The 58,767-nt window shown below is 44.0% G+C and overlaps 2 protein-coding genes across 3 annotated transcripts; both read right to left on the reverse strand.

Annotated features, from left to right (window-relative positions):
- Window positions 1-4,759: 4,759 nt before the first annotated feature.
- Window positions 4,760-13,413, reverse strand: LOC119171564 (glycerophosphocholine cholinephosphodiesterase ENPP6). The gene is made up of 8 exons (XM_075892360.1): window positions 12,935-13,413; window positions 8,425-8,612; window positions 7,958-8,126; window positions 7,714-7,823; window positions 7,030-7,191; window positions 6,016-6,159; window positions 5,357-5,477; window positions 4,760-5,249 (listed from the first exon to the last, which is right to left on the reverse strand). Exons 1-8 carry the CDS (start codon window positions 13,230-13,232, stop codon window positions 5,035-5,037), a joined length of 1,407 nt encoding a protein of 468 aa, XP_075748475.1. The 5' UTR covers window positions 13,233-13,413; the 3' UTR covers window positions 4,760-5,034.
- A 3,254-nt stretch (window positions 13,414-16,667) lies between these two features.
- LOC119171746 (glycerophosphocholine cholinephosphodiesterase ENPP6) lies at window positions 16,668-40,581 on the reverse strand. 2 transcript variants are annotated; one of them, XM_037422572.2, is made up of 8 exons: window positions 40,053-40,581; window positions 29,311-29,498; window positions 28,063-28,231; window positions 25,298-25,407; window positions 24,304-24,465; window positions 21,309-21,452; window positions 19,922-20,036; window positions 16,668-17,293 (listed from the first exon to the last, which is right to left on the reverse strand). In XM_037422572.2, exons 1-8 carry the CDS (start codon window positions 40,348-40,350, stop codon window positions 17,073-17,075), a joined length of 1,407 nt encoding a protein of 468 aa, XP_037278469.2. In that variant the 5' UTR covers window positions 40,351-40,581; the 3' UTR covers window positions 16,668-17,072. The 2 variants fall into 2 exon arrangements, with proteins under 2 accessions (XP_037278469.2, XP_037278470.2); XM_037422573.2 differs by lacking the exon at window positions 21,309-21,452.
- Window positions 40,582-58,767: the final 18,186 nt, after the last annotated feature.

Consider the following 58,767-nt stretch of genomic DNA (forward strand, 5'->3'; position numbering starts at 1 on the left):
CGACAATAGTCTACGCAGAATCTCCATGAAGTATCCTTCTTCCTGACTAAAATGACAGGAGCTGCGCACGGACTACACGATTCTTGTATGACGCCCTTCTTTAGAATGTCTTCAACTTGCTCAGCGATTACTTTCCTTTCGGAAGGCAATACGCGATAGGGCGTCTGGCGTATTGGTGGTGCTTGGCCTGCATAGATGCGGTTTTGCGTACGTGAAGACGGTGGCGTAACGGTAGACGTCTCGTCTTGGGCAAATTAAAAGTCTGAGACGAAGCCTGCGATCACCTCCTGCAGCAGAGACCGTTGAGATGAAGGAAGTGACTTGTTGATAATACGGTGTTTGTTGTACTATTTTGTTTGGGTATTCTTACGCCGTAGTTTGAACTGAATGGCGCAAAAGCGTCTAAGGTTACGCTGCAGCTGGCACAGGGTGTTGAAATTTGACTACTAACTGCTACATATACTGCAGTACATAAAACCTTGTTTTAAAATGTTTCAATTATAAAATTCATCTCGTGAGCCACATTTACCAGCGCGTCACCTCCTAAAACGTAGGATTGCGTGTAACGATATGTGTAATTATACAATATGTCGAAGTACTTCGTGTTTCTGCTTTAACATGTGGCAAGTAATCAAATGCATGTAGTGGTGGACATTACTGGCTGTCAGTTAATCTAGGATGGTTTCGAGCATTATTTTAACGCGAGAACCTAATTTTGAGTTGAATCATCTATTACAGTACATTATTAATTTGAAATGAATGTACCTTGGCAATTAAGTGACAATTTGCAGGTACTTCGACGACCGAGCAAACTGGAGGCAATCAGTCCAGTATTAATGAGGAATTTCGGCAAGTCCAAGATGGCAGCGAGACGTGAATCGACGGAGGTTTCATCGCGTACCATATGGGAACAATTCCGTACGATTTCGCAAGCTTCATATTTGCGATATTCAGAAATTTATTTATATTTATTCGTCAATTCATTATATTTATTCATTTATATTATGTGACTGTTAAGAGTAGTCATGATGCCTTTTCAGCATATACTGTTACCGACTTTTGTGAAAGCTATCAAAGTGAAATTACATGTTGTGATGTGATAGCCAAGTAGTTTGACGAGTGCCTTATTTGTTCAGGGCCAAGAATCGAATAAATTACTACCGATTGCGTCCAAACCCAGAGCTTTTCCATTTGAAAATGCACAAGGTTTTCCCTATGTGAAAAACGCTCGGGCAATACTTTTAAGTCACACAATATATATATATATATATATATATATATATATATATATATATATATATATATATATATATATATATATATATATATATATATATATATATATCTTAGTATTCCAGCATATCTCTACTTTTGAAATTTATATTCATTATAGGACCATGCCAATAGGTGGAATAATTTGGTAATCAGAAAAGCCTCACTTAACTACTTAACTAACAATAAAAATTTATTGTTTCTGAGGCTCTAGTCAAAGTGCAAAACAATGGAACTGGGTTAAGAAGGGAGTTTACAGCGATAATGACGATGTAAAACTTGATTGATTGATTGATATGAGGGGTTTAACGTCCCAAAACCAGTATATGATTATGAGAGACGCCGTAGTGGAGGGCTCCGGAAATTTCGACCACCTGGGGTTCTTTAATGTGCACCCAAATCTGAGTACACGAGCCTGCAACATTTCCGCCTCCATCGGAAATGCAGCCGCCGCAGCCGGGATTCGAACCCGCGACCTGCAGGTCAGCAGCCGAGTACCTTGGCCACTAGACTACCGCGGCGGGGCTTGGAAGACTTGGCAACATATGTGCGAAGCAGAACAGTTCATCTTGAGAGCCAGCGATTACATGATACATAGCGCTCTTAAGAGTAACATTTTATGAAACGTTAAAGGTCGTTTGAAGGTTTAATTTGAAGCGACTGTACAGATAAGGTGCCAAGGGTGCAAGCATTCTCAATCGTGCACTGCAATTATTAGCGCTACTCATACTTCCTTTCTAAAGTGATTTGCAAGTATAAAAGACAAACAGTTGCCGAAAATTTCAGAAATATTTTATTCCCACTTTACTTCCAAACACTCTTTAGAATACACTCATAGTTCATGGTATCTTATACATGTATCATGGTATCATATTCATGGTCTTCATGGTATTCATGGTATATTCTTTGTATCATGGCATCATATACATGTGCACGTTGCCTGAATATATGAGGTGCCCTGCAACTACAAACAGCTCAAAATGTGAGACCACTGTGCGGTTATCAATGTGTGCCATGATCATTATCCCAACCAGGACTTTCGCTTTGCAGCCGCTGTCGTGAACTTCACGTGTTGCTAACCTCTCGGTCCTTCCGCTTCATTCTTTCTTCCACACGTGTTTGGCAAAACACGCGTCACTAATAAAACCAGCTAATATATGCGACTTCCTTCCCAAAGTGCGGCTACATCTGCAGATATCGTTTATGTTACATGCTGGAGGAAAAGAACGCTGAGTCCTCGCTATGATTGTCAATATTCGGGAGACGTAATCGGGGTGCTTCTCTCCACTCGTTATCACTGGGACGCAAGCTTATTTGACAAGGCATGATAAGATATTAACACTGAGTAGTGGCAACATAATATGTCAAAACTATTGGTTCAAGCCAGAATAAGGCAGCCATCCAGAAAATCCGTCACTGAAGTACCTTTGTCCTTTTTCTGTGTTGTGCAGTTTTGTGAACTACTTTGTATGCTTTTATATGTCGCACTGTCTGGCGAACCAAATGCGAAAAGCACTATTCCTGTCATTCACGCAGCATTGGGGCAATGAGAGGAATCATGGCATTAGAATCGCGCATGGAACAAGTTTGCGTCGTGCACATCTGAAATCGAAAGTACATTATAGGGTGTGCGAATATACGAAAATTCCGAACGAAGAATCAAATTTGGCATATTTCAAATATTGAGGATCTTTCAAATACTTTTCGCATGATCGACACCAACGGTTCGACAACTAAAAAAAAAAACACGTTGAAAACAGGAACGAATAATTTTTGTAGATAAAATAATTGAATTACAATAATGCATGCAGCACATGTAATCAGTGGGGCCTACTACTAACAGTAATGGTTGATGTAAGTTTCTCCTCCCCCAATCTCCCACAGCCTCGCTAATATGTGTTTCATAATATGACGCTACCTTAAATAAAAAAAAATGGCCCCATATCTACATGTGTTACTGCAAATGTCGTTGAAAGACGATAGTCTTGCGTGTGGAGAGAGGGAGCAAAACGTTTATTTGATGTTCTGCGCGAGAAAATGGGTGAATTGTATTCCGGAAGCGCGGAGTTAGAGTGTCTCGATCAATGCAGCGAAGACGAACGAGTGCATCAAGGCACGTTAGACCCGAGCGCCATCTGGCAGTTATCTTCGAAAACGAAGGAAGGCGTGCGCACCCGCGGAGAAAGATGCACGCCTGTCTCGGAGGCGACAAGGCGTAGAACGCAAAGCGACGGGTAGGTACCACCACCATGTCGTCTTAGCAAAGCGTTAGAAACACTTGCCTTTTTCAGCATCACGTGGCATTGTCAGTGCAGCGTGATAAACGCTATGGTTCTCAGAACAACTTGTGTGTGCCTTCTCTAGTAAAAGGGCACACATACTAAACATCGAGGTGTTGTTGTGGTGCTCGAGATATGCGCAATAATTGCTCTTTAATTGACAATCGCATAAGTATGAACGCTGAAACTTGAGAAATATTGGTGGGCGCTGCGGGTGAAATTGGCCGTTTGATTTATCCTTTGGTGCTTTAGGAAGATTGTTATCGCGGGCAAACAGAGAAACAGACAGACAGACAGACAGACAGACAGACAGACAGACAGACAGACAGACAGACAGACAGACAGTAACAAATGGAAAGGTCACGCGAAACACATCGAAACGTGCCCTGTGTTCCTCACGTTCAAATGACGCACAATACGTACTCACAGGTACAGATGCACGCGAATAAGCGTCTCATTTGTTACTTCGCCTTGTCTGGAAAGCGCGCGCTTTTCGGAAATGGAGACTGCAATGATTGCAATGACCTTTGTGCGTCCGGTAACTGCAACATAACTGTTCCAGGCAAAGCCCGAGGCCAGCCAAGGCGTACGATTCTCCCCTTCTCGCCACCGCGAGATAAGGGCGCGCGAGGGAGCGTCGCTCCCCTTCTCTAAGCCGGGCAAAGTACGCGTGGAAGATTAGAGCGGGCACCGCCGCGCGATGTGGCGACGCGCGCTCATTGCGCCATCTTGCTGGTAATGCTGAAAACACAACCCCTCCCCCACCCAAGATACTCATGAGCAGCGGTAAGTGGTAGATATTATTAGCTTGCCGTTTGAATGGTGAAGGACGTGCTCCGGGGTGGCTCAGTGGATAACGCCTCGCTTTTACGACGCAGAAGTCACACTTTCGATTCCGCGCGGGAGTGTATTTTTCAAGATTTTTTTCTTTTTTGCGTTTTCATTTATATTGATACGTATACATATACGGGTCATGACATCGACGCCGACGCCGGCGGCAAAATCCAGCCGAAAGTGCCATATAATTGCTATCGCAATAAAATGGGTATTCGATGGGCTCGAGTACCTGTCACATTCTTCAGCGCTTGCGAATCCAGTATGACTAAAACATACGACTTAGGCTTGCCCTCAGAAAAAAAAGGAGATTACATCACCTAAGGGCAGAGACGCAGCCATAATTTTTTTTCGATGAGTAAAGGGGGAACATTTTCCGACTTCAAGTGTGTTCGTGCGTTCGTTTGTATACGTGCGCCTTATATACATTCACAAAACGTGAAAAGTTTTTTTTTTTCGTTTGTGTATGTGAAGGGGCAAGGATGAACACCCCAAACAACCCTTCTGGCTGCGGCACTGCCTCGAACATTTGCACGAGTTACGCGTTAAATGCGCGCAAAATACAACCGAAGGTGAGAAATGCTTGCAGTGAGAGCAGTTGTCTGGCATTCTTTTTCGCTTCCACTAGAGAGTCTAAGTGTCATCCCTACTATAAGTAAACAGGTGTCGCGAGCAGGATGTTCAGGACAAGGAGTAATGACACTGAAGCGACTGCGCTGCCGCTGGCAGCTCCATCGACAAACATATCACGGATATTATCGTGGCTTCCGCTATTCTGGAGTGGCTGGATTCCCAGCTGCCTGCATATGACGTTGTAATGGTCCACCATGCGCATAGGTCTATTCTCAAAACCTTGCTTCAGTCCTGCACAGAGACAATGTCCGCTCTAACATACAAGCAGGCAAAATGGTGTGCAGAAACGTGCGCATACTCGGCGTGCTCGAAGTAAACATGTTTTCCCGAGAACAAACCTGGACCAGTGGCCAGAAAAATGGTACGCATATCCACGAGCTTCACGGGGTCGTAGCCGTGGCCCCCACCGACTGTCTTGTTCGACTTCGGCATTTGCTTCTCACTCTCCGTAAGGCGGGGCTGCAAGAGAAGCATGAAGTTCGTGAAAAGTGTCCGAAATAAAACACTATGCTGTCCATCTGTCAAGTTTTCAAAGATGTAGACGGTTGTTCTATAAGTGTTCTGTGCTTGCCAATTTTTTTAGTTATGAGTTGACACTTTACAATATCAGTTTAAGTTCAACAGGATGTTGCACGCTAGTTTTAGGCCTTAAGAATTTGCTGTGATCAAATATAGGAGGAGGATAGAGAAATTGTCACGCACGACAAGCCTGAAATTAGTCCATATTTTATTTATAGAAGAAAAGGCGGAGATATCAACCAGGTACACGAGCAGTTTGCTACACGATGAGAAGGAACTTGATGGGTAAAAAAAAAACAAAAGAGTGGTAAGTGCTGTGAGTGCTGAAACCGTGCAGCTTATTTAAGTGTACACTTGCTCGCACAGACTAATATATATTAAAAAGAATGCGGAAACAGAACACTGACTATCGGAAAGCTGTCCAAGAGAATAACGGATCACGCAGGACACCGTTTTCTCGGTGACGCAGATAGCTTGCCTTTAAGAGCAGGTAACCCGGATCAGTAGTTAGCACAATGGGTTGCGTCAAGTACGAATCCTTGAGATGGTACGACTCGGGCAGGTCCTCTCTCCTGAAAACGTTCAGACCCTTCATGTTCAGGCTTTTCAACTTGGCGTACACCTGCACGTAAGGAAAATATTATACGCGGTATGCCAGGAGCCAAACAATGACGTAGTTTGGTATCAACAGCGCTGAAAACAGATTAAGAACATGCTTAATTATTACTACGAATTATGTTCGAGGTTGAGTAAATGTGTTTTTACAACCAGCTTGCGATGGCAGGCGAATAAAGATGCGAAGAGAATGGTCCCCGCGTAGGTATGATGTTAATAGCTCTGAAGCAGATCTGCTTTTCACAACGAACGTAGTCAAATGAAACTATAGAGCACGCTTCAGGGTGGACGTTGCCGTGATTGCGCTTCAGGCATTCGAAGTAGCAATGTAGATCTAACTTGTACAAAGCTACATAGGTTCAAAGTTGGATTCACTCCTAGAATCATACTAATTACCGAAATTTTTCGGAGTACTGAACCGAAATGTATTATTTTTTAAATAACAAAATGCGCGAGAATTACAAATAATGGCGAAACTATTGTGAGGCATATAAGGCAGCAAAAATGCTGAATATGTTCAAGACGCTAACATGCAGCCCTCAATGATGAAGTGCTGCTTGAATCTTTCCGCCCACGTATCGCAATGCAGCAATTCAATTCCATAACGTTGGCAGTTCGTGAAATTCATGTCAACTAGCAAATCACAACTATACACATCCCATGCCCAAAACAAAAGAAGCGTATGATAAGGAGGCAAAATGCATGTCACATCTTCATTATATTTAGATTTTGTAAGTGTTGCCCCCACTGCGAACATCCGAACAAAGCCCATAAAACTAAAACCGCAATAGCAATTTCGCAATACCTGTCCAAGTTGGTCTCAGGATTTTTTTTTATCAGCAAAGAAAACAATCTTGCGCAGAGTTATCGGGCTCACCTTGTCTATCTTGTCGCTGTGTGGTCGAAGCATCGAGAACGCCCCAGCATCGAGCATACAATGGATGTCGTTGTCGTCAATATGTGGCTCGATGTCGATCACGTCGTTCTTATCAAGGCCTGTGTCCGTCATGCCGTGGTCAGACACGACGATGATGCTGAGCTAAGAATAAAGCTATATTAAAGTTTTGTCCATGGGCTATAACAGCTACTAATGCTGTTCATATAAAAGCCTTGAAATAAACTGAAAACGACTATTCCGTTTTGTCTTCACTAAATAAATATCAACTTCTCTTCAAGACATCTCTATACCAACTTTCGTAGCGTCACATATGTGTCACACCTATAGCTTTCGTTACGGGAACTTACTTTCAGTCACTTAATATTTGGTTGCAGCTTTTCTGTCATAAGTTCACTTACGGTTTAAATTAGTACAAATTTTGGTTGCAGTATAATCAGTTTCATTATTCACACAACCTACTTCCTATCTACATTGCCGCCTAGCTACGACAAGTTTAGTTTTGTCAAATTAATGGCACTGTCCTAACCCACTGTAGTAACTAAGGAGAGAAGTTCCAGAAACACAGTGTCTTCAACAGCATCCAATTATTTGATTGGAGTGATACAAGGTCACACAAAGCTACTGTCATTTTATATTTGCTTCAGAAAGGTTAGCTTACCTTACCTGATCACGTATATTATATTTCGTGGCTTCATCGAGCAGATGCTTGAGCAGGTAATCGGCACTCTTGAGTGCTTCTTTGCGCTCCCTTGAGTCCGGGCCATATTCATGTCCTTTCAGAGAAGTACGGGTCGAATCAGTTTTGAGAAGTTTTGTCAGTGACCACCTCATGTTGAAGTGCAGCCAAGTTGCGTCTTAGCGAGGCTATGTTGCCCCTCAGAGCGGGGCTCGGCGCACAACCACTCACCTGCCGCATCGACGGCTTCGTAATAAATAAGCGCAAAGTCGAGTGCGTTCTGTTTCAACTTCCTCACTGCCTCAGAAATTGCCGCTTTAGTGTCCCTTTCAGCCGTAGGCCACTTGCCGAAATTTCGATAAGGAAAGCATATCGTGGGCTTCACACCTCTTATCTCCACCTGCAAAGTTTGAAAGATTTATTTCATTGAATTTTTTTCCCGTACAAGATTTCTTTGTGGAACTCTATCTAAATTAGTTCACATAAAGAATAACCATACATTAATTAAATTAAATATGCGGAATTATATATTTAGACCGTCTAGGGTTATTGACGAGTACTTATATGCATGGCGTTCGTGGAGACGAGATGTGGGAGCACGAAGACAGCGCGAATGAGCAAAGAAATCAATAAAGTTAAGGTTTACGGAAGTCGAACGAAAGGATGATGAAGTGCGGGTGAGGAACTACGGGGCTCACCTGGCAACCATCCCAATAGTACATGCCGGTGCGGAGTCCGTTTTTCTCGGCCGTCACCCAGACCGGCTCCGCGCGGTTCCACCAGTGCGGGTTTGATGCATTTGGGTGGGGCGCCATCAAGAAGTAGTCATCGTACTTCTCGTCGTACATGTAGTTATGCACGAAGCCGTGCTTCTCCGCGTACAGTCCTGTAGAAAAAGTAGGAACCAAGTTCAGTTCTTAGATTAGCGTATACAATACCAGCGAAACTATGCGCAACATCAACCGACTACAGCTGCGTCATGGTATCAACAGCGCTTCATTCCTACACTTTCAATAACGCTCCGTTTACCTACGTCTGAGGCATTTGGCTGACTTCCATACCCGTAGGAGGACACCGTTTTCAAGCGCATCCTTTCATTTACAAACGTATATACGCGGTGGTATATGTCATTACCCCTGTTCCATGCGTCACCTCATATTTGTGTTAAACCAAGCCTACTCGTGTTTTCGCGCCCAGCAAGTGACTGCAGCGGCACTTTCCCCACTTTCTCTTCGTGCTGGCTTTGCGACTCGAGGCTCGGTAAAAGTATAGTTCTCGACTCTCCTTTCAGCTCGTACAAAGACTCCGGCATTTTTTGAGAACTGTCAGCGTTCTGACGTTACACCCCTGCCTACGTCAGCTCTATCTCTAAATATTTTTTAAACTTCATGTTCATACCGGGCCTGCGTAAAACACGCTTAAAATGTGCCTGCCATGCTTCAACATAAGCTACACCTTGCGCGCGAGAACAAAACGACGACACAGAGACAAGAAGGACACGAAGGACATAGCGCTCGTGTCCTTCGTGTCCTTGGTGTCCTTCTTGTCTCTGTGTCGTCGTTTTGTTCTCGCGCTATTACTATTGTCATGCCATACCAACTAGCTCAAGCTGCCACACTACACCTTCCCTTTGTGTATCTGAACTCGAGCGATTTTAGGGCGAAAGCCTTTAATGTCACATGCTCGCGTTCGTTCGTCCGTGCCTTGGAACGGTGTCGGCTGTGGTATCTCTCCCTCCCGTTCTCTAAGAAATCACTTGAAGGCACAGAGGCGCATACGAACAATTGCACCACCACAGCTGTGACCTTTTCTTCTCACACTATCTAATTAACCACGTGAGTGGTGAGACAATGTTAAAAAAAAAGACATAGTCTAGTCAGTCGAATGGCAGTCTTTCACCGAATACACTTCGAAATTTACAGTGTCCTTCCCTTTTTTTCTTCAGTATCTCAGCCATCCTTTTCTGCTTTTTCTTTTGCATACAGCAGTGCTGCCACGACCCGATAGCTGTTGCATGCCTACATTGTGAATACATTGTTTTGGTAGAAGCTATAGCACGTCTAATAAGGGTGCATTGCCGACCTCGCCCACCATATTGAAAATGCTCTGTTTCGTGGTTTTATTTTTTTGCGGAACTTATGACTAAAGGGGCGTTATTTTATTTGAAAGTACCTATAGTTATACCAGAACAAAGTTCGGTACTTTTGATGTTTGGTGTTCTGCAACCCAGATTCTAAGTAGACGAGACTTTTTTATGTTTTCGTACACCTTAGCCAAGCAAATAACGATAATTGGCGTGGTCATTACACATAAACACCGCTAATCCGTTGAGCTATGAAATACTACAAATAGAATGTAGGAAGAGTGGCAGAAAATAATTTAAGGAGGACATAATTAGTTCCCAGGATTACACCACTGATGCTCGAAACATTAGATTTTATAGATCGTGTACGCATGAAAGACATGCACTGTGGAGGCTTTGAACATGAAAAGCTGAATTTTCTGAGCAGCTATGCTGTGGATATGATCATTTTGTTGCAGTAGTATACCGATGCTTGGAATTCACGGGTGGAAGTCGACGAAGGCGGCGTTTAGTTCATGATTCCTGTGTATTCGGGTCCTTTTGCCTTTTTTTTTTCTGTAAAGTAAAAATATTCTCAAACAGAGATGGTAGCCGATACTTATTCGTAACGCAAATAAATCATACTATATTTTATGAATGCGTTAGGGTTCTTGTGACACTTGTGAACTTAAAGTCGGTCGATGCGCGCGACTCTTCCACTTACCAGGAATCGCGAGGCAGAGTGTCTCTTAGTGTTTGCACTCGTAACACCACGACAGCGCTGCCCAATTTTATCCGGGCCACAAGTCTGAATGAATTTCTGTAAATGTATTCTCCGCGTGTGCGGCTGTGTGCGTCTTGTGTTTATCACTGCATGCATCATAATCATCAACCAGCACCTGCGTGTAGTAGCGTGTCGGGCGAAAAGCCAGACAAACATTTACAGCTGTTCATTAAAAGAATTATTCCTGTTACTTTCTCTCTGTAGCAATGTAACCTCAGGGTGCATCCGCATCGCGCAGCTCGTAAAAAAAAATGCCGCCATATCCACGAAGTGAATGATGATGAGTGGGCGAAGCTCCGGAGGTAAACCTGGTAAACCATGAATCCTCCGTACATTTTGCCCACTCGATTTTATTGCAACGCTCCCCCTAGCGTACGTCGCCGCACTATATCGAACGATGACACGCGCCATATGTGGCATCATTCCTATTTTATAACACCTCGCATCTTTCATAATCAACTACACGTACCGCCGTCTAGTTTATAACACCTCGCATCTTTCATAATCAACTACACGTACCGCCGTCTAGTTTATAACATCTTGCATCTTTTGGACGGACGGACGGACGGACGGACGGACGGACGGACGGACGGATAGATGGACGGATGGATATGGCTGTACCCTTTAGATCGGGCGGTGGCTAGCGTAATACTTAGAACTGAATGAGAGGTGGCTACATACAGGGGACGCACAGCCCACGCCTTAAGGAGCTTCGCTCCTAAAACATACAATATTGCATAAATGGCACGAGACGTATTTTGAGCGACTATTACAGAGTAATAGCACAATGAACTTACAATAAAAGGCTTGGCGAACTCGGATTGTTTTATTAACTTCGTTTCATGATGTGCTAGAAGGTGGGAGCTTAACCAGAGTCTCTTTATCGGAGTTTCCAACGAAAGAAAGCTTACAACGCGTAAGCGTTTGCACTGTTAAGTGTTACTAGCAGCCAGTTCTTACAGAAACGCCTTACATTAAACGTTTTCAGGTCATTTAGTAACGCGCTCATTACAGTTTCGTAACAGTAACGAGTAACGTACAAGAGGGATGGATAGAAACGCGTATACAGGGCAGCACACTGTTTTCGTCATGTTCTGACCAATTGGTGGCAATAAAAAGATTCTAGAATGGTATTTGATTTTGTCATAAATGGCTCTAGCGGTTCTTTTGAAAAAAAATGCGAAACTGCTTGAAAATAAATGCGAAACCACTGAGAATGTAGATGTCGCATGAATGCGTTACTTTTCATCCCCTTCGTACTTACTTTGTTACTTTTCGGTAAATTGACGTGTCTCGTTACTAGTTACCTTTTATTCTAATTATCCCGGGAGTCATCCACAAAAAAGTCCGTCTTGTAGGCACCACACTTCCAGAGCTATTCTGAAGTCGCAGTGGTGGACTGCGATCGGCCAACTAGATGTTTGCAATAGGAGTATCTCCTAATAATGTGTCCATAAATCGTCTCTTTACAGCAGCTCGACAGTTAAGATGTAGAGCCGTCACTTGAATTCTGTCAGCTGTAGTTGTGGGCAAGTTTTCCCTGAAATACCACAGTGTCGTTTATCAGTACCGTTGTCAAAATAAAATTTGCCCCTGACAGCAGTTATACGCTTGTGGTAGTCGTGTTGAATTCCCGAACGAGCGGTGCCGACCTGCAACGCCTTCGCATCAACAATTAGAATTTTCGCGGGAATAAGTTAGGTTAAAGCGCCAAAAAGAACTTTTGCTGCAAATATTTTTTATGGGGTATGCACGTTAGGAATTTTTTTATTGTTATAAGATCCATGATTTGTTGGATAGCAAAAACACTGAGTGACAATCCTTGCATATATTCCGCGACACGAGAGCTTTTCTTTCCAGGGAGCATTGATTATGTCCATGACCATGTGCCACAAAGTTATAATTCATCAAATGCGATTCGACAGTAAACATTAGGAGACTACATTATTGATGAAGTCCACGAAACTTGTGCAACGCTTTTTAGTAATTCAGCTGAAATCGCCGTTTTCAGTGCAGGTTTTACGTGACATAGAAGCATGAGGTTTATTAAATTATTTTGGTTCCTACAAACGAGGTTACAATAATTTTTTTATTATTGAATTAGTGGCAGAAGTAACGTGCGTTACTTTTTTTGCCATTTTTTTTGCCATTGTAACGTGCGTTACAACATATTTCGCCATTTTTTTGTAACGCATACAACATTGTCGTAACAGCGAAACACAGAGCGGGAGTTTGTACTCGGAAACGTGCTTAGCGAAGTACAAAAAGATAGTTTCCAGAGTACCAAACCCAAAGAAAAATACTATTTCTCGTCAGTGTCTGCTAGCGCTACGATGCCTTTCGATCCATTTAACCAACTCACCGGTGACAATGCTGTACCAGTTGGGGTACGAATTTGTCGGCATGACGGGCACCACGTATTCGGCCTTCACTCCCGTATCAGCCAGTTCTTCGAAGCCCGGCAGGTGCGGTTCCTCCAGGTAGTCCCAGCGCAGGCCGTCGATCAAGAAGAGGAGAACCCGCGGGCGACTGACTTCCGCTAAGAACAACGCATGACACTTGCAGGTACCCAATGCGGAGAGCAGTAGGACGTGGAGTCCAAAGTCAGCGAGACCAGAGAATGCGACTTCGCGTGGCGACCTTAAACTCGCAGGGCCCATCTTTCTTTAACGCCAGCGATGAAGATGTACTACGGAAAGTTGTCTAAAAGGCACGCGTAAGTGGCTACACTTAGCGACGTGTAGATCCTGGTTTGGGAACTCGGCAAGCAGAATTACGTAGCTAGCTGAAACTTCCAACTGGAAACTTCTGTAACCGGCAGTCCGATCTGACAAGTTCACGCGGCTGCGCCTGTCCTACGCTCGTCATAGAAGAGAGCTGCTGCTCTTGCGTCGGCAAAGGGTCACGCTCCAGGGAGGCAAGCACAAAGGTTCCGTTTACACGAGGCATTTGGCCTTAGCCCCTCGACATTTGAGTGGCATCCCGTCAAGTATGACGTCAGACGTGGTGGGACTCCACTGCCGAGCAGCTCGTGTGTTTGGTGCAGTGCGAAACTATGCCCGACTTGCCCTGCTCTACATTCAAAGCAAAATATTCTCAGCGAATCTTTGCAAACTCTGCTGCCCTTTGAGGTAGCTCCTTGGGTTCTACTGAACATCACATACAGAAAAAAAATTCAGGCAGAGAGCATAAAAGGAAGGAAATAAACCTTTTGCACCAATGTTTTTGACATTCTCGATACAGGCCGCGCACTTAAAACAAAAACAAAATACTTGCATGTATTGTAAAAAAAGTTATTGTGCCTATATTTACGACGTTGGAGGGCTAAACGAGTTTCGTCTGCATATATTTGTCTCCTAAGACATTGTTCTGCCTGAATATTAGTGGCGCCAAAAACACTACACTGTAATGACTAACTCCGTTCTCTAGTGACGCCATTGTCGACTCCCCACGCAAGTGAAAAACGACGAACGCATTGACGTAGCCTGTGGAGGGAAGGAGAGGATAAAAGAGAAGAAAACCCCTCTCCCACCCGGAATTCTTAAATTTAGCATGAGGACACGTACACAAAAGTACTGACAGTTGGGCGAGTTCATATTTATTCATCATTTAATGCACAACACTAGAGGATGAAGAAGAGACCGAAACAATAGGAGAAGATATCTCAAGCGTTGTTTCGATCTCAGCATCCATGTCTAGTGTTGGGCATTCAATGATGAAGGATGATGGATGAATTCGCACATAGAAACACAAGCACGAACATATTTGAAGTGGGATTAACACACTCTCCCCTACACCCTTACAATGGCATAGCCGAATTTTTTTTTTTTTTTTTGAGGCAAGGTAAGCTGGAATGGGGGGAGGAAACGCGAATTTCTTCTGGGAATATTCGTGGGTGTGTTTGTATGGGTGCACGGTAAATACAGATACAAAATGAAAAAAAATTGGAGTGGCAAAAAAAAAAATACACGCCCCCCCCCCCCCTCCTCACAGTGAGATGTGGCGTGCGACCAGCGTTTGTGAGTAGATAGGATTCCACTCTGAGCGCAAGAAATAAGGTTATGTGCGCAAGTGCGCAGTGTAAAAACGTTTAAGATTCGCGTCACAGACATTTTATAGGTACTGTTAATCCGAAGCCTAGGTTTTCTGAAAGACGGGCATAATAGAAAACCACCTTAAAATAAGTTTTATTTCACAAACACACACATCATACACTCTTTTCTGTGCTCAAGTTTGAGTAGATGCACGTTGTAGAACCCCAGGTGGTCGAAATTATCGGAGCCTTTCACTACGACGTTTTTCATAACTATATGGTGGTTTTGAACGTTAATAACCAGATATCAATCGTCAAAATACACTTTCTTCCCTAAATTTGAGTTCAAAAACTTCTTTCTGAAACATTGGCTTGGTACACTTATATTCAAAAGTTCACAAAGAACCCTAAGATAGCCAAGCCAGACTTCTCTTCAATTTAAAAACTTAAGCCCTGAATGCAAATTGTGTCAACACTTTCAGCGACTCGCTTCAAATGGCGGTAAAGAAAAAGTAAAAAAAACAATAAATATAAACAAAAAATAAAATAAAAACGACGAATGATCCTACCAACGTATGAAATTCAGTCGTCCCAAAAAGACGCCTAATATAAAACCCAGAAATTAATGACCGAGGATAGCACATCTACACCAAACAACGATGATGACATCTTAATGATGTTATCGAAAAAAATAACGGAGGTGAATTTAATTTTATAAGGTAAGAAGTGATCAATGGTGAGGAATTAAAAGTACAGCACTGTCAAAAAGCAACAGCAACATAATCTGGCTCAGGAGAGGCGTGTTTCATGTGCACATTCGCATTGATTTAGCTTAGCATTGAAGTAGCCACGTGAGGATGCACATCACAGGTGAAAATGTCCTCACGTCCACAAAAAAAGAAAGGTCATGCTGCATATACACTTATTTCACCTTTGCCTACTAATACAAAACAATCTAAGTGAATGAAGCTTTAAAAAGTTGCTTCTTTTTCGTCTCACAGTCGTAGAGTGGAAACAATGGGCCCTGTTTTTATATGTTTCAAAACTCAGCCGTGCGAAGCGATAGCTTCTCAGTAAAATTTAATAAAAATGCAAAATGCGCTTCAAGTAATGTTTCTGCGAACACTTTGTTAACTGCAAAAGCCTACTTCACAAATATTGTTCGTAGTTTATTCAAGCGTAATCGAACAGCGCTTCAGGAAGGACAAAGTCTGTCATCCTAGCTTCATCCCGCACGAAGATCAGCTCAGTTTTGTTGTTAAGTCCGTTAAGCGCGAAAGTTTTCATTTGGCTGACAAGGATGGAGTATGTTAAGATAAACGTAAATTTTAAGCAGTGATTGTTCCGTGTCGGCAATCTGTAACGTTTTGTTCAGTGCCTCTCTAGGCCATCTGGCCAGGATCATCAAGAAAAGGGTACAAAGTCTTAAAACGATTGTGCTGGCGATGAGACGAAACACAATTAAAACTCGTTGTGCGGTAGATGACCAGAGCACGCTGGTTAGAAGGTTAAACTAACTGCAATATATATATATATATATATATATATATATATATGCCCACGGTAAGGTATCTTTTCACTCACTTTTCTTTCTTCACATTTACCTTACAATTTGGTCTAATAATAACCTCGCCTATACTTTCCTTGACATTATTGTCTGTTACATTTCATTAATATTGTGTCAAAACACGGAAAAACGAGGCCTTTAGTATACACTTCTTTCCCATTATATATATATATATATATATATATATATATATATATATATATATATATATATATATATATATATATATATATATATATATATATATATATATAGCGGACGTTAAGGGAGTGGCGTTACCGTGCAGCAAACGTTCGTCACGGACAGTGTCTTATAGCTTAGCGGGATAGCGTTTACGTGGTTCAAGTGTCTATAAGATAGGATGGTAGCAGCACCTATCGGAGAGTCGGTAAGTTAAAAAAACACTTAAAAGTAAAAGCAAACGAGAATGTTTTGCCTGTGTCACCGCACGAAGAATTGTTACAAATTCATTTTAGAAGTAACAAAAGTAAATAAATTTGAACCACGCACCAAACGCGAAAGCATTCATGTTGCCGATTTGCTTACATCGATCTCGTTAGGCCTAGAGACGTTCGAGATGAATGGGAAGCTATGTCAAAAATTACGCTAGCTTATCCGTAATACCCTGTCATCGAAGCGAACTGAAGCCAAGCTAAACCAATTTAAGCAGTCGCTTGCTACGAAGTGCATTTTTCAACAACTATACGCCAAAATCACTTCGAAACGGCCGTCCGAAAGCGCCGCCATGTTTGCGTACACTTATACGTACACCACGCTAACATGGTAACGGTATATCCTAAAGGTAGCGCGCGCACGGCAAGCGGTATGGATAACGTACATATCTGCGTATGCGTACTATACGATACCGCTATCCCGCTAGGCCCGGTGTAATGTAACTGTCTAGTGGTACAGGTAACTGCGCGCCGCCAGTAAGATGTTGGGCACAACCAGTAGAGAGAGTGAAACGGCCGTGCTGCTTCCGCTGGCTCCACCGACAAACATTCCCTGCACGTTATCTTGGCTGCCGCTATTTTCGAGTGGCTTGATGCCCAGCTGCCGGCAGATGACGTTGTAGTGGTCTACCATGCGCACCGGTCCGTTCTGGAAGCCTTGTTTCAGTCCTGCATGAAGAGTTAGTCCTGCATGAAGGGTTTGTCCAGAAAGTAGTAGGACTGATTTTTTTCCCCCCACAAATACGTCGTGAAGGATGGGAATGCTACTGCACTGGTCAGGTTGGGGGGCATCTGCTACTAGCGCGCAAGTCGTCACTCATCTCCCGGCGTTCATGGAGTGTACATCGAGTGTATGGCGAAACCATTTCAATGTACCTTGCCCTGTCATGGGTCGTTCAAGTGGTGAGAGGCTCAAAGCTTTTGGGAGGAATGAGAACAACTTGAACATAAGCAAGAGTCAGGACGCCGTTCAACGGCAAAAAAAAGTCACGGCAATCCGCCGAGTTACACCTTCTTCGCTGTCATGGACTTCCTGACCAAAGGTCACAAGTCACAGCTTTCCCAGCTACCCTACAGCCCAGATGTAAGTTCAAACTTCTTACTTTTTCCCCAACACAAAGGCTCATGAAATGACGACACGACAGCTCGGTCCACGTCATTGCAGAGGCCTAATGACGGAGCAGCGGGAATTCTAAATTATGCGTTCTAGGCAGCCTTCACTAACTGACAGTATCGCTGGAAGTGCTATGTTGATGCAGAACTGTCATGTTTTGAAAACTACAAGGACGATGTGTCTAAAATTTCAGTAATATTCCCCGTAGAAAATTCAATCTTACTATTTCAGGAAAAAATCCTGTATTTCATATTTTTATTCATCAAATACTGCGGAACCATAAACCAAGCATGAAGGGCGACAAATGGCATATACAGTGAATACGTTTGGCGAAAATAAAATAGTAATATAAGATTATGATGTCGATTCAAGTATACAGTGAAATACAGAAGTAGTACTAGGAGTAAATAGACCACTCAAAATGTGTTAATGCATCATGTCTATAAGTTCGCGTGTTGTTCTCATCAACAGCTGCGATAGATATCGGGATAGGTACAGGAATTAACTGTTAGTGTAAAGCAGCTTAGGAAGCCCTATAGTCTGTCTCCTACGCTCGAATGGCTAAATGCTAATTTTAGTAAGATTAGTGGAAAAATCAATCGGATCTTGAAATTTTTGTTAAATATAAATCTGACCACAATTCGCTGCAGTCTCTGAAGATTACTGATGTACGTTTCATGTTCGAATTCCAAAATATTGTCGTGAGGTCGTGACCCTGACGTAGGCAGAGACGGCTTGTCCAAAATGAAACTGTTTATTTGGCCTGACTTGTCGCCGGGGAACAGATAGTGAGATTACAGCAATATATAGACATTGGCCCAGACATCGGCAAACAGAGCATCGGGTATCGATCAACTGACAAGCGGTGACACTCGTCGGCTTTTGTACATGTGCCATCGAATACTCCAGCGTTATCGCTTGCGGCCCCGTAAGTTCCACGAGAATCTGTAATGTTCGCGTTGTGCGCGTAATCTTGACAAAACACTCTACTAAAAATGATGAAGCTTCTAGAACAGCTTCTAGTCGTGGTTCGCACTGACAGTCGCTGAAACCGAATACAGCCTAGAGCGAAAAAAAAAAAAAAACGCTTGTGGCAATATGCGACCATATGTCAGCTTAGGTCTAATTGGGTCATGTAAGCACATCGCATTCACATCATAAGTTTGTGCCTAAAAAATGCATAACTTTTCTCAAGGATGACGCTGTCGAGTGGCCTTTTTTGTCGTACAAGGTGGGCGTAAAAGGGATTGTCTAGTTCCCAATCGTTTATAGCTTATGTAATACTTGACCAATTCTCATGAACAAAAATTATGTTTCATACACTTTACAACATAGCTAGCTTACGTCAATGCAAATATCAGTGACCTGACCTACACTAAATTTGCGGGTACATGCGTTATTTGAATCAACTTCCAAAATGATAGTTAAGACCACACACACAAACAAACGCGCACAAACACACACAAAGATGACTTTGAGAAGCAGATTCAGCAAGTTTTCGGACACGCAAAATTTGTCGCAAACATCTCCAGTAGTTTACGAAAAAACTAGTTAATAATACAGGTGCTCAAATTGATTATCTGTGGCGCATGGCAATTTTATCACAACAAGAAAACAAATGATTTTTGTTTAACAAGAATTGGTTAAGTATTTGAAAATACATAAACATTTTATTACCGAGTTATTTTGTGCTTACCACGTATATGTACGTTCCTATGGAAACAGGCGAAATATTCTTGGACAGAAATGTGCTCCTCCACCACGTGTTCAAAATGAACAGTAATCAGTATCGCTACTGACATCAAAGTATTTTCAAGTTCCATCACTGAACGCCAGAGTTCTCTCCTGTGGTTTTTTTTTTTTTACTCTATCGTTCTAACTGCATCATGGCACGGCTGTAGCACGTGTACACCGTAGTGTCATCTGACGTTAATGTTTTCACTTCAGTGGCCGTTTAAATATAGCGCGGAGAATGCTCGGCACGCATTGAGTTAAGAAATTTGGTTCTGCTAGTTTCATACTACAATGTGAAGTCCATGCATAGTTAAATTAGCATGCAATATTGTTGAAACTGCGGCTCTGGGCCTATACATTGCTGTGCTCATGTCACTGTAGGCATGAGAAACTTGTCGGCAGCAGTTACACTGGTCGACGGGAACTGGAAAAATCAGCAAATCACAAACCTGGGCCAGTGGCTAAAAAGATGGCACGCATGTCCTCAAGCTTCATAGGGTCGTAGCCATGGTTTCCATTGTATATCTTATTTGACTGAGGCACCTGCTTGTCCGTCCCTTGAAGCTGATAAAGAAGAAATGGCACGATTGCAGAAATTCTCGTAAAGGAGGAAAAAAAACACTTTGCAGTTCTGGCACTTTCGGGTTTCAGGAACATTAGAAGGGAGATCGTTTTCCCCTTTCAAGACTGCAACAGACGAAATGGGATTTGAAGCAATGTTTCGGGCAACAAAACGTTGCTTTTGGACGACGAAATCCTAACTATAGAGCAGTATAACAAAGAAGGCTTACTTTTAGAAAAGAAAACAAAAAATATGTACAAATCATTCAAGATCAGCTGAAACGTGCACGGTACACGTGATTTTTTCTATTTCAATAAACGAAGTTGGTTGAAATACTGTTAGGGATACCCCGCAGGAACAACAATGACGTTGTCCATATTAGCACTAGCAGCGCCTGTCAAATGATTTGATAGGCGCTGAAAATGCTTGTGTAGACCAGCCAACCTAGTGACCTATCAATTCGGTATATTCGTAAAACAATAGCGAGTATGGAGAGGGGAGAGGGGTGACGAGAAAAAAAAAAACTAGCGTACGTTTTTGTTTATTGTACCTCGGGGCCGCAGAAACATCATACACCACTCCTAATGAGTGCTAGTATTTTTTCTAAGATTTAAGCCATAATAATAATAATACAAGTATCACTTGCGCTATACGTCATGGGCACTTATCTGTAATTAAAGAAAAATGTCGAAAACAGCTGGTACTAAGAGCCCCTTATAAATATTGGTACGCTAATTTGCACTGAACTCTTGTAATGCAATGAAACTGGCATATAAAACACTCCGCATGCGGTAGAGCAATACCAGGAAGTTTTCGAATCACTCTAATCTTTTCTTTCCTTTCCCAGCGGGGTCGACACAGTTACGGTCAAGTTTGCGCGTCTAGATTAAATTCCATGATGGTGCCCAAATTTATCATGGCTGACGCTGCCTCCAATTCTCGCTATAATTGGGGCAGTCAGAAAACTTTTGAGGATGGTCGGATATTTTGGCACAGCTTGGCGCCCTTTCAACAAGTTTCACGGTTTAGGCTCAGATTGGTGCAAAAATATCTTCATAAAACTGAAGACGCAGCTGTTTATTCACATCAAAACTGTTTAGACCCATCAAAGGTTGACGCAGCTGTTTAATTCCTGCTCTTGAAAAAATATATATGCTTAATCACAAATATGATCTACGTCCTCGACTTTCGCCGAAAACTTGCTGCCAACAACCGGCGTCAGGGAAGAAAATATTTCAAACAGAGCCATGAAGTGATATTATCGACAAAAGTACCTTCTTGATCTGGTATCCAGGATCTGCTGTGAGCACAATGGGTTGCGTCAAGTGAGTATCTTTGAGGTGGTACAAATTAGGCAACTCCTCCTTCCTAAAAACGTTCAGGCCCTTTATGTTCAAGCTTTTCAGCTTGGAATAAACCTGCAAGAGTTGGAATGGAAGCAGGCTATGTACCATTTAGGCAAGTTATTCGGGAAGTCAGGTTACAGAGCATTTCTGCTTTGGTCACGGATAGATTTTAATTGAAGCCGATGATATCTTTAGTTACCGTGACACAGTGACTTCTGTTCCATAGGACCCAATAAATGTTTATCGAATCCAATCCAATCAATTGTTGTTATTATTTCTCGTCGCAGTGCTGTCGGGGGCCTTTTTTCTGTAGACTTATTTTATTTATTTATTCAATACTGCAGACTCGAGGTCCGAGCAGGGTGGTAATACACATACAAATAAAATAATTGCGAAACGAAACAATAAAGGGCGAGGAAGGTTGTTTGGTAGGTTAGTTCATTCATCACATGTATTAGTAAGACAGTTCCATTCACATATGGTTCTTGAAAAGTACGAATACTTCAGTAGGTCTGTGCGAGCAAAATATGGGATCAAGGCCTTTGGGTGGTGGTGTCGGGTGGGCCGGCTACTAAGGGGTGTCAAATAAGGGGATGGATCTAGAGCTATTTTTCTTTTGTTCAAAAGTTGATCAAGGAATTCTAATCTAGCTTTTTGTCTTTGCATCTGCAGTAAGGGAATGTTGTTGGCTAGCATTAAATCTGAGGGTGAGTCTAACTTGGAGTACTTGTTGAATATAAATCTAACAGCTTTTCTTTGAATACGCTCAAGAGTGTGTATATTACGTTTTATATAAGGATCCCATACAATGCTTGCGTACTCTTGTTTTGGCCGCACAAGGGCTGTGTAACAAAGTGGTTTAACATTCGTGGGAGCACTTTGAAGTTTATGTTTAAGAAGACATAGTTTACGAAAGGCAGATGAACAAACATTATCAATATGGAGATTCCAAGATAAGTTGGAGGTGAGTGTCACACTAAGGTATTTGTAGGAGTTTTCTTGTTACAGTGGTGAAGACCCTAATATGTGACTTAATGTGGTGTCCGTACAATGGGAGTGTGGGCAGGGGTGCGCGACGATGTGAGGCCTATAGCACATTTGCCAAAACCATCTGCTTTTGGGGCAGGAGCTTCTTAAAGTCTGGGTCGTTCCCTCCTCCATTTGTGTGTAGTATGTATGTAGCCACCCGTAGTTTATGAATTGCTTACTAGATGGCGCTGTATGTATCTGTACTTCGAAATAATATCACTAGATGGCGTTAGTTGTTTTAGTATATTTGACGATTAAAGAGGACATATGGCGCTGTTATAATGAAATCACACACGGAGGAAGGAAAAAGGTAAGGAGAGGGCATGCCCAGCCGGCGCAGGGCGTAAAAAATGTGGCGGAAATGACATTCTGGCGGCCATATTCACTAGGCACAATGGCGGCGTTGCTATGGTTACGTGTTGCGCAGTGGAGCTGGTCTAGCAGTGATGGCCGCGGCTGGCGGTGGAATGTGTGCCTCCCCAGGTCTCGTGCTGAGCCGTGGCGGACAATATCTGTGCTCTAAACCGCGTTATTGGTTACGCAGTGTTCTCCTGGCTGTTACATTACTCTTAGCAACGTTTACAAATCCCTTTGTCCATCACGGGGTTTCAACAGTGCGTAGAACAAGTGCATATCCATGTGTCGTGCGGCGGATGACGCGGATGAAGCAGTTAGTGTTCAGCGAAATTGCGTTGGGCACCATGATGAAGCTGAATGACGACGAACGCCTTGCAGGTCAGTGACGGTTGAGCAGTGCTCCTGCTTGTGACAACGGACGACGCTGTTGAGCCCAGCAAGACGCCGTGAGGACCATGTGCACATACGTAGTTTCGTGTTGTGTGTGTACAGTAACCACTTGCATGTGCGTATTAAAACACCTTTTCTGTTCCGCTTGGTACACTCTTCACCAGCGTTGCATGTAATCTCAACGTAACAGCAACCACGTTCAACTGTCACCTGCACCGTGCTCAAAGTCACCACGGTCGCAGAATGCTGACGCCGGTGAGTTTCACGCAGAACACGGGACACAGTGGCCGGACGCTGCGTCGGCCGCGTGGCGGAATGCAACCGTAGAAGGCGCACGACCGATCGTGTTGTCTGTACAGTTGCTGAATTAATGACGTGAAAGCACTCACCGTTGTCAGTGCATCTAGCGCGCGTTCTCTCGTAGTTGCTTCGTTGTCGGCGAGCTGTTTCTCCCTGTTATTACTCGGACGAAGCGATTTCGCTGAAGGTGTCCCGCTGGCTCAGAGTGAGGAGCCCAGTTCCATTAGTTTCGGATCGTGACGACACACGCGCTGCGCAGCCCACGTGCTTTCCGAGCCGGAGAGGGAGTCGCGCCTTCTGCTTCGCATTCATATGTAAACAAGAGAGGAGAATTTGCCTAGTCAATATGGCCGACTTCCGGCTTCATCGCGGCTTCACAACGAGTGACGTCAGGGCCTCTCCTTACCTTTCCTTCCTTCGTGAAATCACAGCATATCCACGAAGTTAGTGATGATGAGCTTCGTCAACAACATAAATATATAACTATTTTTAGCATAGACATGTTATCTGTTATACAGCTAATGCATTCTAAGTTTTTTTTTTAATTGAAGACCCATAACATCCCTCCGCATTAAATACTTGGAAGTTGTAAGCGATCTTGTTTACAAACATAACAGTTTTCAGCCATTAGGATCTTGTATTGAGCAGTATATAAACAAGCCGAAATAAATAATACATTGTAGCAGATGAATACCGTTTGGTAGTAGAGCATCTGGCATTTTTTTTACCTCTAATGCAGGCACTTAACGCTTTGCATGACACATATATGAGAGCGCTAGCGAACCGCAGTATTGCCAGTTTTGAGGAGCTTTAAGAAATATAACGCCCACTTTTACACTGACCATACCTTATCAATCTTGTCCGGGTATGGCCGAAGCATAACGAACGACCCACCATCGAGCATGGAATGGAGATCATTGGCATCGATGTGTGGCTCAATGTCGATCAGGTCAAACTTCTCCGGGCTGGTGTCGGTCATGCCGTGGTCAGACACCACGATGAGGCTGAGCTACAGGAACCGAAGGACACCAATTCAAGACACCAAATTAACGCTATTGCGCGTTTAGCATCAATGAGCAAAAAAGGTGCTCTTATGAATGAAGACCAATTTCAATATTTCAATAATTTTCGCGTCTTGCATGCGTGATATTGTTGCTTCTACATTAAATAGTGGTACACAGACAGAAAACACACCGAATATTCGCTAAGTATATTAGGACAAATAGTAACAACGTTCAGTTCACCATGCACCTAAAGGCCAGTCTTCTTTTTGTTTTTTTGAGTCTCTGTTTACTGCGCCAGTCCGCGTGTGCTGTGTTTGTTCAATTAAAGTATTCTTGAATTTGTGACAGGATAGACTATATCGTCGTACGCAAATTAACACAATTTATTTGCGTCAAACCGTCGGCTTGCACAAAAATATACGCAAAAATTCTTGGCGTTTATGTGTGTAGCTGCGTATAAGCACTATGTGCGTTCTCGCGTGAGGCCAGTTCTACTCAATTGTTGCAAATGGAATGCTACATGCAAAGTCATAATTAGATAAAGCAATTTCGCGTCTCAAAGAATCATTATCTAGAAGCCTAAAGTGTAACACTCGGTTATTCCAGTGGCAAGCATATATTTCTGCAGTGACGAGATTGCACCCATTGCTAAATATTTCCTGCAAATTACGAGTACAAGCCTAACAGTTACGGAAACCACCATCGGCGAAGAGAACACGTCATATAAAATCACCGTCTGAAAAGACAAGAAGAAGAGTGCAGAAGGATATAAAAAGAGAAAGACTGCATCTGCTTAAATTTAGTATTTTCGTTTATTCTCAGCCACAATTTCCTTACCTGATCGCGTATGTTTTGCCTTTTGGCTTCGTCAAGCAGGTGTTTGATGACGTTGTCGGCACTCTTGAGCGCTTCTCTTCGCTCCATAGAATCAGGACCACTGGCATGTCCTGAAACCAAGGTGCAGCTCATATCAATCCCATGTAGCACACGCAGGGATGCATACATAATTTTGCTAAAGTAGGGAGGTATTCAGGATATCCGGACCCGACAGCTCTGGATCCATGGATGAGCACACGAATACATGAAATCGATGCTCTGAGCAACGACGAACTGTTGTTTTCTGATGGGGGCGGAGGGGTAGGGGTGGGGTTCATTTCGTGAGGGCGCATATCCTCTGCTGTAGATAGCTCGGCCGTGTCGGGTGCATTTCATTCTGACTGAGCACATAGACGGCCTGTGTCATCTGTCTCGCAAGACTGCGGCACGTGCAAATGCTGGAAGAGCCGAGATGTCTGTAGCGCCTTGCGCGCCGCCTTTCTAGAGCCCCTAGTGCGGCAGTTTGCTTGCGTTAAATCTAGTGTCAGTTGCGCGCAGAAATGGCAGGCGATGCTAATAGCTGTTCATGCTGTTCGCGATAACGTTGTGACTATGAGTACAAACCGACATCCAGGGAAACCTGCACATATTTACTAAAGAGTGCGTGAAGCTGTGGTTGTTAATTTATTTATTATGAACTATTTTAATTAGCAAGTTAATTTAATTATTAGTTATATTGTGTTCATCACCACTTCAGCTCAACTTAAGGAGTTTTACGCGCGAAAACCGCCATACAATTTAAGGTTTGCTGTACTCGAGGACTCTGGAATAATTTTGGCCACGTATACATGGCCAAAATTAAGGGAACCTATAGGCGCCATTAATTGTACTTACATTTAATCTCACGGGTATGGTCGCGCTTTGCAAAAATGCGGCCATTGTGGCAAGGAAATGAACCCGCATCCTCAAGTTTAGCAGGGCGACACCTTGGCCTGCTAAGCTGCCACGCCGGCTGATGTGATATTCACGGCCGATGAAAATATGAATAGAAAATTTCAGGACTCTTGTGCTGCACCTTCGAGAGTATAACGCGATTGCATAATCGGGTCTCTATACGCATCGCCTTCTCAATTACTATCGCCTACATTGCATAGTTTCGCGGTGGACACCCAAGAGCATGCCGCAAGGAAACGAACATATGTGTGCTAAACAGTTACCATTTAAAACTGTTCTATAATATGCCTACTGCAAGTATACAGTTTCGAAGGGCCCACTACACCATCTACCTTTTGCGAATCGACAGAGCCTTTACCATGCGTTCGTAAGGTGCCACCTGCCGCTGCATTCTTGGTGGACGCTGTTGCTCATAAGAATGATCAATTGCGTCTGGTGCTTTGTATTGATTGATTTGTAGGCTTTAACGTCCGAAAACCACGATCTGATTATGAAAGACGCCGTAGTGGAGGGCTCCGGAAATTTCGACCACCTGGGGTTCTTCAACGTGCACCCAAAGCTGAGCACACGGGCCTACAACATTTCCGCCTCCATCGGAAATGCAGCCGCCGCAGCCGGGATTCGATCCCGTGACCTGCGGGTCAGCAGCCGAGTACCTTAGCCACTAGACCACCGCGGCGGGGCTCTGGTGCTTTGTAACGTAGGGTCTTCAAAACACCCTGCTTGCCAAGCACAACACCTTTTCCGATTCTCACTAGAACCGAAGATTATTATGTATTTTGTTAGCATCTTTGTCCATTTCTAGCTCCCAACCACCCGTGCCACCACGGACACCAAAATTTCCGTGAAGGGAGCTTCTTAGCGCTATGGTGTTAATATTTCATGTACTTTCGTAATAAGTCGCCATTGCTATCAAGGATTCGCCTTTCTAGCGATAACAGCGACATATTTACTCTACTGCAGTTATAATATGCAAGTGAGGGGCTGCGCTTACGAAACGAACTAACAGATGATGAGCTACTTATTACCGCTGAAATCGCGGATTTTCCTAGGATAAAGCCTTTACACTTTTTTTTCATTTGAACATTTTATGTGTGCTTTAACATGCAAATCTACATGATCCCGCGAGCCATGTTTTCATAGTGTACAATGAATAATGATCTCGCCCTGCTATCGCTATGGTTAACAAATGGTGTGAGAGCCTTAATCAAGCTTTAAAGTTTTTTCTTGTTTTTACTTTCACCCCGCAGCACCACTGTTTGTGAATTTTGCAACTCCTGTGAAGTCTAAATAAACTTAATTAAAATTGAAATCGAATTTCACCCAATATCTCAGCCAGTGAACATAGGAACACTGCCGTGGCGCCCAGTTTGGTTACACGTGAATTGCAGAGGAAAAAAAAACTCTTTCTGTTGCTCACGAGAAAGGGACAGAAATAAATAAACGGAAAAGCATCCCTGTTGTCATAAAAATGTTACTTGGTTCCGTTTTTTTTTAATTTTTGTGTTGCTCTGGCGTTCACATGCGAATACTATATGCATGGCTGTTGTTTTAGGTGAGCGGCAATCAGGAGAGATCTTACTTGCATGTGCTTAATATCTAGTGCAGAAAATTTCCATTTGGGGTACATTTACATTGCATGAACATTCAAGTAGTAAGACTGAGACTGAGTGTGTGATCGTCTATCCATGTTCTTATTCAACCGGAAGTTTCAGATGTTGCCATTATAACGAAGAAAAATTCGGTACCAGGATAGAAGCTAGCCGGCTTGAAACATTCGCATCAACGTCACCCTTAACAGCTTCACAAGAAAGCATAACAGGACTACATACCTACTGCATCGACGGCTTCGTAGTAAACAAGTGCGAAGTCGAGTGTATTCTGTTTAAATTTTCCCACTATTTCAGATAGTGCGCTTTTAGTGTCGTTTTCAACCGTAGGCCACTGCCAGTAACCCCTGTATGGAATGCATGTGGACGGCCTGGAGCCTCGTATTTCCACCTGAAGGTAGAAAGAAAAAAAAAACAGAGGGGTGAACGGCGTGAACTCGATTTCCTAACCCAGTAAGACCCTTGAGGTTGTGTCTACGGTAGTTCCCGTTACATTAGCCACATAGCGTTTGAAACAACCTTCATCAGTTTTAGACGTATTGATTCTTAGACTCACCCACGTGTACGTGTTTATTGACAAATGAACAAAAGCTGCTAAATCTTTATTAATAAAGTTTTGTTGGTAACATTCTTTTTTGTACATAAAAAAGCACTGTGCTATTTACATAACTTTTTGCAGATATTGTTGCAATTTTTACATGTGACAAAACTACAAGTCTTGCGTGACATAACCTTTTCTCAACGTATCTGGCAACACTTTCTTTAAATAAACGAATCAACGAACTGAACTGTGATTCCACTCGACTACACGAGGATGTATTTGCGCTTTAGGCAATCGTTCCGACGCCAACAAATTCCACTTCGAATGCGACGGGGTAATATTGCAACCACTGATATACTTAAACAGTGATAACGCTTCTGGTAACTACCAAATACGGTCTACCCTCTAAAGTATAGCTTACATAAACGTGACAGCTTCAATGCCTCACAAAGCGCCAACATTTACCGCGAACATAAACACAACCGATACTAAAAATCATCATGTCACGTCATCATGAAATCACAGATCACCGAAATTGTGTTACGTAACCATGACGTCAGGATAAACGTCAAAAAATGACGTTATCACAAGACATGATCGCTTGGTGAAAAGCGGGCTGATCACGGAGGCAGTGCAAAACCAGGTGTGGTGCAAAAAGCTTATATCGACTCCGATCATAGAGGCCATGCGAAATAACGTTAGGTGCAGAATGCTTTTTGTAGGGGACGGGCGAGGATCATTACTTCAACTGAGGCGAAAAATATGATGGCTTTAAGCAAATGCTTAAGAGACCCTGTGACGTTCTTCCTTTTTTCTCCGTTTTTTCTTTCCTGAGCAAAAACTTCCTTTTGCAGCAAGTTTATGTTTCCCCTCACCACCTCACTTTTTTGGCGCCAATAAGAGATTGCACAAAGCTAGTGAGCGCATACCTGGCAGCCGTCCCACCAGTACATGCCCGTGCGGAGTCCATTTTTCTCGGCCGTCACCCAGACTGGTTCAGCGTGGTTCCACCAGTGCGGGTGCGACGCATTCGGGTGGGGCGCCATCATGAAGAAGTCGTCGTACTGATCGTCGTACATGTAATTCTGCACGAAACCGTGCCGCTCCCCGTACAGACCTGCACAAAAGGCGAGGAAGGAAAAGTGTCAGCGCGTACTGAAGCACAATAAAATCGTCTTCAATGGGTGCGTAGTTTCACACTATGTCAACAAAGGTACTCTCAAGGTCTAACAATTTGTATTGCTCTTGGTCGACGACGAGGAAAGTTCTTTCAGCTCGCTTAGACCGTCGAACTAAAGACACCACGCAGTGAATGTGTGGCGCAGTGCGACTGCTTATTGACTTTAATGTGTTTATATACAGAACATCAAAAAAGGCTCTTGCCGTACCGTCTTCCTGTACTACAGAACATCTCTCAGTTGAAAGGGGCACTAAAATAAAGCGAAAATATAATTTTCTCCGTATTGGTAAACTACCCTCACGATACCAAGAACACTACGCTTGATGCGATAAGCTTGGAAAGTGAAAAAGGAAGAAAGAAAGAAAGAAAGAAAGAAAGAAAGAAAGAAAGAAAGAAAGGAAGAAAGAAAGAAAGAAGGAAAGGAAGAAAAGAAGGAAGGAAGAAAAGAAGGAAAAAAAGAAAGGAAGGAAGGAAGGAAGGAAGGAAGGAAGGAAGGAAGGAAGGAAGGAAGGAAGGAAGGAAGGAAGGAAGGAAGGAAGGAAGGAAGGAAGGAAGGAAGGAAGACAGAACAAGAGAGGCAGGGAAGTTAACCAGGTACATGCCCGGTTGGCGTCCCTACGCTGGCGGAAAGGGAGCATAAAGATGAGAGGGAGCATAAAGATGAGAGGTAGCATAAAGAATGGAAAGAGAGGATAATATGTACGAGAAGGAAATAAGGATGGCGACGTCACCTTTATGTGCTTGCACCAGCCGTCCCGAAGTCACAGGTTTTAACAGCGTCTATACTAGGAACCACATGATTCCCAATCAATAAAAATGAAGCAGATTGTCCTCTCAGTGAACCACACACTTGACATATCAGGTTTCTGAAAATTTCACACAGCCAATGTGGCCAACATAGAAAAAAAAGCAAAGAACACACAAATTCGTGACGCCTACTTGGGAGCTTTCAGCGGAAAATCAAAAGGTGTAACTTTTGAGATTGAATTTATCACCTAATATTAGACTTACGAAGGGGAAATTGACGATGGTTGAGTTTCCAGAATACTTCATTAGTCTAAACTAATTTGTTATTAGATGCGGAGCATCTTATACTCGCGCCTTGTAGTGCGCCGTCCGCGCCGTCCGCGCCGTCCGCACCGCTTCTCGAACATTCGACAGCTGACGCGCGCGCATGCGCCGTCGCGCCGTCGCCCACTCTTCCACCATCTGTGCATCCCTTCCTCCTCTACACACCGCGCGCGCTTCACTCCTCCACCATCTGTGCACCCTTCCTCCTCTACACACCGCGTTCGACATCTACAATTCTCCTGATTCTCCAGTGGACGCGCATGTGGCGTCGCGCTTCGAGAACATTCAACAGCTGACAGTGCATGCGCCGTCGTGCTGTATATATACTCAAGGTCGGCGCTCGCTCGCTCAGTTGCCGCTCGTCGGTTGGTTTGTACGGCGCGTCGACGTCCAAGGTCGCGGTGAAATGAATTCCAACGAATCCACAAACACAATGATCGACGTCCCTTCGACCAGCGCCGCCCTTTCGCATACGTGTGTACGTGTTCACTCATTTAACACCCCCTCCTACAACCACGTTAACCAATTTAGCCATCGACCCAAGTAAGTCGCAATTTAACACCCCATTTCACAACCACGTTAACCAATTTAGCCATCGACCCAAGTAAGTCGCACTTTAACACCCCGTTAACCAATTATATGGTCCGCATCCTCCTCAGTGTTCCCCCGAGGGAAGCTGCGGGCAATTTTTTTTTCGTTTTAGTGTCCTTTCAGCACAAGAATAGTAACACAGCACTATTCGTGTTACTATTACTATTCTTGTTACGAATAGCCAAGTCTATACATGTTAGCTAAACCAGCGAGAGCTTATCCATGTTTGTCGAAAGATATCTCGAGTGCGGGAACGCTGACAGCAATCAGTCTCAGTATGGTCCATGCTTCCGCCGCGGTAGTCCAAGCTCATGTGCGCTTTGTTGCGACAGTGTCAACGCCGTGACCTCACTGAAACCCCCGAGATAGCTTGGTGCGCCTCGGTGCATCAGTCACGAGGGTTTTCGGCTGCTGACCCTATGGTCGCGGGTTCGATTCCGGTCGTGGCGGTCACATTTCCACGGAGGCGAAATGGCACAGGCCCGTGTGATATCAGTGGACATTAAAGAACACTATATGGTCGAAGTTTCCGGAGCCTTCTACTACGGCGTCCCGCACAATCAGTCGTGGCTTTGGGACTTTAAACGCCATATAATGCTATTATTATTATTATTATTATTATTATTATTATTATTATTATTATTATTATTATTATTATTATTGGAATTGCGCAGGAAAACAGCCACTCTATATATGTTTATTCCATAAAGTCATCTACAGCACGCACGTAAATACATTTCCACCAACAAAGCCCCATTGCACATCTCGCAGGCTTCATAATCAGCATAGTTTTTGTTCGTCATTTCGGCCACACCCAAGCATCTAACGCATCCGCGCTATAGCACGTGCCATAGTTCAATGGAATAACCTTCCTGATGATGTGGTATGCACTGGTGATCACGTGGTGTTTAGGAATAAAATACTAACTATATATGACTGTGTTTCCTAAGCATGTATTTTATATTCGTGTTCATTCATTGTACATTGACATCTCGAACCGTTCGAAAATTTATAACGCATATTAGTGTCATATTACTACAGTGTATGTTATCGAACATTTTAGCAATTGTATAATCTACGTGGGTTTTGAATTCTTTTCGTTTGTTTTGTGTTCTTTTCAAAGAACTCTTGTATATATAGTCCCCCTCACATAAAGCTTCTACTTGGAGCCTGTGAGGTATTTGTAAATAAATAAATAGATAAATAAATAAATAAATAAATAAATAAATAAATAAATAAATAAATAAATAAATAAATAAATAAATAAATAAATAAATAAATACTGCTACTGAGATTCGTGAGAACCTCCTGGGGAGCTCTACTGTGCTTACGAAACTGTCAGGTGGACACCCCATTTCGGTACATAAATACGTTCGTGCAACTTTTACTGGCTGAACGAGCGGAATTAACAGGTGTTCAGCAAGTCAATGAATTACGCACATAACACATGCACGGAGAAAGCACTCAAAGGCGGGCCTCAACAAGCAACACACAAAAGTTAGTACGATATTTATTATATCAAAGATGCGACTCAGCTACAGTTCAAGTACACATTGAAACGAAGGATCGAAGTGCATTTCATCGGTAAAATGCGGAATCTCACAACGATGAGATAGCTTACGTGCTTTGCCGAACGAAGGCCTGAACCAGCGGTTTTTAAAAGCTATCGCTTCGAATCCAGTGGGGCCCTATAATGGGGGCTCCTCCCATTTGAACTTGTACCATCCATGTGTACAAATAAAGTTCTTCTTCGACCTATCTGACTTCATACCGTAAAGATAATTACATCACACCACACGAATCTCTGTTGCCATTAAACGTGCTTTCCTTTTCTAACTCTCCAACACCGATAGCGCAACTTTTGAAAACATCAGGCGCACGCACTCACACACATTTGTGTGTGATTTCACTCACACATATATGTGAGTGGTATCATATTGAGGGCCTTGTCTCTTTTGCATGTAATTCCTTCCTTTACCACATGGCAGAATGGCAAGTATGAACTACTTGCTCAGCTCTTTAGCAGATGCGGAATTCTCCTTGGCAGCTTCGTCGCCTTCAGCTGTGATTACCTGTGTCAACGACATGTAAGAATAGTATTTAGTAATAAGTTCTTAAGAAAAACGAACTTGGACAAGCGGTTGTCACAGTGAGGCCGCACTCCACGCCAGAGTGATGGACTGTGATTGATGGTGTGCTGGGTTACGTGCTGTCTTTCTATCTTTCCTCTCCATTATTCAAACTTCTGCATCAAGTTTGCATGTGTAGGGGAGCAAACCAGTCATCCTAGACTGATTAACCTCTCTGCTTTTCCGTCTCTGCTATTTCTCTTCTCTCTTTCTAGCAGCTGCTACCGTAAAATGTCGTGCTTTATACACAATTTAGCAAACCCAGAACAAGATCCTTCCGCGGGCCTAGCTCAACTCCACAAATGCCTGTATGCTCCGCGGCCTCGTATTAACTTCAGTTTTGAAGCAGTGAGTAATTGCTTGTAGCCTGCGCGAAATAATTTCAAAGTTACTTTTAAAAATGCGTGTACACTCCCTAATACTTCTATTTTGATTGTGCTTTTAAGTATGTCGGGGCTCAGTAGTGATATTACTCTTTCAATATCACTTTTTAAAAATGTATAGTGTGTGCCTTTGTCGTTTATATTGCCTTTGCTGTCTCGTTGTCACAGTGAACCTGGAACCACGGGACTTGTCAGGCTGTTTATTCCAGCTTTTTTCCCGGTACGAAGGGCTTCCTGTGTAACTGCACGCGGTAAATGAATTAACTCAAACTATGTCAAACGGCACAATTTGGTCCGCGGTGGATGAGAGTCCTCCTGTGTGCGAAAGCCACAGGTGGCCAGCGCTGTATGAGCGCAGAAATGACACGCTTTAGTTGCATCAAAGCAGAGTACGCTGTAAGTGTAGTACATGACTTAGTGCCAATCTGCGAAAGCTATAGAAAGAAAAATGTTTGGTCGTTTTCTGTGAAATCTCCGAGCTCTGTGTTTTCTTTTTCTTTTTCCCGTGCGCATTCGTGTTCACCTTTTCGTGCTGAAAGCTACATTAAGGCCGCCACAACGTTTCAATGCATCGCGTGCGGCCGCAGCTTCTCAATCTAGATATAGCAATGCCAGATATAGCGCACCTTTCAGAAAGCAAACAAGAGAAGCAGCGATATCCTAGCTGACAATAGGAAAATATAGTAGATCGGGAGGCCAACTAATGTGAAGGACACATAACCGGCGGTCACAGTCACGGAACTCCATCAGGGAAGGGGAAACACAGTCAATGTCGGCAAAAAACAACGCGGGGGTGATGGAATTCGAAAACTTGCAGGCACGAAATGAAAACCGCTTGCGCAAGAAGATTGCTCGAAAAAGTGTTCGTGCCGCAGTGTACATAAATACAGGCCACGACGACGATGACAATCATAGTTACGATGAATATTAAAGAAACGTCGGTGGTGAACATTAACTGCACTCCGTTATAGCACCCCTCATAACCCGTTGTTGAGTTCCTGGGCGATAAACCCAATTGCTAGACGAGTTATAGCTCAAAATACTCGACTACGTGAATACAAGCAGCTGGCCCTACTCATGTGACAAAGCGTGCCATTGAAGGTCTGTGTTCTTCCAATAAAGAAAGACAATTTGGAGTACGATGAACAATACAATGAGAAAGCCATATGCATAATGTTCTCTAGTTTATCTGCCAAATCGCATCGCAACGCCTTGGGTTATAAACTCGACATTTCTAATTATTAATTGTTGTTGTTTAACATCCGAAAACAATCATATGAATACGAGAGACAGCGTAGAGAAGGGCTCCGGAAATTTTGACCACCTGAAGTTATTTACCGTGTACCTAAATTTAAGCACACAGGCCTGAAGCATTCTCGCCTCCATCGAAAATGCAGTAGTGGCAGCTGGGGTTCAATCCCTCGACCTGCGGGTCAGCAGCCGAGTGTCTTAGCGACTACAGACCACCATGGCGGGTAACTCAACATTCCCACTGCTGCCTCCTTTTTTGTGTGTATTCGTACAAAAAAAAAATAGCACGATGATGAGCCTACACCGATGTAAACGCGACTGCACTTCAGAATAAAGATTCTAGGGCTTTTTCGAGCGCACTCAAAAAATATTTGCAACATGTATAACAATAGTATTGACCATATACTAAACCTTACACCATATATCTGACACCATGCCTTACACATAGTTCGATGTTTTGTTTGTACTTGTTTATTTCAGTATTTATGAACAAAGTGCAACAATGTGTTCTATGTACATTTCTGTACGCTCTCTCAAGCATTTACGTCACCTGAAATCCCAATGATGTCTTCTTGTATTTTTGTTCGTTTTCTTGAAAAATCAAAGTTTTTTTCGATGTTCTGATTTTTTTATACAAATTGTATTCAACTTGTATACTTTCTCCCGTCAGACCCACTACTAGCCTATGGGGATGGGTCTAATCAGTGTTGTGCATTTCATGAAATGCAATCATAACAACCTCAATAAAATGAAAAACGAAATGAAAATGTCAAGGAGTATACGAGCGTCACGACCATCATCTGCAAACAGGTTAGGCGCCACATCCCACGTGTGCTCTTTTTTACTTGGTTGTCGCTGACGCCCGCGAAGCTCACGCCACGCGTCGTACAGAGTGAAGCGGGAAAGGAAACCTCGACGGCTCTTGCCACCAAGAGGTGCAATCAACTTGGGTAAAACACAGCCACAATCACACAAAGCAGGAAAGAATTGCGCGCTGCAGTTAGCAGTACCTGTTTGCATAGGTATATCAGCGCTGCCGACGTATACACGCGCGGTTCGGGAATATAGTGGATTCGGGCCGAAAATATAAAAAAGAAAAGGTTAATTTCGTTTTACATACGTGACAACGCAGCTTTATGTAGTCAGTAAGCGCACTTGATTTCAGCAAGCTGCTGAAATCAGCGTTCTCACTGACTGCAGAAATAGGGGCCACGAGTTGACACTTTCAGCCGTTGTCAGTTTTGGCATGAGTCCAGTCTGTATACTTAAACAACACGCTACTCGACAGCAGTCATTTCTTCATTCAAGCGGGAGGTAACCACACGTGAATAGTGACTTTTCAGGCTATTCTGGGATGTAAATATAATTTTTTCCCACAATACATTTTTTTATAGAAATGTAATGACAGTAACAGACCTGTCATTTTCGCCTGCGAACTCTTAAGCGAACGCCGAAGCACTTTACGGCACTCAACGTTCTATTAAAATGAGTAAATAATAATAAAACTCTTATCTTTTTTTAGTTTTAAACTCGAAGCCTAATTGATTGATTGATATGTGGGGTTTAACGTCCCAAAACCACCATATGATTATGAGAGACGCCGTCGTGGAGGGCTCCGGAAATTTCGACCACCTGGGGTTCTTTACGTGCACCCAAATCGCAGCACACGGGCCTACAACATTTCCACCTCCATCGGAAATGCAGTCGCCGCAGCCGGGATTCGATCCCGCGACCTGCGGGTCAGCAGCCGAGTACCTTAGCCACTAGACCATCGCGGCGGGACTCAACTCGAAGCCTGTTCTTTACATTGAACAATAGTTCGAAGTGACAATTCATGGTCTACCCATATTTTTAGAAATCCCAAAATACGCACGTAATTTGTGATATTGCCAAAATTTAAAGTACCGATCTAGAGGATGTGAAAACCGAGTGCGCCAGGCGTGCATGTGAAGTCAACACTTTCATGTTACGTCATAACGGTACTTTACATTACAAATTTTGCAACAAAAAAAAAAGGGGGGGGGGGTCGATGCAGAACATGGCCAGGAAGAACAGCGAGTTGTCATAAATACACCAGCATGTATGGTGCTTCCTGCTTATCTGACTGTTTCGGGCTATATTTTTTTTCCTGTACAGCGTAAAATAAGGGCGCAGCCACCATGACACTCTTCGTAGCCAACGGAAGGAGTGGTTTGCTCTCATTTGAAGTATAAAGCTCAGAAATACTGTATAATACCCTTTCAAGTGATGCCAATAAAACGAAATATCCAGCTGTAGCAACATCTTTTTCACATCCTCTACCGAAGCACGAACGGACCCGATGTTAATGCATTTCAGTTTAGCGAAATATAGTGCACGGCACATTTCAGTTCTACGAACACATTTTGTGACACCATTCAATGCCTCCCATGTCATACTCATCACAAGTACAACTACACTTCCTGTAAGCACAGCTCTATACCGTGGACCTCGCGATAAGTTCAGCCAGCGGTGCACCACTGCCGCCCCCGCAGAGGTCATTGTTTTGCGCTGATAAGGGTGCTTCATACCACGTGACAAACAGTCGTACCATTCCGGCTTTGAGCTGGATTTTCGTAACCGAAAATCCGGTAGCTGCAGCCTTAGCCCTGCGATCACGTGCTCGTTATCATGAGTGCCAAACGGGTGAACCTTTCTCAATATATATATATATATATATATATATACATATCTTGAGGTCTTGTGTAGGCTGTATGAACTCCAGGCAGCGTCAAGGCGATAACGCGAAAACAATTGAGATCCTTGCGTCAACACTGCCGACAATTCAGCACCAGCTACAAGCAGAGCTAGCCGCATCGGAAAATCCTTTGCTGTTCAGCTACGTTTAGTTTACGAGAGTTCGGACACACAGATTAAATTCATAACCACAGCAGTACTAAGTGCACAAGTGCAACAACAAATTACTGAAATTTCCAAAACAGGCTAAATAAGCGGAGATTGAAATTAAAATTCCAAGTAAATGGGTCTCAAATTTCATTTCTACAAAGTTTTCTTTAACTCCTGATAATAAGTTGCTTGGTTCATAAGAAGAAATGGACATGGACGGGGATCATAACACGTAGGCAGGATAACCGCTGGTCATTAAGAGTAACTGACTACATTCGAAGAGAAGGCAAACGCACGATGGGGAGGCACAAGATTATGTGGGCCGAAAGATTGAATACGTTCCCAGGTATAACGTGGCACCAAAAAGCACAAGACCAAGTTGATTGGCAGATCATGGGTGAGGCCTTTGCCCTGCAGTGGGTGCAGACAGGCTGATGATATTGATGAATAAGTTGCTAACACCGCTATTTCAGTTCAGCGAAGTTTCCTTTTAACGAACATTTCCTTTTGTTTTCCTTTTGTTTCTTGAAGTTCGTTCACGAGGAGTTTCACTTTATAGAAGCTTCGGTGCAACATCTCCAAAGGCCATTCACGAAAAGTGTGTTTTCTTTCTTATTGTAACCACCCAATTGCAAGGACATGGCCTTCGCAAGGCTAGAAAACGCAGAACGCGGGTGAAAAAAAAAAAAAAACGGATCTTAGCTTATGTCTGAAGATCAGTGTTTGAGGAAACATCCTTGTACGGTGCGTGTGCAGTCTGCTGCTATAGGCTGCAAAAGATAAGACAACGCCACTCGATATACTAGAGAGGTGCTACTTAAGTGTATCGCGCGGCTTTCAACCGCAGCGTGTAATCAGATAAGCTGTTGCTAGTGCAGACAACAGGCGTAATATGCTACATTACGATGAAGCCTGGTATTGCCCACAATGACAGGCAAGGCTACTTCCCAATTTCGCGAAGCTGTCATTAGCCATTATAGTCCTGTTAAGGAGCATCCTAGAGTCACACTAATAAGGTTCATGCAATCCTTGTGGCGGTGGCTCTTCCATACCCAAGTGGTTATCGAGAAATCGCTCTGAACTGGCTCTCATCCAACGTTCCGTTTTAGGCCTGTTTTTTTATACAATGGAAACACTTTTCAACATGATGAGGCTCATACTTGTTGGGATATGTCGTTGTACACTTGCTGCGGGGAGGGGGGGGGGGGCTAACTGGAGTGGTGGTCCTATTGAGGTGATTGCTGGTTGTGACAAGAAGGACTTGTCCTTGAACAAAAACTGAAGATCGTTTCTTCGAAGTAGGCCCGACAAATAGTTAAATGAGAATAAAGTTTTCAAATATCACAGACAATGGTGAACCGTGCAGCTAAAGTTTCAAGAGGCCATCGAGAAGGCCACCGGGTTTCACTAGCTCTTTTATCAATTTAACAGCTTGAAGCAACCGGCAACTCATTCATGTCATGGTCGAAGACATCAACACTGTAGCTTTGAGAGCTAGACAGGCAAAGTGAGTCCAAATATTGAAAGAAAACAATATTTCGTTTGCAATGCATTCGCTAAAAGCGTGCACAGATAGTTATGTATACACTTGATACTTACATTTTGAAAATTAAAGAAAAAACGAGTCGTGTGCTCAGACACTAAAATACATCGGAAGCATCCAAACGCATATATCACTGAAAAAGCATTGGTGAAACACCGACGTCTAGCGTTTACTTTTTTTCTAACTGACCGCGTGCCTGTCAAGCAATCAGTTTCGTATTTGTGAACAAAAACAAGTTAGGTATACTTTGCATGCCATAACAGGCGGTCTTTCAAAAAAGGCAGTATTTATAAAAAAGCGCACGTTTGGGCTGGATGATAATCCATTGATTCTATTTCAGCGCAAACTTCAGGGACGATGGACGTGAGAACACGACAAACACATGCGCTAACCTTCGAATGAACTTGAATTTTTATTGTTGAGACACACATGTATTATGATAACCACGCGCCTGCTCCACTTCACCTCCACAAATCACGACACCGTACAGTGATAACAGTGAGTTTAGAAGGAAGATGAAAGGCGTCATTCGAAATGCGCCTCAACCTTAAAATTCTGTTAGAAGTTAGAGCTTGTGTGTCGTACAGTTTCGACCCTCGTTCCTGAAGTTTGCGCTGAAGTGGCATCAAGGGACGGTGTAGACAAAAACACAGCTCACCTGTGACGATGCTGTACCAATTGGGGTACGAGTTGGCCGGCATGATGGGCACCACGTACTCGGCCTTCACTCCCGTCTTGGCGAGTTCACCGAAGCCCGGCAGGTCCGGTTCGGACAGGTAGTCCCAACGCACGCCATCCACCAGGATGAGGACCACGCGGGGTCGACCCGGGCTCGCCACTGAGGCTGCGTGAGATCCGCAGAAGACGAGTGCGGACACCAGCAGAAGGCGAAAGGCGCCGTCGACAAGGCGAGAAGACGCGACTTTGTGCGATGATATTAGCCGTGGTGGGCTCATTTTCGAGCCCGACGGGTATGTGCGTTCACAAAATGCAGGTCTGTGGCTATTTCAGGACTTATTGCCAAAGAAGCAACGATACGACGGCCTCGAGAAAGCGGCGAGATTCTCTCGAAACTGGCGAATCGGTTAAGCGGGAAAACTCAGGTTTGCGCGAAAGCACGTCAAGAGACGCTAACTGCTTCCACCGGTAGCGCAACTATCCCCTTGTATGCGGCGGTTCCTATCTCGTGCTCGGAGGAGTACGTAACAGCTAGGTGTGCCGGCGTCGGGGAGAGGAGGTTGGCGTTGATAGAGGAGGATCGGGGGCAAAGGGAAACACCTCACCACCGTTGGTACACGAGGCGACGCGCCTCCTCACTCGCCCGTCGGTCCCACGGCCAGCGAACGCATGATGGGTGAAACCCGCGAAACGCGGTTGACTGCGCCACCGCAAATAGGCACATAGCGCCTCGTTCGTGCGATTGTGCGAGCGCTATCTGCGCTGCTGCTGCTGCGGCAGCGCTTTGTGCAATAAAGCACCCCTCGCACGGTCTGCTCAACGGCCGCCCGGGAGTCGCAGCCGTGGCTCTCGCTGCCGCAGCTGCCTCGGGCGGGTCGACGAGCTCGCAAACTGTTTTTGTCCGGGCGCGCGTGCGCGCATCACCGGCCACTCTCGCGCGCCGACACGATTTGCCCGGCCAGACGGCATTCCGTAGCTCTGCCATCGTTTCCTTTGAGTGCGTCGAGCGCTCCCGAGGTGGAGCCTCGGTTCAGTGTTCCTAAATGTTGGTGTAAACGACAAGGCAGAAAAAATATAATAACGCAAATTAAAAAAAAAACAGATTTACAGTCGTTTGAGCTATCATTTTAGAGATACAGTACCCATGGGCATGAGATGGATGCTCCGTAGACTGGTATTCTGCCGTCTGCCACGGTCGCTTCATAGCGCGCGAATTTTAAGTGCGTGCAGCTGAAACAATGACGTGGCTTCCCCTATAGAAAATTTCGCTTCAAGTCAATAATATAGGTATTCAGTCTTTGGAGTACCCTTTTACATTCTTTGGGTTTAGAAACTTTGTATGAATCTCTCATGCCTTCACATCTCTACTTACACTCATTTTGCTGGGTATTTTTCTATGACTGCATGGTCACCCAACACGGCAAATGTTTCCACCCAACACTGGTCAAGTGTAAAATCTCAGTCTTGAATAAGATCGAAGTCGGGGTCAGTTCGTACCTAATGAGGAAAAGACAAACCAGCCATTAAGTCGGCGGACCACTAGTGAAGTCCAGTCATTGCGTGTACAACTCGTCTCTTTGTTGGTCGTCTTCTTGAAGCTTGGATTGTGCTTAGAGCATCCCAGTTTTCGTAGGATACATGCGAAAGGTGCCAGGAAGAAGAACAAGAGGGAAAGGAAAGGCAGCGATGTTAGCCAGTCTGTAACGACCGGTATGCTACCCTACACTGGGGATAGGGGTGAGGGAGTTTGAAAGATGGAAAAGGGGAGAGAGAGGAGAGCACGCACACGCGTTGGGCTCACAAATGCTGATGACTTCGAACACGTTGACCCACACTAGCTGACCAAAGTCCAAAAAGACGCGGTTTTAGTCCACTGGCGTTCCACTGAATGATGCATGCTTTCTTGACTTCTCAGAAATGATGGCGATAGTTAGCCATATTTCTACTCAAGTTATTCAAGTACCGGGCTTAAGGCGTCCAGTACATGTGGCCCTAGAATCTTGGCTACAGAAAATGGCCTTCAGCGAATAATATTGCGTCGAAGTACACAGAAATGGAAGATGGCAATAAAGATATATGTAGATATAAACAAAGATGAGGTTATAATTTGTTATTCAAATGATTAAATCAATGGCTATTTATGTTCTGCTTTCAGTGATATGCATGTGGAAGGCTATAGTATAGGCCTGTATTCGCCAGCCCTGATTGAGTTTCTGAAATGCTCTGAATACTTCCAACTGAAACGCTTTTCTCGTTTCTCTTTGAAGTAATATTCGCCTCTATCGCCATCCGGACATTTATGCCTGCCCCCAACTCCCGCCTTAACAAACAAGAAAGAGTCTACTAGCACACCAACAGCTTGCTGTCAAGTGATCCGAACGGAGACGTCACGTATGACGTCACATCACCGGTTCTACGGTTTAAACGTAAGGCAAGATTTTGGCAGTCGTTGCATATGTATCGCTATTCAGCATGTGTTAGTGGTTCACATGTGTCACGGATCGAAGGGGGGAGGAGGCAGTAACTCACACCTTGCCGTGTGGCGGTTGCCACTCTTTTACTATAGCTTCACTGCTACCCGAGCCAGATGATGATTTGATATGTGGGGGTAAACGTTTCAAAACCACCATATGATTATGAGAGACGCCGTAGTGGAGGGCTCCGGAAATTTCGACCACCTGGGGTTCTTTAACGTCCACCCAGATCTGAGCACACGGGCCTACAGCATTTCCGCATCCACCGGAAATGCAACCGCCGCAGCCGGGATACGATCCCGTGACTTGCGGGTCAGCAGCCGAGTACCTCAGCCACTAGACCACCGCAGTGGGGCCCTCCCGAGCCGGCGTCTACAATGCTGTGCTGCTCTATACCATTGACGTCATACAAAATATTTTCCATACTGTGACGTAAGCCCGAGCTGTAGAGGTGCAGACTCACCCTACACACGTACACATTGAACAGTGCAGAAACTCTGATAAGTTTAATTTACGGTTAACCGTTCTACCTTTTGTCTTTCCTTCTTTCTACATTTTTCTAGCAAAATGATAGGAGTAATCAGACTACCAAACAACGAGCCAAAGTGTCGTGAATAGGCACACTAATTAAGTTAGCTCCCGGTTCTTTGCTGGGCAGCGGAAGGTGTGTTCGTCATAACGTATTGGAGAGCGCTGCAAAACAGGAAATAACCTGCATACCAACGACCAAAAAAAAAAAAAACTAACAAACTCAGGCGTCAGTTTCAACCGTTCGTTATCGGGTTGGACATGAAGCCGTGTGACACATTTGTGCTTGTTTTAAGGTGCCCAGATAAGTAGAGACACCGTCATGCTAGTATATGATATAATTGCTGAGGAATGACGTAAAAAAGTACACGTCAGTCCCGAAAACACTTTTATTACTGAAAAACAATTGAAATAGCAGAGAGCCAAAGAGCTTTCATAGAAGAACACACGGGAGTCTTCTTTTGCCCCGCCGCCGTGGTCTAGTGGCTAAGGTACTCGGCTGCTGACCCACAGGTCGCGGGATCGAATCCCTGCTGCGGCGGCTGCATTTTCGGTGGAGGTAGAAATGCTGTAGGCCCGTGGGCTCAGATTTGGGTGCTCATTAAAGAACTCCAGGTGGTCGAAATTTCCGGAGCCCTTGACTACGGCGTCTCTCATAATCTTATGGTGGGTTTGGGACGTTAAAGCCCACACATAAATCAATCAATCAGTCAATCAATCGAATTCTGTTATTTAAGATTACTGGCGCATTACAAAAAAATCTGCAACACCCTGACTTGGCAACGGAAAAATGCAAAAAAGGTCTATTATGAACGAAAAATTGAAGATGCTGGTTATAATGTTGAGAAAAGAATGGGAAATCGCCAACTCATTCCTGAACAGGAATGAAAGACAGCTTATAATCACTACAATTCAGTGTAAAAACGTGACGTGTGGTACGCCGTTAGAAATTGCTGAGGCCTTCAGTAACTACATTTTAACTCCGACGTCATCCCCAATGCCGACTGTGATCTTCCCCCTTTCCCTCCTGCCACAACCTTTCTTTTGAATTCGTACCACATCTTACGAAGTACACGATGTCATTCGCAGTCAGAACACGAGTGCGGGCCTTGATGGTATTCACTAAACTCACGCAAAAGTGATTGCTCACGCGGTTTTTAATATTTTTGCATCCATAATCAACCTAGCTTACAGAACTGACATCTTGCCTGTAAAACTGAGAAGCGACAAAGTCGTTCCCATGTTTAAATACAGTACGCGCATATCTGACCGTACGTTCATATCTATCGACTCATTTTCATAATAACTTTTCAGTAAAGTATTTGAAAAATTACTCGAAATTGGTTTGACGAAATATGTCAATAAATTTTGCATTCTATCTTTTTCTCATTTTTGTTTTTGTGAGGCATATTCGACGGACCTCGCTTTGTTATGTTTAACTGAAAAGCTAAAGAAAGGAATTGGTGGGACTACTACGCACCTTCCGGTTTTATAAATTTCACTAACCCATTTTACTCTATCAACCCCCATTATCTTTGTATAAAAGAGAAAGAAATAGGCATAATTGGTCCTGCGCTATTACCAATAAGAAACTATCTACTCAATAGAAGTCATATTGTGAGTCTGTTAGTTTATAATATAAAGTAACAAATATAGAAGTACCTCAAAGGTTTCATTTTCAACCCACTGCTTTTCGTAATTTATATAAATGATCTGCCATCTTGTGCTACCAGTTCACAATGCTTACTGCATGCATAAGACACAACAATTATTACCACTGATAAATGACTTCAATCTACCGCACAGAAACTAATCATTACCTTTCAAGCTTGACTACTCAGTGTATCCATATAAATTACAAATCAATCTCACTATAGCAAAATTCGTTGTTTTTCACTCTATCCTACGTGAACATAGTTATATCCCGATAATATTTCCAAATGTATTCGCAACAGAAGCAGACGATGGGGCGACCTTCTTGGGAACTAAACTAGACCGTAACTTGAAATTTTATTCTTACGATGCATACCTGAGGGGAGAAAAAAAAAAAAGACCGGCATATCCACAAAGTGAATGATGATGAGTGGGCAAAGCGGTGGATCGGTCGGTGTTACTGTAAATTTCCCATGACCCTGACCGCTCATGAATGTAAATGAGTGCCAGGTGGTGTAAAGGTATAGAAAATGCTTATTGAATTCATAACTGGTGGTCATGTGTTGTAAATTTCATCTTGCCTTCATTATTACTGCTTTGTGGTATCCAATCTAGCCTTAAGTTGGCAAGGACGAGGTCTGGGCACGTTTCCTTGGTTGTTGTTCGTTGTTTCAAGTCATACGAAATGCATCGAGACGTCATCTATTGTACGTACAAGACAGTGGTCATCTATGATCGTCATCTTCATCGTCATCAGCGTATTGTCATCGTCATGGCGTATATACCTTGAATGTGCTGTGCCGTGATGGCAGAATTTGTGGTCTGGAACACTCCTGTTCTTCACCATCATGAGTATCATCGTAATCACCAACACCAACATAGGCTTCGGCGCACAAGGTCAACGGATAAGCCGCCATCATAAGAAGCTTTGCCCCTAAAATGGCTTACGGCATACGTGTTTCAATTGAACCCCGCGATATATTTTTCCAACCTCAATCACTTTTATTGCACTACACTTTTTTTTTTCTTTTATCATATCAGCTACTGTATGACATCTAGTTACTGTATCGCATCATCGTCGCTTCGCGTCATGGAGGCAAGACTATGTATACCCTAATAGCCATTTATCGCATACTATACATGAGGACACTAGGAAATTGAAGTGATGGTGAGAAGGATGAATAGGAGAATGACGAGGAACAGGGAAAGAAGAGGTAATGTGTAGCATAGCTACAACAGAAGAGGAATGTGTAGTATAACATGGCAAGAGGGAAGATGAAGAAAGATGTGAGGGAGTGGTACAGCACGACATAGCCGTGTAATGTATAGTACATCAAGGGGGTGGAAAGGGAAGTTAGGGTGACAAGGAGTGAGGTGAATGTGAGAAGGATTGAAAGGAGGTAGGTTAGCGTAAATATAGCGCAGTCGTGTGCAGAACAGTACAGAAAGTCGTGGGAAAGGTAAGTGAAGGCGAGGAGGACGGAGAGAGTGCCCCTGCACAATAAATGCGGGCTTCCTTCCCCGCCATGTACGCCGAGCAGGCCACAAGAGTGGAATGCCAGAGCGTTGCTGAAAGGCAGGCGAATCACTGCTCTGCCGTTCCCGCAACCATTACGCTCATTGCAACTGCATGCGTAAATTTTTTTCATCCTAAGAACTTTTGCTACAGACTGTAAGTATCTTCGCGCTCTTAAAGGAAATAAAGTTTGAGCATAATAAGTGAATAGAATCCATGTCTTGTCAGGAGCCTTCGAGAAAAAAAAAACATCCTAAAAACAGTGTGGGCGGCATCTGCTTGCGATTGCGGCTCCAAATGGTGCTTCCAGACACGAAACGAAAAATTTCGTATCTTTCTGATTCTCCTGAAGAAGAAAAATAATTCTCTTGCACAGCAGCAGAGCCCCAAAACTGAAGATGGTCCCTTTGTGTCTCGAACACGTCGTTTTAGAAAATGCCTAGGCTGTTTTGCTACGTCACGTTATGACGTATTGTTGAGCGCCATTGTTCTTTTTAGGCATTTCCTTGATGCTTATCAAATGATACGACAGAAACAGGTCTGGTTAAAACGTTTTGTGTTGCCTTCATTCGTATACCGCAGGGAAGTCGGAAACCGCATAACAGTTTTCCAGTTTATTTTGTCTCCTTCGAGAGACGTGCCACTTGGAAGATGAATTAGCGTGCAATAGCGCTAGACGAAAACAATGCATTCTAGGGTCTGTCATCTGTTGAGGGGCCCCTAAATCACCTCCGCAAATTCGAAGAACGAGCACTTTGTTTTGTCTCGTCTTTGCTCGGCTGCTGACCCGCAGGTCGCGGGATCAAATCCCGGCTGTGGCGGCGGCATTTCCGATAAAGGCGGAAATGTTGTAGGCCCGTGTGCTCAGATTTGGGTGCATGCTAAAGAACCCCAGGTGGTCGAAACTTCCGGAGCCCTCCACTACGGCGTCTCTCATAATCATATGGTGGTTTTGGGACGTTAAACCCCACATATCAATCAATAAGTCAGTCAGTCAGTCAGTCAGTCAGTCAATCAATCAATCAATTAATCAATCAATCAATCAATGTCTCGTCTTTGTGGTGAAATTCGTGACGCCGGCAGATTGTTCATGTGACATCAGGATGAAGCAAGCTCTCTATTGGTCGATATAAGATATATCTGTTATGGATTGTCTCGTGCCCCGCCGCGGTGGTCTAGTGGCTAAGGTACTCGGCTGCTGACCCGCAGGTCGTGGGATCTAATCCCAGCTGCGGCGGCTGCATTTCCGATGGAGGCGGAAATGTTGTAGGCCCATGTGCTCAGATTTGGGTGCACGTTAAATAACCCCAGGTGGTCGAAATTTCCGGAGCCCTCCACTACGGCGTCTCTCATAATCATATGGTGGTTTTGGGACGTTAAACCCCACATATAAATCAATCAATCAATCAATCAATCAATCAATCAATCGATGTCTCGTCTTTGCGGGGAAATTCGTGACGCCGGCAGTTTGTTCATGTGACATCAGGATGAAGCAAGCTCTCCATTGGTCGATATAAGATATATCTGTTGTGGATTGTCTCGTACAGTGCTTCTGCATGCAGTCGCATGCCTTTTCTGCCTTTTTTCGCACGAATATTGTGCGCGATGAATTGATTTCCTTTCGTTTTTAGCATTTGCGACTTTGCAATCAGAGATAGCAGAGTTCAGTCGAAGAGCCTGACTGGTTCAACGCTTAGTGTTTACATTACACGGTTTCTATAAATAAATAAGTGGCGAGGAGGAGATAGCGCATGTAGAAAGTGTAGTTAAGGCAAGAAAAAAAAAACTATACTCCTTCAACTATGAACTCGGTGCGGTTTGGCGGCCCTTTAAAAGAGCGGGGCTCTTAGCAAATGTAGTACTGTCAGTGGAAACATAAGAGTGCGTGGAAAACTGCTTCAAATCTTAACTAGATCGGTACTCGGATGAGGCGGCAATGCTAAAAATGAAACGAAAACGGGGACGCTTTTCTATACGAAAGAATGGCACAGCCATGACGCGTCAGTTTAAACGACACGCAGAAGGTACGATCCAGATAACGGTTTCACATTGAAACTCCTGTTACATACAGCGTTGAAGAGCAGTAATGTTTTTTTTTATTCCTGTTTCGCCGTACCTTGATCGCGTGTGTGTGACCCGCAGGTAGCGGGATCTGATCCCGGTCGCAGCGGTCGCGTTTTCGGTGGAAGCGAAAATTTTCGAGGCCCGTATATTTACCCCCGTATTCACAAACGCTCCTCCACTCAAGGGCTCTCCTCGACTTGAAAAAATTCGATAGGAGCGCCATCTCTTGGCAGAACAAGTCACTGCATATCGGCAATATTCTGCAGCGATTCTTGAGAAACGCAGCGTCAATTTCAGTCGAGCAGCGGCGCAGTGCTAGCTAAACTCAGTCAAGTGAAGGATGGAATTCGAGTCGAGGAGCGTTTCTGAATACGGGGGCTAGACTTGGGTGCTCGTCAAATAAGTCCATACGATCGAAATCATCAGAGCCTTCCACTGCCCCGTCCTCTAGTCATATGGTGGTTTCGTGATGTTAAATCTCAACAGTTATCATACTGATTTTGCGTGTGAGAATTACACAGAGGTAAGTGTATAAGAACAGATTAACAGCGATATATTTGTGCACACTTGTAGATAGTCCTCTTCCGTGGACTAGGGTGCCCAGCTGCTGAGCAGAAGGTCACAGGTACGATCCCGGCCGGGGCGGTCGCATTTCGATGGAGGCGAAATGACAAAGGCCCGTGCACTTTGCAATGTCAGGGCACGTCAAAGAACACCAGATGGTAAAAATTACCGGAGCCCTCCACTACGGCGTCTCCCATAATCATATCGTGAATTTGGAACGTAAAACCCCTGATGTTATTATTGCACAGTTGTAGACAGCAGGCTGTGGCGCGCAAAATCGCTTCACGCCTTATCGTCAGCCACCGTTTTGTAACAACACTAGCAAAAATTCGAGGCAGCGCTACCCACGAATGAACCAACATCGAGCTTGAGGTTATTTCGCCCACACACGCGTTTTAGCGTTCATACAACTTAGGATAGCACTACCAGCCGTGAACAACGTCAGATTGCATTGATATGAGCTCCACAATAAAAAAAAAACACTTTAACATGTCTAACTAATGACCATGTAACGTTTTTTTATGTCTGTTACATTTTGTCTTATTACATCTGTTCAACTGACAAGCTCCTGCGAACTGCGCAATCAAAAGAGCGTTTCAGCATTGTCACCGATGCCAGCCACAACGGCTACGGCTCCAAACAAATTGTGTCTGCCTTTTGTGAAGTGTCATTGTGAAAAATAAACTATAATCAAGTAACAAGCTAACTAATTTATTTACATAGCATAAGCCGTGACAATGGTGTCATGTGGTTCCATGAATATACACTATCGACCTTTTTCCAGATAGGTACGCCCCCCTACCGGCGAGAGCGAAAAACACATTTCGAGGCTTTTCGGTTGACGCGAACGCGTGGGAGCTTGTGTGTTTCTTCTCATCCATAGTCTCCGAGATGGCGCGCTGGTTGGTTTTGGAGGCCTCGAGCCACCAAAAATATTTCGGGGTGGGGCCGTCGGAATGTTTCCGGTGTATATGCGCAGAAGGCACCCGTGGAAAAAAAAAGTTTTTTGAGGACCTTGGAAGACCGTCTAGCACCTTCACCCTATGCGTCCGCCGGCGGACTTTCACCTCCTGCTCTGCATGTACCTGGATGTATGCGCACAGCACAACGTGCCTAGGCAGTCCGAATTCAAGTGCACTAGAAACTCAATTTAATCAATGATGTGTGCACAAAAATATGTCGTTAAGTTAGGAAGTTTGTAAAATCGAAATCGGAAATTTTTCCGCCCTTGGAAACCTAAAATTATAACTCAATGCCCCTCAAAAGCTACCATGGCGTTGCTTTCGCCGCCAGCAGTGCACGTAAAAAGTTCGCGAGAGGGGCCTGAGGGGGGCCCGGACATAAGAGGCATCCGGGCGATGCAGGCCGTGTGTACGATCATGCAAAGTTATAAAAAAAGCCTCGAATATCCGAAGACGCAGGGAAGGAATGCATGTGGTTGTGCGGACAGAACGAGTAAACTCTGATGAAAGGATCATTGTTGGTGCCGTAGAAATCACGAAATAACCAAGGCAACCACCACCGTTCATAACACCAGCGGACACTTGAGGAAGCTAACGATTGCCGAGTCCGTTGTTCTACGCATGGGTGGGTGCTGCAGGGTGAATCATCGTCAAAATCAATTATGAACGTCACTAGTTCGTAACAGTGCAGACTGGAAGAAAACCCTGTCTCTCTCAAAACGGGATGAAAGTCATTTTAATCCTACTGAACCAAGTTAGCCCGTTAACTCTGGTTGATGAAAAAATTGAAACCTATTTGTGTTTACTGAGTGAAAAAAATATTCTCGGCAAAACAATTTGAACAGACTAGGCCAAAACAGCAATTTTTGCGCTAGATTGAGAGCCCTGAAAAATCTGGTTTCTTTAAGTCGAGTCTTAAGCGCAGAATGTTTCCTGAGACCCTGTCAGATTGATGACTGACAATGAACACGCAATATGAACGCAAACACAAATTTGCAGTCGTATGGTATGCTGAAACACTGCTTGTGCTTGCTTACTTAGTTGCATATAATCGGCACTGGCTCAGTGGTTACTCGACTGACTACGTTATTGTCATTTAATTTACCAGCCGCACTGAATGGCGTTTTCTATAATGTACTACATACGTCTCGCGACTTAACGCCCCCCCCCCCCCCCCTCCAATAAAAAAAAAGCAATGAAAGTAACCGCCACGTACAGTACTGAGAATTTTCAGCAACTTCTAGTGAAAAGTAACTGCAGAGCCAACTTGTACGTTATACCTTTTTGCTACTAAAAGACTGAAGCAACCGTCGGCAAGCTGCCTACCACACGTAACCTCCATCCCTTCTCTCCAATGGTGCGGTGAATATTCTAAACAGCGGCAGCCAATCCCTCGAGGTAACTTGCTCACGGATCACTCTGCTCCGCTCAGCATCCACTCGTGCACGTAAGCGAAGTCCTGTCGATGGGCTTCGACGTGTGAATGACCGGAGCCTAGGATGCTCTCGGCGCGGTCGTGCAGAGTCCAGGATATCTACAAGCGTCTCGTCGCAGCTCTGGAGGATGACGTTGCAAGTAAAGAACCATCGATAGCCACTGGACAGGCATTCGTTCTCCGAGGCGCAGTTTCGCCAGAGGCGAGGCCGTTCGACCCCGCCCCCTTCTGTGCTTCCCCGCGTGCTTCCGGGCCGCAGGAACTCGAAGAGGGGCTGATCTCGTCCCAAGGTCTGGACAGAGTCGTTTCACGTGCAGCACGATTCTTCGCTTCCGTTCCATTGCTTCCGATGCTTTAGAATATCGTTTACGAAACGGAATAGACACCTCTCTTGGATCGCAGTAGGATGCCGGAGGGGAAGACGATCACGGCAAACGTACCAAAAGGAAAAACGGACAGCTGAAGACTGAGACGGAAAGACGCAGAAAAAAAAAAGGACATAGGCGGAGAATACGTACGTAGTAACAAGATGAAGAAGAGAAGGCGGGGAGGGACACAGTTTTTTTCAGCCCTCAAGTTGTTGAGATGTATCTCGCGGCAGAAAAAAAAAGAAGAAGAAAAAGGAGGTCACCGGCCCCGACGGAACTTTTGCACGCGCACTTCGCTCTTCTCAAAGAGGACCAACTGGCTCATCGAAAACGGGGCCAAGGGCGTGCCGGGGATAACCGGGCCGAATGCCTTGGATGCGCGACGTCGACAACACTTGGTTCGTTCGGCCTGCCCGTCTCACCACACGTCAAGACCAGCGGCCACGAAAGGAACGCACATGCAGATCCGTGGTCCAATCGTAATTGGATGTTTCCTCCGGTCGCACCCAGTCGTTCAGTGCTAAATGTGAGGAGACGACAGGAGAGTGCTGTACCGCGGCGCCGGCGAGGACTGTAAGGGCATGACGTCGGCCAGCCACCATTGCGGGACACTTCCTTTCCGGGACTGTTGCGTAAGAGGACGGCAACGGCCGCGGCGACCTGTCCTGAAGGCCGTGGCCTACACCTTCGTGAGTACGGGGAAAGGGCGCGGGGGTGAGGGCGCGCGTAAGAGAGCGGCTGGGCGGGCGCGACTTTCACCTGTTCACTCTAAAGAAGTGAGAACGCGCCAATTTATGCGGTGCATGAAATAGCTTTTAAAAAATCATGCCGTGTGTAACATAAATTTTATGTAGTGCTCTAATGGAATTCATCGGCTGCAACAAAGCCTTAAGAAATTTTTATTGCTTACGCTAATGCTATTTCTGAATTATTACGACCGGTTGTAAGGCTTTCTCTTAAGCTTGCTTATATAATTAGTGAATTGATGACGATTTATCTTTCAATTATTCATTCGCATACCCGTATGGCATAAAAACAACTCAAGTAAGAAAAAACGAGAATAATTATTTGCACGTTATTTGACAAATAACTAGACATTCGCTTTGTTAATTTGTTACTTTTGTCTCTGCGCTGCTTATGTCAAGTAAAATTTTTGTGGCTCTGAATTAGGATCCTAATTTAAACAGCTTTAGGCAGGGATGTTGTAGCCATGAGTTTACAAAAATTTAAATTAATTATTTAGGTACTCATTTGTCCCATAACTTGTTAGCTAAGTTATAATTTCTACAACTCTGTTACTCTGACCTTCTTCACAGGCTTATGTCGACATGTAAAAGGCATAGCAGCCGCTTTTAACTCGCGTTGCCCAAACTGACGGACTTAAGCAAGATTTAAGCAGCGCAAAAAGGCAGGACACCCTCGAGTTGCCCCGCCGCGGTGCTCTAGTGGCTAAGGTACTCGGCTGCTGACCCGCAGGTCGCGGAATTGAATCTCGGCTGCGGCAGCGGCATTTCCGGTGGAGGCGGGAATGTTGTAGGCCCGTGTGCTCAGATTTGGGTGCACGTTAAAGAGCCTCAGGAGGTCGAAATTATCGGAGCCCTCCACTACGGCGTCTCTCATAATCATATGGTAGTTTTGGGACGTTAAACCCCACATATCAATCAAATCAACCTGGAAGACACATAGACACATCGCCGAGTCTTTGTCTTAAAATCTTCCTGGGTGTTCTGTTTTTATGTGCTGTTTAAATCTTCCTTAAGCTTGAACGAACTCGCCCAAGCATCCGTTTTAATTAACATGCTTACTTAAAGAAAATTTTCACAGGCTTGTTCAGCTCGCCTGTCGCCGGTTTGTTTGTTACGTATAACCGCAAGAAGAGCAATCATCGATGATACCCAAAAGCTGATTCACGCGTTTTTGCGAGCCCCCCTCATTCCACCCCGCGGTGACCTATGATATGCCGATGTGACCTATGATATGCCACAGGCTAGCTTGCAAAGTCGAGTTGAAGGTAAGAAGGACATTCATGATGAGGTACGACAGACGGAACCTCGCATTCACACGTCTACGTCTGACAGCCCGTAGTCCCGATTAGCGAGAAAGGCCGACAACTGACATCGCTATGCGTGGGTTCCGCATCGCAGGCGCTTACGTGACCGTTAGTCGACGGATCTCGCCGGGATATGCCAAGAAGCCGTCCGTTCCTCTCTACGCCTCCTCCAATCAAACGTCAAGTTGTTACACGCACAGATACTCTATGTCTTGCTGCGTTTGCGTTTTCTTGTCACGGTCTCGACCAGCCTAAGTAGTTTTGTTGACGTGTGTCGAATAGCTCGAGTCTGTCTATGAAGACACGATGAAATATGTCGCCAGTGATAGGATGGTGCAAAACTTCACACGCTCATCATTTGCTGATTTTGGTTTATTTACTGCATCGTGCCGTACACTGCATGAACAACTTAACAACTTGTAGCCTGGGGCTTTGATAAAGTGCATATCGTCCATCGACAAATATGCCAAGCTACTGTGATGTTCTTTCAAGTACTTCCACTACCATACGGCTGAGTTGCTGCTTAGCAAGACGACAAATACAGCGCGACTTGCACGAAGACAGGAGACACATAAAGTACAGGTGGCCCTCATTTTTGTTTTAGTGCCTCCTGTCTTCGTCTAGGTCTCGCTGTATTCGTCCGAGTAGGTACCAACACGCCTATGTCAAGGTGTTCATGCATAGCAGTCTGCAGTTTTTATGGCAGGGTCGAAATTAGCATCGCACAATGAAACGACGCTTCTTTGCAACCAGTGCATGTATTTGTGAGTATATGGGCATGTCAGTATATATGGCGTTGGTAATATTTTGCATCGATAGGTAAAATAGGGGAGGATGGTTCAGAGGAACGGGGGAGGGGGGAACCCAGCGGGTAGGAATTGTCGGATGCAGTTTATTATAATGCGTATTCTCTCAGTACACAATAATTTCGGAAAATAGTTGGTTAGTGCTAGTTGTAACCTTCCTCCTCCATACTTACCCCTTCCCCCCACCTCCCACCCAGAAGATTGCGGAACGTGAAACTTCCGAGAAAGCTTTATTCCCACTTTGTCTGCAACTTATTCTCGGAATAGATTGTTCCAGCTTGTAGTAGCAGTTGCGACCAATGCAGCTGCCTGCTAGGCTAGAAGCTCCGTGCACGGACAGAGCAGTAGTCGGAATCTGATCTGCAGTGGAGCCCCCGTTACGTAAACTTTTGTGGGTGGCTGTACAATCACCGGTATAGCTCTACAACCCTAAACAGTGACCTCACCGACTCTTGCAGATGTAGTTGACCCGTGTGTTAGCATTCCCTGCTTCGACTGCACTATTCCGTACAGGCACACGACCTGAAAAGTATCCACGCATCGTTGAACATCACGAAATCCAGCCTGTTGCGCAGAAAAAGCCGGTTTCTTAAAAGAAGCACCCGATCACAATCGTTTTGCAGCGTACGCAGCGAATGCTCTGTCAACTCTTTGTTGTGTTGTGCTGTTTTTTTCTTTTTTTGTATATTTTTTCACGGTGTTTGCGAGAGAAGTGCTTCAATGGCGAGCATATGTCGATCTAAACGTACCATTCAGAGCGGTGGGTTTTAATAGAGCCGAAACAAGGATAGCAAAGAGAAGAAAACGTTTGGTAAAATGAAAATAGGTCACTGGTGCCAAAGGCGGGTCGTCTTGTCTTGTAAAAGGGCGTTTGTAAGACAAAAACAAAGGCATCCCATGGCAAGGAAGACTGTGGCTTAGGCGACTGATGATGTAGATAGTACGTCGTCTCTTTGGAACGTAGAGTGTCTTCCATTAGGCCATATTCATATAAGATAGAGCTGATGTTCATCTCTATTATATAACAATTTGTATAATATACACTTCAGAAGTATCGGTGGAACAGTTGGGTAGTCATTGCATACGATTAGTCGTATCATTCGATAACAAGTTTACAGCGACACGCTTTTTCGTGGACGAACGATGCAAACCGCTATAAGTACGCCATATCATTCTCTTATTCAGTACTGACTGGTGGAGATGCGAAAGGAAGGTTGTTTGTCTTTCCTGTCTTTTTTTTTTGCCCACGTTTAATCTATTTCTATTTCTCTATTTCTTTCTCTTACTTTGATTCTTTTTTATTTTTTGCATTTTTGTTTGTTTACATCTTTCTCAATCTTTATACACGATGATTTATTCTCTACTTTCTTTATCTTCTCCTCACCCCCACTACTCTTTTCTATACCCTTGTTATACAATACTATACGAGGCTACGCTATGCTCAGTCATCGTCTCATTTATGCACTACATTCTTTCTCTAATGATATACAAAATGGTAAGAAAGAAAAGTCGCGGTTTCGGCACAAGGTCGCGGAAATGAATGCGATAGCAACGCATCTGGCTTTTGAACGAAGTAAGGCTAGGAAATTTAGGAGCCACCCGAAATGTAGTGACCATGGTCGATTGTGCTTGAATTTACAGTAACGCAGTAACCACAATATCTTGCCAGGTGTTGTTGTGCATAGTTGGCTGCATGACGTGTGACAGGAAGCGAAGTCCAAGTTCGGCGTCGAGAAACGCGATAAGCCGCTGGTTTTGACGTCGAAGTACATTTATTTATTTATTTTGGTTTGTTTATTTGTTTCAGTATACTGTTAACCTCAAATGGCGTTTTACAGGGGCGAGTACAACAAAAAAGGAAAGAAACAAGCAAGGACACTAAAGGCAACAGTGCAAGTGTAGGTGAAGACGGATTCACATACGTCAGTAGAATTTGTACATAGGTGCCTAAACCTAAATAAGGAACGGAGAACATACATCCTAAAAACAAAAAAATGTACTTTGGTAGCAGGTATATATATACGTAGGTTTGAGCATCGTAGGTTAAATAATATGTTGCAGACAATAAGTTACAGCATCAAACGAGTAGGAAGAATTTTATTTAGGAATCAATCCGACAATGTGAAGCATCTAGATTGCTGTTATAATGTATAGCCGAGCATGCTCTTAGAATATTTGTATGGTCGTTCGTAACACCGCGGAGGTGTTTAGAGCATACCACTTCTGCACCACTCCTGCCACTCCTGCACAAAACGTCTTAAATTATGATAGCACATATTCAACGCCTTGTGTAATACAAAGTACCATTCAGCGATGAAGCTGTAAAAGTAATTATATTTGGTTATGCACAGTGTTTGCACAAGGTAATGTATCTTCTCCGAAGTAGCAATCTATCTCTCAGAATATAAAAAATGGCCGCCTATCAGCATGCTTTGCTGCAAATGTCTTCGAAAGACGAGTCTTCTGCCGGCCTTCTTTTATGCATAGCGTCGTATTTTTCAGCGCAGCCTAACAAACAGGAGGGTCTTTAGAGTTTCGTATCTATGTACTTTCTAGTAAAGGAACACGCCACTTAATACTTACGTATTGATGTTTCACCTCAGATATGGGCAGAATTTCCTTTTTGATCGGCAATGTTCGCAAGTATGAACGTAGCCACCAGTTCAAGATAACTGGGCGTTCAAAAAGTACTTAAAACTTTGGCCGGGTGGCTGAATCATGTGACAGACAGACAGACAGACAGACAGACAGACAGACATAGCAAAATTTCTACGTTCAGATATTGTTTGTTTGTTTGTTTGTTTGTATCCTCTAATCCATGGCTCGTACCCACTCTGGGGGATTGGCCAAGAGAACATATAGTGTCATATGGATGGTAACTGCATTATAGCTTGCAACGAAAAAAAAAACGGAGGGGGGGGGGGGAGTTGTATAGTGAATTCTTTAAAAAAAAAGAAAGAAACCAAAGCTTTAGATTGTGAGAAAAAAGAATAAACAACAAAGTAGCTATAACTTGATTTTTGGAGCCGACCAGACAGCTGGTTTTGCCAAACACGATCATTTTGGTATGTCACGGATTTATCCAGAATTGAAAATTACTTTTCGACCCATTTTTTTTAGTATCTGTTAACGTGGGCTTTATGTCGAAAAACGTTTAGAGTCTCGAATAAAATTACACACCGCATCGAATGCATCTCTGTGGCAATTTCCCAAAACAGAGGCACCAAAACTTAGAACATTTTCTGTGGTTAAATTTAAACCTAGCTTCGCAAATGGAATACCTAAATGTCGTTTCCTAATTAATGCATAGTTACGACATGAGCCAAAATATTGTTCGATAATTTCTGATTTTTCGCAGAACGGATAAAGGGGGGAAAGTGTCAGACCAGCTCTGTGTAAATAAAAATTTAATGGGGGGGACGCGGCACCGGAATCTGGAGATTATAATTTCAAGTTTTTTGGACGGACTCCACTGGGCTTTCCATGGAAATTTGAGGTGCTGATAATCGGTCCATTGTGTGATATTTTCTAAACTATCTGTAAAAATAGCGAATTTCCTATATCTAACCCCTGATAAATATTCTACTTCAGGAAGTACTGAAATTACTGGTCCATCGAGTGATGCTCGAGCCAAAGCATCTGCCAATTAATTTAATTGTAATCCGCAGTGACCTGGGACCCACACTAATTTGAGGAGTTTTTAATGCGGCGGTGCTAATGTGTGGAACGCTGCTAGGGCACGAGATTGCTCAGATATCCCAAGAAAGACACGTCTTTGAAAGTCCACAAGTGGGTTAGGTTCTGTTACTTCTTGCGTTACTGCGAGATGGTTCCGAGTTGCACGCTCGAGTTTAGGAGCTGCCGTCGCTTTATATGTGCGCCAACTGCTCACATCATGCCAATAAAATAGTAAAAAGACGATAAAATATCAATTTGAATTACTTGTAGCATTGATATACGGCACAGGCAGAAGCGCCAGTGAAGGAAGAGAAGGAAGAGTGTTATTGCTACTCGCGTTCGCTCCGCTAGACAGCTGTTCAGAGCTGATGAATACGTTTCGGCATTTAGTACCGAAAAACGTAAAAAACACTGCATTTGCTATGAGTACCAGGCCACCGCGGATTATATTTGAACGAAATGGCGGACTCTTTAGCAGCAGTATCCCTGGGTGGGCCCACCATCCCAGTTTTGCCAGATACGGCATACGTAACCGCGCTAAGGTTCCGAAATGCTTGCCTGCAATGGCGAAAAGGTAATTTGGATAAATTCAAAGAT

This window comes from Rhipicephalus microplus, chromosome 4 (assembly GCF_043290135.1).
Source record: "Rhipicephalus microplus isolate Deutch F79 chromosome 4, USDA_Rmic, whole genome shotgun sequence".
Taxonomy (NCBI): Eukaryota; Metazoa; Arthropoda; class Arachnida; order Ixodida; family Ixodidae; genus Rhipicephalus; species Rhipicephalus microplus.

Bases quoted from the DNA above. Each gene is read 5' to 3' on its own strand.
- LOC119171564 (XM_075892360.1), bottom strand. From the start codon at position 13,232: ATGGGCCCTGCGAGTTTAAGGTCGCCACGCGAAGTCGCATTCTCTGGT. The intron at 8,613-12,934 runs GTGAGTTGGTTA...CTTTTTCTACAG, and splicing joins CTGGTACAGCATTGTCACCG to GACTGTACGCGGAGAAGCAC. The intron at 5,250-5,356 runs GTTTGTTCTCGG...GTCTCTGTGCAG, and splicing joins TTTTCTGGCCACTGGTCCAG to GACTGAAGCAAGGTTTTGAG.
- LOC119171746 (XM_037422572.2), bottom strand. From the start codon at position 40,350: ATGAGCCCACCACGGCTAATATCATCGCACAAAGTCGCGTCTTCTCGC. The intron at 24,466-25,297 runs GTAAGGAAATTG...CGGTTCCTGTAG, and splicing joins GGCAAAACATACGCGATCAG to CTCAGCCTCATCGTGGTGTC. The intron at 17,294-19,921 runs GTTTGTGATTTG...CTCTTCATGCAG, and splicing joins CTTTTTAGCCACTGGCCCAG to GACTGAAACAAGGCTTCCAG.